The 71,164-nt window shown below is 48.3% G+C and overlaps 2 protein-coding genes across 2 annotated transcripts in view; one reads left to right on the forward strand and one right to left on the reverse strand.

The window, feature by feature from the left end:
- The first annotated feature begins 26,312 nt into the window (after window positions 1–26,312).
- Window positions 26,313–59,656, forward strand: LOC116855563. The gene is given in 34 exon segments (XM_032838399.1): window positions 26,313–26,336; window positions 26,426–26,497; window positions 27,873–27,963; window positions 28,193–28,410; window positions 29,062–29,223; window positions 29,387–29,569; window positions 30,036–30,141; window positions 30,415–30,510; window positions 30,612–30,783; window positions 30,895–31,057; window positions 31,731–31,910; window positions 32,958–33,132; window positions 33,935–34,056; window positions 34,538–34,663; window positions 34,984–35,219; window positions 35,385–35,506; window positions 36,189–36,419; window positions 36,718–37,053; window positions 37,374–37,754; window positions 38,633–38,803; window positions 39,205–39,362; window positions 40,691–40,831; window positions 41,090–41,207; window positions 41,419–41,603; window positions 41,796–41,919; window positions 42,049–42,243; window positions 42,952–43,074; window positions 45,032–45,183; window positions 53,313–53,399; window positions 54,977–55,123; window positions 55,534–55,731; window positions 58,499–58,618; window positions 59,284–59,325; window positions 59,327–59,656. Coding segments are annotated over 34 exon segments (5,181 nt in total). The 3' UTR covers window positions 59,351–59,656.
- An 8,177-nt stretch (window positions 59,657–67,833) lies between these two features.
- Window positions 67,834–71,164, reverse strand: part of BTG4 (BTG anti-proliferation factor 4) — a 3,897-nt gene continuing 566 nt past the window's right edge. The window contains exons 2-4 of the mRNA XM_032838400.1: window positions 70,917–71,054; window positions 69,872–70,070; window positions 67,834–68,092 (exon numbers count right to left, since the gene is read on the reverse strand). Coding sequence (XP_032694291.1) covers window positions 67,910–68,092; window positions 69,872–70,070; window positions 70,917–71,054 — 520 coding nt within the window. The 3' untranslated portion in view covers window positions 67,834–67,909. The remainder of the gene's footprint in view (window positions 68,093–69,871; window positions 70,071–70,916; window positions 71,055–71,164) is intronic.

Below are 71,164 nucleotides of genomic sequence, written 5' to 3' on the forward strand. Positions count from 1 at the left end.
GGCTGGCCCCCACAAGGCCCTGACGGTCGCCTCCTTGCCCAGTCATGCCTCCCTGTCCAGGGCCGAGGGAATCCCTGCCATGCCTCACCCTCCCCTTCTGCCTTCATGAGAAATGGCAGCCCCACCGCATGTGGGCGTGTGGTGTGAAGACACTAGGTGAGGTTCTCATCTGGGCAACTGTTCTGCTGTGTTGTTTTCCTGCCCCTTCCTGAGGAGATAAGATCTGGGCAGGCTTGTGGTTCTCCCAGCGACCCTCAAAAGCAACACACAAGCCAAGTTCCCATTTCTCAGACGCCTCCCCAGAGTCACACCCCATTTCAATATCTGTACTGAGATCCGGGTCATTTGAAAGCAGCGGCAGAGAAAAACACAGAGCAAGATCAATGCTTCTGAGCTCCCCTTTCTTCTCAGAAGGTCTCCAGGCAATAGTGATTTGCATGGGCTGCCAACTCAATACCTCACAGAGGGAGACTCAAGTCTGAGGTTGCTAGAGGAGCTGCCACTTTCCCCAGCCCTAAGGGGTGGGGGGAAATGAGTGTAAAGGAGAGTAGAGTGCGAGTCTTCCAGGGTCCCAAGGAGAAGGCAGCAGACTGCTCTGGAAAGACAGGAGAATGGAAAGTCACACATCCTCAGAGAAAAAGCTAAAAAGCATACAGGGCCATGCTCATGAACCCGTGGCTCAGGGGCTCCAAAATGGGATTCCAGTTGCAAGATACCCTAAGATATGGACTGACTCCTCTCCAGTTCCTCTGGACATGGAGGTGGCAACCACCCGCATGGCCCAGAGCTCAGTGCAGAATGAGCCCCAGCCACTAAAACCCCGTGAGTAGTTCACTGACAACCAGCATGTTCCACTAGCCCAAGAGGAGAGAAGCCTCATTCTGATCACTCCTTCCCTCCAGGCTTCTCCTTTACCTCCGTTCCTCTTCAGACTCCCTTTACTTTGTAAGCTGGTAATACCAGACCCTAGGATGCTAAAGTTTATGAGAGTCAAGGAGCGTGGGCCTAAAAGTGCTGCAGACAGCTTGAAAGGTCAGGGGTAAAAGAATTAGAAATTTCTCCTTTATTTTAATAAGAATCGTGCCCTCCTGACTTTAGGTCCCAGAGATCAGGCCAGGAAGGGTACAAAGAGATGGGGGCATGGAGGGAGGAAGGGAGAGGAAGACAGAGAAGGAAAGAAAGAAGGAGGGAGAGTGGGAGATTGGAAGAGAGAGAGAAGGGGGTGGGGATCAGGATTCTCGTGTGTCTCCTGGTGTTCAAAATAGAAGGTGTTCAAAAAGGAAGCAAGTATGGCTTGAGGTCCCATGTGATTTAGAAATGGCCTGAGTGGCCAGCCCAAGACACATTCACATTAAACAAGGAAGACAATCTGGCCTCCAGCATGAGGTCCACCTGGTGGCAGAGCTGGAAGGGGTGCATGTGGCAATCCTGGGGGCTGAGGGTAGGGGTGGGGGTAGAAGACATAGAGATGAGCCAGAGGCCCAAAGGTTCAAAATGCAGTGGCATATAGCAGCTCCTAGTCGCTAAGTTTCAGGATATTTTTCATTCTGGGCAACCTAGAATGTCCAGCTGTTAAGAAGGCTTGGAGCATGTGGGGAAGGGTTAGCTGCGGCGTTACTGATCGTGTAGCCTGGTCGCGGGAATGGGCTTGTATAGTCTGGGCCAACAGAGTCTTCATCGGTTCCTTTCTTGGAACCTGGAGGGAAAGACCTGTGAACTCTTCTTGGATATATTATTACATTTAATCCCAGATAACATGTGCCCCTCACTTGCAGTTTCCATGCAGACACACCCCAGGCCTCAGAGGACTCTGCCTTCCCAAGAAGAACAGATTTGAGAAACCATCAAGCACGCCAATGGGATGGAATAAGTTGGGACCCTTGAGGTCCTCAGGTAAATCCAGAGCATGCCCTAGTTCTAACTGAATATTCACGCCCCCTTCCAAGACAGCCTGGAACCCCCAGAAGGCATAGAAGGTACCTGCCCAGGGCAGGACAGGATGGCCCTTAAGGGCACAGGCTTTGGGCTCAGAGCTCCTGGATTTGCATTCTGGCTCCACCATGAACTTTGTGACCTTGGGAAAGCCATTGACTTCTCTGGGTCTCATTTTCTTAAATGTGGGAAGGGATTAATAATGATCCTTGATAGGACTAAAAGAAACATCGTCTATGCCTAGCACAACATCTATCTGAGCTGCTTAAAGGCTCAATAAATAATAGTCATTCTTAATTATTTTTATCATCCTTATGATTGTTTTTTTCCCCAGATCAGTAACCTCACTGAGCCTCTCAGAGTAGGCTTTTGGGGAAGCCAGTGCCCCAACCCTTCCCAAGCCCCCGAGAGCCCTTGAGGGCATCAGAGTACACGCGGTTTGCCCTCTGTTAGTTTAACCTTGAGGGGACCCAAGCCCAGTGCAGCTGGAGTGTGGGCCTACATTTTGGACAGAGTTTGGTGACCCCAACTCGTCTGCCTTATATCCTTGAGTGCGAACCAGTTTTTTGGTTTTGGGAGGGGTGTTATTTTGTTTTGTTTTGGCTTTTTTACAGACGGAGAGATTAACGACAAGGACTGGCCCTTGTCAGAGTTTTCCTGACTCTGACTGAGGGTTAAAAATGATGCTCACCAGCCGTTCTGCCTCGGTTTCTGCCAGTCACCGCTTCGCATGGCTGCCTCTGCTTCTCTTCCCCTTCTGCTTCCTGTCCTCTCTTTGCTGATCTGGACTCAGCCTGGTATTCTTGTCACAAGGTCATCTCCCAGGTGAGCTCAGCTCTGCGTGAAACAAAACAGCTCATCGGAAGGCACCACACTGCAGAGGGTGGGAGGTCCTCCATGCTCTCCAGTCCCCTTACCCACGGGGTCTTCCGGTTCCATATTGCAAAGCGAGGTACGAAGGGTTTTAATCTAAGCTCTTGGAACCCTTGGGCCGGGAGCGGGAGCAGCCCCAGATCTGGGTGGCTGGGTGGTCTGCGCTGGCTAGGGGTCAACCACTCAGCCTTAAAAGATGTCTGGGCACAATTTATTTTCAAAAGGCTTGTATGTTTGTTATTTTCTCAGCTTCAGTTTTAGATCCGTTTGGGTGTTCTCCAAAGGAGAGAGCCACATGGACCTGGCGTGGGAGCCGCCTCTTTCCCACGCTCTCCTCCCTGCGCGCCAGCATCAGGGCTCCCAGCGGCACCAGCTGCCGCTCCGTGTGTGCGTCTGGGGCGTTTTCGTGTTCTTGGGCCACGGCACGTATTTTATAAACACACGGTCAGTTTACACTGCCTGGGAACTTAGGGGCTTTCCTCTCTCTGGGAAACAGCTGTGAGGAGCTTGACCAACCTTGGCTTTGTGCAGAGTGAGACGTCACCTCTGATCATGCACGTGGGGCAGGTGTACTGGCTGGGTTCCTGTTGTTACGCCTGAGGATGCGCCTAGAAATGCTAAGGAGGGAAGCTCATTACGCTCTCCTCCCCCACTTGCAGTTTAATTGCTCATAAATGACTTTGCATACTACAAAACCCCGTATCTGCTCATCTGCCTGTTGTATCTTCCCCTCCCTGACAGCCGTGGGCCTCTGAGGTCACAGAATCATGGAGTCAGAAAGCTGGAGGGAACTTGGAGAGTGTCATTCACCCAACTAACTAGATAAGCACTTACTGTGTGCAAAGCATGGGCTGACTCCATGAGTGAAGGAAGGTGAACAAGACCTAGTCTCTGCCTTTCTAGAGCAACAGACTTTCTGCTCTGCCATCACCTCCATGAAGCCTTCTGTGACCTTCTGAGGCAACCTCAGGTTGTCTTCCTTGGTGGTCCCGTGTCCCTCTGCTGACCACTATCGTGGCACCGGCCATGCTGCAGTGAAATGGTCGTCATGACTTTCTTCCCCAGGGAACGCGAGCTTCCACAGGGCAGGACCAGCCACGCTGGGTGACACTCAGATTCTGCAGTTCGTCTCACAAGGAGAAACAACAGAAGAAGAGAAATGCTTTATTTATTAGCCGCCACTGATGATAGTTATTTGGTTAACCCCCCAAACAAGATGAGGCTGGTGGCTGCCTAACAAAGAAAGAACTGGAAAAGGCAGAGGGATACCAGCCCTCCTGAGAGCCCAAGGAAAAATGGTCAAAATGGGATCGTTTAATCAATCTACTGTTCCCTTGGCCCTTCTGGAAACCTCTGTTGTTGCTGGAGGAGGTCCTATTAATAGGAGTTTGTTTGGGCTGCCATAACAAAGTACCACAGACCGGATGGTTTAGACAACAGAAGCTTGTTTTCCCACAATGGTGGATGCTGGAGTCTCAGACCACGATGTTGGTATTGCTGGTTTCTTCTGGAGGCTACTCTCTTGGCCTGTAGATGACCGCCTTACCCTCTTTGTCTTCACACGGCCTTTTCTCCACGGCTGTCTGTGTCCTAATATCCTCTTCTGTTATGGACACCAGTCATAACGGATTAGGACTCACCTAGATGACCTCATTTTACCTTAATTACATTTTTAAAGTTTCAGTTTCCAAATACATATTCTGAGGTGACTGTGACCTCACTGTATGAACTGGTATTGGTAGGGGGGAACAATTCAGCCCATAACAGACAGCAACACTGATTCTCAAAGATGTCCCAGAGAGTTCCTAACAAAGGCCACAGCCAATCGATCTAGGGGCCAAGAAATGGGCCTGTGACTACTTCCCTCCTTGGATGCCCTACAACCCTGGACCTTCAAGGCTTCATCTATCACTGATAAGCAAATGTAAACAATTGGTTACCCCCCCCATATGTGCCCCCTCAGCCCTTCCCCTCCTCATTGGTGCTACCCACATTTCTGTATTTGAGCCAAGAGCAAGAGCAGTGTCAATGTGGAGAAAATAGAGAGACGGACTCCCCTTGGGACTAGGATGGAAAATGACAGCGACAGAGACAATTTGCAAGGAAGCCGACTGGCTTGCTTTCCGAGCTCATAAGCAGAACTGGAAAAAAGGTCCAGACACCCTGGCTAGATGGAGGAGAGCCAAGCCAGCAACAAGCACCAGCGGCGGCTTGCTGACTGCCAGCCAGAGCCATGCGCTGCTGGACAGGAACCAAGACGGAGCAGAGAGAAAGTCCTGGCGGCAGGTCGACCATCCGCTCCTCAACACGGCCCTTGCTGTTGGCTTGTGCAAGGTCCTAAGTCCTCAGCAGCCTCGGTTCCCAGGGCTATTCCTTAATGTTGGTTGCCGTTGGCTAAACATTGTGCTGGAGAGGAGTGAGTATAGGATACGAGCCTACCAATGAACGGACGCCTTGTAACCAGATTTGGCCTAGCAGAGCTGCATAATGCCGAGACAGCGGGGTTGTGGAGGGTGGATGCTGATTCAGCACGGGCAAGTGAGGGTGGGCCGGGGCTGGAGCACGCCCCTACACACAGCGAATGTGGCCTCAAGGCTCTCAGAGCTCCAGAGAGCCACAGTCCAGTTCTCTGGAGGAAGGGAAGTCCACAGGCAGGCTTCCCAGCCACCCCGGGCCAGGTCTCAAGGTGCAGAGTTCTGGAGGACTTGCAGACGTGGAGTTCTTCAGGAGACATTAAACTTCTTCCAAAACCACCCCACTGCTCCAGACGACCTGCTCCTGTCTCATCCCGAAATTGCATCGAGCACAGGGTCGACCGAGCTACGAAGCCCCAGCTCGGACACTGTCAGGAGATAGCGGCCAGCAATCTTCCCAGGGCCGTGTAGCATTCTGGGGATCGGCTGGAGAAAGCCACATTTTTCACGCCAAAGCTAAGAATCGGGAGAAAGAAGGCAGTGGGTGTGGCAGGGAGTGGACCCTAACTTAGCAGAGACTTTAGGGGAGATGCAACAGGAGGGGACGTGACTAGTGACCATCTCACAAGAACCAAGCCTCAAAGTTCACAGGAGCTGCAGGTAGAACTACTTAGCCCCCCTTGAGCTCTCCCCTTCAGCAGACTGGAACAGGAAACAGCAGCCACCCAACCTGAGACCAGAGTCTGTGTGCCAGGAGGTGGGAGACATTGCACTGGCGACCTGTGAGCCCATTTATTCACTCATTCAACCCTTCTTTGTTGCGTATCCGACTTCTGCCAGCCGCTGTGATGGGTCGTAAACCCCCAGGCACTGCCCTCCTGAAGCTCACATCCTACAAGAGGGAAAAGAAGAGACTCAGTCGCACAACTCAAAGTACTGTGGCAAATTGTGACAAATGTGACCAAGAGCTTTGAGGATGATGCCAGAGCCCAGACCGGGCAGTCCGGGAAGGCTTCCTTGGAAGTGACAGCTCGGCTGAGCTCTGAAGGGCGTGTGGGGATTGCCTAGATAAAAGGATGGGGTCCGGGTAGGGCAGAGTAGGCCAGGAGAATAAGGAGCAGCATATGTGAAGGCCTTGAGGTTGGAAAGAGCACTTAGGCCTGCTCTCTCATACTGACTTGAAACTTGTGGTGGGTCCCTCACGATCCGAAAACTCTAATCTGGACCATTCAGGTGTTACTCTGCTTCCAGTGAGCAGAACCAGCCAACTGATTCTGCAAAGCTGAAGTTTAGGTTCACACTTGTGTGTGCAGAAAGCCAGGACGTCCTCCCACGGTGGCCATGCTTTAAATGGCTCCAGAACACTCGGCTTGCAGGACAGAGAAAGTGAGCTGCCTTCTCCACAGTGCTACACACTGAGGCCTGCCGAGGTGGGCAGGTGTGGCAGGTCATAGCTGCTTTTCTATTATGGCACCACGGAGGCCAAGCTCACAGGACTGACAGAGCGTAGAAGCTGCTGGGGGTCAGCCTCTTTCTGTCTCTGTAACTTGGTGGTTCACTGTAAATTTCATCACAAATAGGAAGATGGCCCCTCTTCCACTCACCCAAAGGGAATCTCTAATCCCTCCATCCGGTAGGATTCCCCCTAAACTGTCCCAAGCTAGCCTTGTCTCTGACCCCAAGGAGGAGGGATACAGGGACAATACTTCCAAGCCCAGAGACCGTCAGAGAAAAAGTCCAACAAAACTCTTCCCTACCTCTGAGCCCACTATCGTCCCTGGCACCCCTGTCTCAGTCTTGATCAATGACCAAGGCTCCAAGACCGTCTCAGAGTCACCTGGAAGTGCAGAACGATTGTGGGTGAGTCCACACTGCCTCACTTCTGCGTGGCTTCCTCCCCATTTGCCCAGGAGGAATGGTTCCCGGGGGCAGCCCCTCGCATCTCCCAACCCCCCTCCCCCACTCCAAAGCCTGGATTCACACCACACAGTCTCCGCTCACACACAGGCAGGACGGATGGCAAACCCAACCTCCCACCCTCGGGCTTCCCAGGACCCCCTCTAGCGTGGAACAGAGATGGAGAAATGGCTGCGGCCTCCTACAAGAGGGAAAAGGCAAGTCCCAGCCGAGCTTCAGACCTGCAGGAGGTGGACGTCCACGCTGCCCACCCCCACCACTTGGAGCCCCTCAGGCACACACGGGCACACAAGCATCTGTCCCTCTAAATGCTCGTAACCACCGGGGGCGGGGGGAGGCACTGGGAGGAAGGACGCCTACCTTCTCTACTCTTCTTCCTAGTCTGAGGCTGGGGCCCAGGAAGACAGCCAGCCTGAGTCAAGGGCTTGTTACCACTTGGAAAGATTCTCATTTGGAGCCTTCCTGCCTTTGGGCGCGGCGATCACCCAGGACCAGCTCTGCGAGGGCCGCTCAGGGAGCACCAACACAGACACCCACACAGGGCGTCCGTTGGGTCCCCCCGCAGCCGGTCCCCACGGGCGACCCTTCGTGAGGGAGCGAGGGCAGTGCTAGCAGGTAGGTGCCGGGTAGCATCTGTCTTGGGGAAGCCACAACCCTCCGTCTCCTCCTCACTGACTAAGACACTGTTAAGTTGGGATATTTGTGCATTTTCTTTGTGTGTTTAACCCAAAGCACGTTTCCATCCCCTGGGCACTAGGCACAGTGGATTTCCATTTCTTTCCCAGCTGAGGCTCCTGCAGCCCACAGTTCTTGACCTCGTTCCTCCTCAGCAGGTGTCTACAGAAGAGAGCGCCCCCTCAGACCCCTGGACAGACCCTCACCCCGGGTGCCACAAGTGGAGGCAGCACAGTGACAGAGCTCCCCCTACTGACAGCTGGCCATGCTGACCCACCCAGGAAGGCCTGTGCGATGTCTCTCCCCCAGTCACCATTTTGTGAATTAGGCTCCAGGAATATCTTCCAGCGCCCCCTCAATCCTCCACCCCCAAATTACGGGGGCTTTATCTGACAGATCCACAGGGGCAGGCCCTTGTGTCACCACCCAGGTCCCGCAGACAACACAGAGCTTCAAGCGGAACCTGAAATGACACCCAGAACAGGCTCTTAACCCAGCACAGGGCCAGACTGGTGGGATGTATTCCAGAGACCTCAACGGTGCCAACCTCAAAGAGTCACTTGTGCCAGGCGACACCATTCAGTGCCCACACTGACTGTGACCCGGGGGGCTGGTCAAGCCCATCCCAAAGGAATTCTTAGACTCTGCTCACATCTCCCAGCACCGGCAGCGAAACGGAAGCCCTACCCCTTCTAAGGGACTGTGGATGTCCACGGAGTGAGTGAGACTATAACACACTTGGTTCTCGGAGAGCCTGGACGTTCATTCTATCATTTAACCCTCACAGTGTCTCTGCCACCTTCCCCGCATAGAGCGGATGCCGCCTGACACTGAGGCGTAGAGAGATGAGGTGACCCGCCAGGATAAAAGCTCAGCTCCTCCCCTAGGCTGTCACTTTTGTGAGGGGCTAAGGGCTGAGAACCCTAAGGAGGAGGGACACTAGAACCACAAGCCTCTGAGGCAGGGGCTCCTCTCCCGCCCCTCGCCGGGCACTGAGGTCACTGGAGTGACCCTCCCCAGATCTTCACAATCTAGAACCACCAACGCTAGTGAGACGGAGGCTTACTGGAGAAGCAAAGCAGGCGAAGGGAATGAGCTCAGGCTCAGGGACTAGATGGGTGTCTGCTGCCTGACCGCCACTAGGAAGTGCCTCTTGGAAGGGATCAGGAGCCCAGCCAGCGGAGGGAAGGCGGAGGTCCCCGTGGGTGCAGCTTCGAACATCGCCCTCCCACGGCCCCTGTTTCTGTAGCCCAGTGCCTCACAACTTGGCGTGGGATTCACCTTGATGTACTTGTTGCTCTAAGACAACAAATGCTAATTTGTTGGCATTTATTAGAGTTAATCAACCCCCAGCGGTGGTTGCATAAATGAATGCTAATTGGCCCCAGAGTCATTCATCATCATTAAAGCTGTAAGACTGGGTGGTTATTAATCAAATAGGCTTGCAGATAAGATATACGTATTCACGGGGCACCTGGGTGGCTCAGTGGTTTAAGCCTCTGCCTTCAGCTCAGGTCATGGTCTCAGGGTCCTGGGATCAAGCCCCACATCGGGCTCTCCACTCAGCGGGGAGCCTGCTTCCCCCCTCTCTCTCTGCCTGCCTCTTTGCCTACTGTGACCTCTCTCTCTCTCTCTGTCAAATAAATAAATATTTTAAAAAAAGATATACATATTCACGTATTAATTCAGTTCATTTCACTTCATACGTCCAGAGGAAGACACTGTATAAGGGGCCTGAAAAGATGAATAAGAAAGATCCTTGCCCTCAAGTAGCTCAAACCTTAGTAAAGAAAGACACGAGAAGATCTCAAATAAAGGCATTTCAGAGAGGGGTTGATTGTGTCTCTCTGGGGAATCACAGAGGGCTTCATAAGGAGGTGAGATTTGAGCTGGGTCTTGGAAAGTGTGTAGGAGTAGAACAAACAGACTGTACGGCATTCGTTCCAGGGAGCATACGAGCCATGGCAAAGGTGGGGAAAGTGAAAGGTATTCTTGGAAGCAGTGAGGGTTCCTGGTGGGTAGCAGCCTTTGTGTGCAGGGAAGAAGTTTACAAGCATTGCTGAGGTCTTGCTGCATGCCAGGGCCTACGTGCTACCTGGAGGCTCTGTGCCAAGCACACGGAACCACCAGTAGACAAAACACACCTCGTCCCTGACCTCACCGCTTACAGTCCCTCCAAGAATAAGGCCCAGAAGGAGACTAGAGAACCCCCAGTGTTGCCTTTCTAAATCGCTGGGGGATTTTCAGGTTGCAACTGGGGAGTTAGTGACAGTTTGTAATGCTGCAAGTTTATGATCAGAGCCTTTGGGAAGATGAATCTAGCCCCAGAGTTTAAAGCAAATTTAAGAAGAAAGAGAAAAAAAATTGAAAGTCCAGCCTATATAAGAAATGATCAATACCAGGGCAACAGGTAGGAAGGAGAATAAGGGTATGAGTGGAAGAGATACTACCCAGGTAGACCACACTAAATTTGGGAACTGAGCGGCTATACAAGTCGGGCAAGAAAAGCCCTGAACTCACCTGGGATGGGCAAGCCCGGTGACGTAGAGAATGGTGGGGCCATCATCCAATACCAGGGAGTCAACAGAGGAATGTTGGGATGGGAAAGAAATGACGAGTGGGTGTGAGTTATGCCCCAAATACTGCCCACCGAAGAGGCAAAGAGTGTTCCGTGCAAAAAGAGATGAGAGGAGCCAAGAAACCATGAAGGAAGGGCCCGTGGGAAGGACAAGTAAATGAAAAATAGTGGTGGTGGGGGGGGCGTCTAGCTCATGAGCAGTCATGTCTCCTCAAGTCTTAGCACCTCTTCTTCTCCCTTGAGGTCACCAAAGCTCTTTGGAAAAACACTTTCTCTTCTAAAAGCTATAGTCTCTCTCCCAGGAGACCGTACATTAGAGAATGTACCAGAAATATGGGTGACATATGTGGTGGGACCATCAAAGGGGCTTGAATTCTAATGGTGATGGGTGAACAGTGTCTCCATCTTCAGTGTCCCTTGTGGGCTCTAATATGTTATCGTGGTTTCTCCTCTGACAGGGATTCTCCTCCATGCTCAAGAGACCCCAGTTCCTGGTCTAGAGATCCTGATTCATTAGTTTTCCCACGACCGCAAGAGCCCGGGCTGGCCTGAATTCCAGATGATGACCACCACCGACATCAGAGGGACCAGATCAGAAGTCACCCCACTGGCCAGCACCCAGAGCTTCTTACCTACCTCCCCTGTATCATACTATGGCAGAGGCAGGCAGGCCCAGGCAGGTCTGGCACAGAAGCTCCCAGGTTGGGGTAAGAAAGCTGACCTCTTCTCCGAGTTTGCTCAGAGTGCACGTGCTCTAACGGAGCATGTCCTCTGGGACCTCACAAGGACTCTGAGTGGCACAATCAGGACATTTCTTGGGCTTGCATCAGTCAAAGGCAAACATCTTCAATTTGCAATCCTACCACCAAAGTCTCAAAAGCAGAATGAAAATCAATTTCCTGAAAAGGAGTTGATTTCCTTGGCAACCTAGAATTTCCTCAGTGGTGGAGTTTCTCCATCAATGCCTAAGGAAAGCCACTGCTGCTTTGATTTTTTCCACTGGAACATCCCTTCTCTCTCATAATGCCATTAAATAAACCCCAGCAAGTGGAGGTACAAAATTGGAAAAGAATTATCAAATGGTCAGTTCTCTACTCCTCTCTAGCCCTGGAGTTTAGAAGAAAAGTGAGATCCAAGCACAGAAAGGTGATCCTCTTTCTGGAGAAAGCCAGACACATCGTAGAGCTCTACAAGCTATGAAACTCAGCAGAATCCTCCAAGAGAGGCCAAGAGAGAGATGGTCCACAGCAGACAAAAAGGATCATCACCGCTCACCTTGGCATTGCCAATGCCGCAGATGCCGGACCTCTGCTCCTAACTCACAAAGGCTGCTCTTATCTCACCCAGGCAATATATGGCTAATTCCACAAAAAGGACAGAAGAATAAGCAGGATTTTTTTCTAATAAATATTCTCTTGCAGCTAATCCACCCTTTGTAACTGTCAGGCTCCACGGGGCTGGCAGCCAGCCCATCAGACAAGAAATGCAGCTGTGCCCTGGGAAACATGAGAAGAGGAGCAGATTAATAAAGAGGAAAAACATGTTTGGTAACTGTGTCTGACGGAGTCCTCAGAGGGAGACCCTGGCAGCTTGGAGACCCCAAAACCAATGCCACCCAGAAGCCATGGCTATGCTACAGGGATGGAGCTAGATATGTGAGCCCTGAAAGCAGCCTGCGTGGAGCCTGCTTTCCTGAGCCTCCCTGAGTCAGCTCAATGGAAAATGACAACAGAGTGACAGAGGTGTCACGTCAGGAGGCATGTGCTTTTTGTGTCCCCCACCACCCAGCATGAGGCTGAGGACACGCGAGCTCTGCAGGGAGGCAGCCCCATGTCTGCAGCGGGCTTCCCTCCTGCTCTGTGACAGTTCCCTGGCAGGCAGCCCCGTGTGATGGTGACACTGTAGGGGGAGGGGTTTCACAAGTGTATGGGTAAGATGGGGATATCAGGACAGAAGACATCCTGGTTAGGCTGTCCTGGAAACCGTGGGTTTGGATAAACGACGCGGTACATAAGGAAACCCCAGTGTTCCGGGCTCAGCCATCCAGCGAGGACTGTTACACAGACAGAAGAGGAAGGAGGTGAAGGACACCTCCCCACCTTTCTCCAGTTTCCCTGCATCATCACCTACAATTATATTCTACAGAGAGATCGCCCCAAACCAGCCCCCAGGATTTTTTTCAAACCTTCCCACATGCTTCCTGCTGCTTCTCTCTGCACGTCTGTCCTATGAGCCTCAGCTTTCCAGAGCCCCCAACCAGAGGAGAAGGGGCTGGCGACCGCACGCTCAGGCTCCACTGTCACCACACAGGGGACAGCAGACCAGAGTGGGGGCCTGGGGGTATAGTCAGGCAAGATTAATCTTTGGCTCCAGGGTCCAGAGCCCTGGGACACAAAGTCTAACATTACATCCTTCCTTTTGACCCCCTTCAGCGATCTGGCCACTCTGGCCTATGGGGCTACACCTGGCGCCCCGCCATCAGCTGTCTGGAGAGATTCAGGAGAAGGGGGAGTGCAGGCATACACCCTGCTCCCGAGCCAGTGTGAGGGACACCAGCCTGAGAGACAGCATCAGCTCTGTGACAGACCCCTATGTCACTAAGCAAAATCAGAGTCACTGAATCAGACCACTCGCTGTGTTCCAAGGACCATTCTCAACTCTGCCCATCACAAATAACCCCATCTTCACATCAACCTCCTTTGTATTGAGGTACAAGTCACGTCACGTAAAAGTCACCATTTTAACCACATTAAAGTGTACCATTATGTGACTTCACATTCCTAGTGTTGTGTCATCATCACCCCATTTGATCCAGAAAACTTTTATCACCCAGAAAGAAACCCTATACCCTTGAAGCCATTACAAGAGCAGACTTCTGAGGGAGCCGCCCTCCACTAACGACGTCTGATGTCATGCTTTTGAGGGAGACATGCCTACAGTCTAGCCAGTGTTGGAGAGCAGGTCCCAGGAGATGCACTTGTTGCAAACAGGTACATTCCCGAAAGTTTGTACATGAGGAAACAGAGCACAGAGACAGGGAACCTGCTCCAGCTCAGGCGGTAACTGGTGAAGTCCAACTCTCTGGCTCCAGAATGAAGCAGACGCCTCTGTCTGGAACATAGAGCCTGAGAAGAAAAGACACCTCATGGATTTTTTTTTTTAAAGATTTTATTTATCTATTTGACAGACAGAGATCACAAGTAGGCAGAGAAGCAGGTGGGGGTGGGGGGGAGGCAGGTTCCCCGCTGAGCAGAGAGCCCGATGTGGGGCTCAATCCCAGGACCCCAGGACCATGACCTGAGCCGAAGGCAGAGGCTTTAACACACTGAGCCACCCAGGTGCCCCAACTTCGTGGATTTTTGATGATAAATAGTGCAGATAAGGTTCCCCTGAAATTGCTGACCAAACGTGAAGATATTAGGAAAAAGGTACATTGATGGAGCTTTGACCCAGGAAATTCAACGGAAGCGCTCCAGGAGGCAGTAAGCCCACGAAGTGGGTTTACTGGGAGAGACACAAGCCCACCTGCTTAGAGCAAGGATTTCAGTAGCAAACAATAAGCATTTGCTGAACTAAGTGCCACCAGAGGCACAGTGAAGGATACAAAGAAGCGACTGTCCAACTTCAAGTGTCCTTCAGCTCGTCCCACTTACTGTCTCAGCTCTTCCCTGATTACTCTTGGTTCCAGTCGGGACGGACATCCCATAGTCCTTACACATGAGTCTTTCCTGGCTCTGGGCCATTGTTGTTTTGCGAGTTTTTGTTAATGTGTTGTTTGTCACTGTGCATTGTTGTTTGTTTTCTGTCTACAGAGTACTCTCCCCTCCCCCTAACCGTCTAAGTTTTGACGCTTCAGATTAGCAGAGGCCTCGATGTGCTCTCTTCTTCCCCGGATGCAGAATACATCGTTACAACAGTCCCACTTAGGGAGCCATGCTGTGCGGTGCTGAGCACGGGTCAGTGCATGCCCTCATTCCGTGCTTCCCAGAAAACCCAGAGGAGGAGGAGGTCCAGAAAGGTCACGCAACTCACTCCAGGCCCCACAGAACCGAGATTAGAGTCCTGGTCCTTGTGATTCCAGAACCTAATCCCTTAACCGCCATATTTACTAATGGACCTCTCCAGTGAGTCTGCCCCTCACAAAGTAGCCCTTCATCCTATGAAGCGGGTGTTGTTTCCTACTTATTCCACACGTACTGGCCTTTCCTTCCCACCAGATTACAAGCACCCTGAAGGCAGACACCTTGAGGTAAGAAGCAGCTCTCCCCGGGGCCTCTCACCTACAGACCAGCTTCCTTCTTCTCCTCTGTGCTCCCACAGCATCCGCGTCAGCCATGAAATCGTTCCATCTCCAGAAGCAGAAATTAATGGACTTATCTGGAAGGAGAACTGATCCTGGTGCCTTCACCGGGGGAGCAGAGGACTGTGGTTTCAGTATAGTCTTCAGAGGTAAGCCAGGGATGGAAAAGTACAGGGCAAGAACCGCATACGACTTGGTGGCCAGGCCTGGCGTCCCAAGTTCAGTATTAATGTCAGCCTGCTCATAATAACAAAAACCCCCATTTTTAGAGCCCCTGAAACATGTCAGTCCCTGCACTGAACACTGAATTTATAGTATCTCACGAGTCCACATACTGAGCCAATAAGTTAAGGACTGGTATTATCACGGCTTTATCGAGGGAATCAAGACTCGGAGTGGTAACTTTCCTAAAGGTTCCTAGACGCTAAATGATAGAGTTGGAATCTGAACCCACAGCTTTCTGATTCCAAAACCAGTGGGGAGGGGAGAACCCTCAAAGTCTATTTAGGGAAGAACACCTCTCACCTAAGTGACCTATTCAAACCTTTCATATTCTCCAATATACATGATTTATAAACACATGTTAATTGATTTGCAAAAGATATGGCCCCTGCTATCCAGAGGCTAACAATTTAGACAGGGTGACAGATGAAAGGAAAAAAGTGGGATGAAGGACAGCCACCAGGGCTGGCCAACAGTGGAACGGGCTGTCTCTTGACGGGAGGAGAGAAGAATCATTGGGGAGCTGGGTGAAGGTGACTGCCAAGGTTGGGTTAGGGGACTGCCAAGTTTCCTTCTAACATGATACTCTGTGATTCCACTCATTAGCCCACAGTCAGCTGGAGGGGGAAGCGTCTGGACTTAGCGAAGTTCAGAGCTGAGGACACATCGTTGGTGCCATCAGCACAAGGAGGGGCTGGGATTCCCAGTGGGAGACGCACAGAGGGAACAGAGCGCAAGCCGGAGGACAGAGCAAAACGGAACACAGAGCCAGAAGGAGACTGTGTCAGAGAGGTAAGAAGGAACACGTACCACCACGTCAGTCAGAGGGTTGCCGCAAGACAGAGCGGCTCAGAGTAAACCACTTACGGGTCCCTACTCTTCATCCCTCTGATGTTCTGTTCATTCAACAAATATTCATTGAGTATTACTGGAGCCAAGCACTGGTCCTGCAGGGAGAGGGAGGACAGTGAACACCCAGCTAAATCCTGGCGCCCCACGTGCTGAGGGTCTTGGAGAATGCTTGAGTAAGACATTTCCTTGTGGGGTGATGTGAAAGGACGTAGATCGTGCCTCCTCTGTCCGGATCACTTGGAGCTGGGCTACGGATGCTGAGCAAACACACGGCAGTCCGCACTGCAGTCTACTTAAGTAAGATACAAGGAGAATAACAGACAGGAGAGAAACTGGCAAGTCCAATTCAGTTTTGTTCCACCAGTCATTAGAGATGCGACCATGCTTGGAGGCAGGGAGATGTCTTAGCCAAATTTAATGATATTTAAGGATCACACTATTTTTAAAAACTTAAACTTTCATAATCTTCAGAAATGGAATCTGATTGCCACTGCTTCTCAAGCAAGATATCTGTCCCTCTGAGAAGTAGTTCTAGAAGCCCTTGTTATCAGAGCTGGGCCAGGCCAGGCAGACTCTGCCCAGGACAGGAGACAGGAAGGAGAGGATGCCTCAAATGCGCTCATAAATGAGCCCTTATTGTTGGCAGTGGGCCACAGATATAAAATGGCCCTAAAATGCACATCCCACTGTTCCAGAGAATCCCCTGGAAGGCATTCCATCAGCCATTCCAACTCTGGGGGCAGAAGAAGAGGACCTCACCTGGCAGATCTCTCAAGCTCAGACCTCACTGGTCCTGGGACTCTCCAGCAAGATGCCATTCAGAAAGTCTGGTGCAGGTTCCCCCAGGCCTGCCTGGTTCTGACCAGAACTCTGAAGTAGAGCAGCACAAGCCTTGGAGTTTCCAAAACCCCTCTCAGGTTCTCAAAGCACCGTCGAGGGCACCCGGCCACAAGCGATGGCAAAAGACCTCTTTGGTTGTTCTCTGCTGGAACATTCCAGAGCCGGCACCAGCACCACCCAGTGCTGGGCCAGAAAGCCGGCCACCCAGCCCCAGCCTCCAGTGGATACAAGAAAACTCCAAGCCCTACTCTGCTCCTAAGAGCTCCAGACCTAGAATGAGAAAAACATTCAAGGGTCATGTTGGAGAACACAGGACCTCCTCAGGGGTGGTGGGGAAGGCCCACTACCTCCCGGTACAAATGGGAAGAAGGACTCGTATTTTCCTGGAGGCTGCACCCTGCCCTGGGGAGAGCAGCTCCCCAGAAATGACACTTGAGGACCTGGCTTGGGGCCACAAGAGCAGACAGCTCAGGGTTTAGTTCCCCTTTATAATGGAGGCAGGCGAGGAAAGGAATTCTTTGACTAAGTAACATAATACTTCTGGGTCCAGCCCACCAGGCTGAGCCCTGGGAAGAGCAAACAAGCCTCCCGCCCTGTCCCAACAGGTTTGTGGACACTGGCCGCAGCTGCCACTCACTGTGCTCAGGCGTGGATGCGGGGGGAAGGGAAGGGACGCTGATGCCCAGGACAGCAAGGATGTTGGGAAAGATCTCTAATCCAGTCTCAACACTGCCAAGGCCCGAGTCCAACACTTAGTGCCCCCAAGCCATCAGATTTAACTCTGTACCACAGCCCCCGCCTCATGCCACCTTGGTTCCCACTTCCCCACCTGCCCAAGCCCCTGAACCCAGATGAAAGTCCAGGCTTCGTCCCCATAAGCTGAGGGACATCCTAGATGCCATCTGCCTAGGCTGGAGGTCTCCCCACTTGATGCATACATGCTCCTCATGTCACAAGGGCAAGCACTTGTGATCCGGTGGGTCAACCACACAAGTAACATGTCAGTAACAATCAGCATCTGTGCAGTATTCTGCAGTTCGCAAAGTTTCAACCTCCAAACAACTCTTCTCAGTTAGGCATTACCATCTACCCATTTTACAGATAGGAAAGCAGGAGGCTCAGAGAGGTATTCCGCAGAGGGGCAAAGCCAGGCCCTGAACCCAAACTGTTTAACTCTGCATCTCCTGCTGTAAACCCCAGGGTGGGACCACGGGTACTGGCGATCTGCAGAATGGGTTCTAACACCCCGCTTTGCAACCCCTAGCTCTTCGAACCTGACCGCTGCGTGACGGAGACGCCGTCACCCGACTGCCCAACCCCTGCCCTGCTGGGCAGCCGGCCCAGGACGCAGAGCGCGGCAGCGTCCCCGGGGCCACCCTGCCCCTGGCAGGTGCCCTCTCACCTCGCCTGCCCGCCCGCCCTTCCCACCGCACTCCAGGCCGGGGCCCTCCTCGAGCTGTTTGTTTTGCTGCGGGTTTCCGTTGGCTGGCATGTGGGTGTTTGTTGTGTTCCTCCTGCAGATGGCAGACAGCGTGCCCTCCCCACCGTCACCCCACCCCACGGGCAGTGGGGAGAGCCGTCGCAGCAGAGCAGAACAGAAGACTAGCAGGTGAACAGCCCCGTCTGCCGGTGTCTTTTATCCAACCCAGGTCCAGACAATATCTTCACAAAATTCTTTTCAACTCCCCCATCATCTGGGGCTCTTCCTGCCTGGCTTCCTGCCTGGATCCCACCAGTGCCTCCCCCACCCTCCCAGAAACATCTTCTCCTCTGATGGGGCAAAGGACCCACAGTTCCGAAGAGCAGTTTGGTTTGAGTTTGGGTTTCTTATTTGAGGGTGAGGTGGAGGGATTCTTCCATCCTTTACACCCCCTCAGAACCCAGGGACCCCACGGTCCCAGAAACTTCTGGCAAAAGGAAAGGACCATATGTTGTGGATGGTAGATGGAAACTCCCATCCTCCAAGCTCAGATCTCCCCTCAGCAGGGGGGGCCCAGTGACCCTCAGCTTCTTACTGGCCCTGAGAGGCCTCTCAGGAGGCATCTGCTCTGATGGGGATGGAGTGGAGGTTGCTGGAAAGGAATGGGTATCTGTTTTCAAAGCTAATGTTGCTCATTCCCAAATCTCAGTGCTTCCATCTGGCCCCAACAGCTGTGCTCGACCAAGGACCGGTGCTTTTCCCTCTGGAAATACCACTAGAGGCTGGCTAAAATGCACATCAAGCCTCTGAGTGTCCTCGCTGCCGGTGATGAGGTTGGAGTTCCAATGGTGTGTGCTTGCCGCCATGCCTTGCTCCCCTTACCACCATCCAGCAACTCGGGAAGGTAGGCTGGGCATCCCAGTTCTCATCCTGTGGTCTCCTACTGCTTCTACCATGCTGTCCAGGTTTTCAATTGGTGGCTTGGCCACCCACCCTTCTTGGGTTTTCTTTTCAGCCTTGTTCATGTTCTCAGGACATCTTCATCGGCAACACCCCTGTGAGGAGCCCAGGGCTTATCTCACTCTATCTTCATGCTCGGCTCAGACCTGCAGGACCCCAGCCGGGTCCATAGCCTCAAAGAGGGTGGGAACTAATGACTCTCACCCCTGACCCTAGCTGGGAAGCATTTTATGACCACCTGGAAGACAGCCCCAGAGATGTCCAAGCTCACTGTGCTATTGAGGACCTAGAAGCAGCTGAAGATGACGCTTAGGGAAAAGTCAAAGGAGGAGGATGCTGGGGCACCCACAGAACCGTCAACAGGTAGAACACAGAAGTCTCTGGGACATCTTTTCCAAAGATGCTGACACAGGGTCCTGACTCCCTGCATAGGTTTGTGGGTTTGACTGCTGGCTCCAATTTGTTTAGGCCAAATTCTAGCACAAAAAGAGCTGGAGCCCAGTATGCAGAAGCTGCTTGGGCCAGTTCTAGGAACACAGTGTAACCCCATGCACGCTGGCAGTGTGCACCCCATGCTTTCCAACACGAGTTGGCTTGTGCGGCCCCTCGCCCCTTACCCGCCCTGGCCTCCAGACCTCCAAGGGCTTGGCTCTTGGAAGCCTTCCCTGATTCCTTCCTAACTGAAGTCAAGCACTCTCTCAGGGCCTTTTTTCCAGCACTTACCTTTCCAGCATTTACCAAATTCCTCCAGGTATTTTAGTTATCTGGGTATACATCTTATCTGTAAACTCCTGAACAACAGAGCTATCTTATTCATCTCTGTTCTTACCAACCGCTCACCACCCCCCACCCTCTACACCTCACCGTGTAGCTTGCACAGAGCAAACACTACACATTTTCTGCATCAATAAATCCAGGATACTCCCAAGTCCTTCTGATTGGCCACTAGGGATTCTGGGTAGGGACGGACAGAGAAAAGAAGGAAAGAAAGAAAACCAAAATATGTCCCCATCTTCTCGGCAACCATATATATGACTCTAAGTTTCAAGAGAGAGAATGCTAGAGGATGCCCCCAGGTATGATGGTCAGAGGGCCCCTGACAATAAGAACATCCCCTAACCTCACGGGATGGTGCCCTGAATTTCTGGTGATACCTCCCCAGTCGCACTTCTGTCCCTACACATCTATCCAACCATCAGAAACCTCTGTATGACACATGAAACAAAACCCCAATTTCCTGAACTTGAGGGAAAACAGGCTTCCCTGTGCGGAGTGCTGGGTGCGCCCACCAGAGCACGTGACCACCCCCTCTCTTGCCCACTCCTGCCCTGGGAGGGCAGCTAAGCCTCTGTGGTCGGGACCCCAGGGAGGCCTCCTGGTGATTTGCATGTAATCACACACAATACCAGGCACAACAAAGCCACTCCACACTGCGGCGGAGCCCGCTCAGCTGAGTTTCAGGCTTAATCTCCTTAATACAAAAGTTTCTGCTTTGCTTCGGACAAGTTCTGGGAATCTTGTTAATGATGCTAAACAAATAATCAGCTTTTATCCTCCTCTGGACGCTTGGCCCTGTGCATTGTGGCAGCTAGGGCCCCTGTTGTGGTTTACGGACCGGCGCGCACCTGCAGCGTCGGCGTGAGATCACCAGCGCCCAGCAGCGCTCTTTGCTGGGACCCGAGCACCGCCGCAGGCAGAGCCGGGGGAAGGCGCCGGCCCTGGAACTGCCTAAACGCCCGGGGCCAGACACCAGCTCAGGGCTTCCCAGACTCCCAGAGCCCCTGCTCTCCCCCTCGGCGAGCACTCAGCCCCACAGCCCCCTACCAAAACCCAGTCCCTTCTTTGCCAGTCCTCCGAGTCTGTCCTCCCCCAGCAATGTTCAGCCCTCTCGTGCTTCCCCTCCCAGGCTCACCCAGCCTCTCCGGTTAGGCACCCTTTGCCCCCACCACCAGGTCCTTCTAGGTCCGTCTTCCTATTTACTTCAACGCTTGTCCCCTAGGCCTCACAGGGCTAGCCCAAGCAAAGTGCCTCCGGGATGCCATTTCGCAGAGAGGCTCAGTACCTGTAGCTCTGCCTTTAGCCCCTCTGCCCTGCCATTCTGAGAATGAACGGTGAGCTCTCGTCTCTTATAGTAATGCAGGATTTGGAAGTTGATAAGAAGACAGGTGGCCTTGATGCAGGCACCCTGGCTATCTCGGTCATCTGTGGCTGTGTAACAAACACCGCAAAGCCGAGAAGCACAAAGCAGGCACCATTTTTATTCCATCTCACCGTGCTGTAGTGTAGAAGTGCGTGGAGGCGCAGCCGGGCAATTCTTCTGTTCTGTGCATGTCCGTGGGGGTTACTCTCTGGTATTCAGCTGATGGATAGGTGGGTCTGCGAGAATAATGAGACTTCACTCTCAGGTCTTAGCCGAAGTAGGTGTGGCTGGAAGCCTTGGCTGGGCTGGGACTGTTGACCACAGGGCCTCCACGTGGCCTCTCCGGATGGCAGTCTCAGGGCAGTGGGACTCTTTACAGAGCAGATCGAGGCTCCCAGATAGAATATTCCCAAAAAACTGCACTGAAGCCGCAAGGCTCAGAAATCCCAGAACCTCACTTCCGCCACGTTTCGTAGGTCTTGCAAATTCAAGAGGAGGACATCTGCAGACACCTTTAATGCCTCCGCCAGGAGCCTCCAGCCCCACCAGGAACAGTGTCCTAGGCCCGAAGGCTGCGCTAGGTGCTGGCATCATTCTCGTTCTTTCCCCCAGAGACTCAGACACACTTCCTACTCCAGGCCCATGGCAGTGTCCCCAGCTGACCTCCTGCTTAGTCCGCCTTCCACCTGTCTCGGCTGCTGGCAGGACCTTTGGTTTTTCTTGGCTGCTGCCGGATCTAGAGCTGCTCTTTTCAGGTTTTTGTTCACAGATGGCTTTAGATGGGAGTTAAGGAAGTGTGAGTCCATTTTTGCAGAGGCGAAGATGCTGCCGTCTTGTGCGGGGGGAAGGGGCAATAATTCTCCAGACCTCAAGTCCTCCCTGGCTCTTTTAGACTAGCTCCAGCAACAGGACCCTGCTGCGGGAAAGGGTTGTCTCTATGCCATGGCTCTAAGGCTCTTGGGGAGTCCGAGGTGGGCCTCAGCCATGAGATGGACGAGGGCAATGGGAGGAAGAGGACGTTCTCTATCTGCCGCACCACCTAGATGCTGAGTCACATCAACACCAAGCAACACCTGGTCAGACAGGCTCCCACACTCCCATCTGGCCCAAACCAGATGCTCCTTCCCTGGCTCTGGGCTGGGAGTGGCAGGTGTTTGGCGGGCCAGTCTCTGCTCTAGGAGCCCGGGTGCAAGGTCACATAGACGAAGGCCATGTGCACGTCTTTCCCCTTTCCTTCAGTAATGGGTTTCAAATGTGATTATGAAATGTTTAAGCCACACAAAAAGGAATGAGGAATACAAAAACAACCCCCCCACACACAAGCAAGCAAGTTTGGTTCTCATTCCAAACTATTTGTATTTTTGTTAAGAAAAAAAATGTGACCAATATTGCTGAAGTTCTCTGTGCCACATATATTCTCAGGACTCTGGAGAGTTGGGCAGAGCAGAGGGTCTGCTCGTTCTCTCTGTGGGCTTTGGGAAGCAGCCATGCAGACCCTCCCGCTCCTGACAAAGCCTACTAAGGCATCTGGATGGGTTTTAAACAGAATGAGTGTGTAACAGTTGACAGACATACTCTTCCTTCTTTTTAAACTGGCATTAAATGAGAAAGCAAAAATCACACGCACACACACACACACACACACACACCAAACAAGCAAGGGGAGAAGCATTGATGGAGAAGTTCAGTATCAGAAATTGCTGCTCTGTCCAGAGAAGGACCACTTCCTGGGGCCCCAGTCAGGGTAGATTGGGTCAGAGTCTGCAAATAGGCCATAGAGAATGTCGACCCTTCTTTCTTCTTTCCACTCTGAGCTCAGAGACTTCCCAGATCCCATAGTCTTCACGGGTCACTAGGCCCTTAGAAGTTGGCTTCACATCTCTATGGGCATCTATCTCCCATGCTTGACTGTAAACCCCACGACTGTACATTATTCCTTGTCGATCTCCCACGAAGTTCTCGTGCAGAGACAGGACTCTATTACCGCCTAGAATGTATGATTCATTTTTAGGAAAGCCCCATGATCACTGAGCAGGAAACAGGATACCTGACAGAAAGGGAAAGGGAGAGTGGCTGAAACGTAAGAGACCAGAGCACGTGGAGCTCCCAGACATTGGTTCCTAATTCCACTCTTTCCCAACAGGATCCAGAGCTCCTGGGAGAGATGGCTGATGCTGATACCAGGGCAGGAGATGTACAAGATGAGCCCAGGGCATCCGCTCGTGCCAGAGAGTAAGGAAATGCTTTTTAAAGAATAAAACCCACAATGATGAGTTATGTCAAAGGACTCGGGAGCCAACTGAAACAGCTCCCTATGACTAACATTGGGTCATTTGAAGGAAAAAAAAAAAAACTTTCAATATCCATGAGTTTATTCTGATAAGTAAGTAATTGAATAAATAAATGGGGGAGAAAAGACAAATCTCTTGGGCAGAAGAATCTCATATACTTTCTGTAGATACTCCACCATTAGGGGTTGGAGCGTAGGACTTTCTTTCCCCACAAGAAGCACACTAGGGAAAGGAGAAAAATAGGAACAACTTTTCCATGGAGAAAACCTGACAAACATGACCTCAGCCAGGTGGCTAAGGTCAACAATGAAATATCATGGAGATAGTACACACTCTTGATGTGAGGTGGCATACACAATGCTTTATCTCTGTGGTCTTCCTCCTCCAAACCCATGGTTCCAGTCTAACTATTAGAAAAACATCAGACAAATCCCAGTGGAGGGACACACTATGATAGACCTGACACGTCCTCCTCAAAACTGCCAGGATCATCAAAAAGCAGGGAAAGTTTGAGAAACCATCACAACAGAGAGGAGTTTAAGGAGATATGACAATTAAATGTACTATGGGATGCTGGAACAGAAAAGGGCATCTGGTAAAAACTAAAGACATGCACGCAAAGTATGGACTTTAGTTAATAATGGTAATTAATTGGTATCTTAATTCTGACAAATACATCAACTTAATGTAGGATGTTAATAATAGTGGAAACCGGGTGTGAGGTGTATGAGAATTCTTTGTAGTGTCTTTGCAATTTTTCTGTAAGTCTAAAACCATTCTTAAAAAGTTACCAAGAAAAAGTTCAACCATGTTCGGGGGGGGCGGGGGGACTTATGTAGAATTAGAAAAAGTAGAGGAAAAAAAAAAATAAGAGACTGAAAGGGATTCAGAATCATGGAAGTTAAGAAGTCCCTAACCTGTCAGAAGCAAGGAAGAATCAGGGAAGATCAGAAGTAAAATCTAGGAAGATCGAGACCAGCCCAGGGGACACTGCTCTTGGAGAGGACAGTTTTAAGAGACAGTGAATAGGGAAGTCAGAGTTCAGGGACATAGTATAAGAACCTGGAAGCAACAAATGTAGACAAACTATCAGGGAGTGTGGTCTTTAGGGATACGCAAAAACCCCAAGATGGGTCATGAGCCTCAAGGATTGTGCTCATCAGAGCTCCTCACAAAACTTGGCTACTTAAAGCATGGTAACCACAGACTTACTTTAGCTGGTTAGAAATGCAGAATCCCAGGCCACACACCAGATCACCTATAGTACTGAATGATAATCTCCCTTTCAGGAGCACAAATGTTCAATACCAAGACAATAAATCACCTAATTTAAAAATGGGCAAAGAACCTGAATGATCATTTCCCAAAAAGAAAACAGATTAGTGAAAAGATGCTCCACATCACCCATCATCAGGGAAATGCAAATCAAAACCACAATGAGATATCCCCTCACACCTGTTACAATGGCCATCATCAAAAAGACAAAAGATAAGTGTTATCAAGGATGTGGAGAAAAGAGAACCTTTGTGCATGGTTGGTGGGAATGTAAATTGATCCAGGCATTATGGAAAACAGAATGGCATTTTCTCAAAGAGCTAAGGATAGAACTACCATAGGAGTAGTCCTGGGTCCTGCTCCTGGGTATTTATCCAAAGGAAATGAAATCAGTATGTTGAAGGGACATCTGCAGTCCTGTGTTCGCTGTAGCATTGGTCATAGTAGCCAAGACGTCGAAACAACCCAAGTGTCCCTCAACGGATGAATGGATAAAGAAGACGTGGTAAGTACATATAATGGAAGATTACTCAGTCATGAATAAGAAGGGAAATCCTGATGTTTGTGACAACACAGATGAATCTGGAGGACATTTAGCTAAGTGAAAGGAGCTAGACAGAGAAAGACAAATACCATTATTATCTCATTTATATGTGGGATCTAAAAAACAAAGTTGAACTCAGAAGCAGAGAGCAGAAGTGTGGTGATGGGGCAGGAAGGTGGGGGAGAATGGTAGGTTTGGGCAACAGGGGTACAAAGTTGCAGTTACATAAGATGAAGAAGCATAGGGATCTTACAGTCTAGTGACTACATCAGGAGCACTGTATTCCATATTGGAAATAGAGGCTAACAGAGCTGATTTCAGGTGCTCTCATCACACACAAAGAAACGGTAACGATGTGAGGAAATGATATGCTAACTAGCCTGACAATAGTAATCATGTCACAAGTCACACGGATCAAATCATCACATTGTACACATCAAATACATACAATTTAGATATATATATATGCAAAAAATGAATTGAATTAAAATTTAAAGACCTCCGAGCAATTGGCAAAAATACTAAAATGTTTGGAGAATTATAACATGACCAAGATGTTCATCTTCATCTCCACCAAAATAATTAAGGTACTGATACTGCTTTGCACGCATGCACACACACACACACACACACACACACACACATTCTCCTTTACAACTGCCATTTCCTCTTAACACCAACGGCCACCACCAGCACCATTTCCTGCAAGATCACAGTGCCACCTTCTGGAAAGCCGAGGGCAGGATGACTGAGCCCCTCATGAGAATAAAGCAGGTGACAGAGGTGAGAAGTGGCTTCACCAGGTGACGGCACCCTGTGCCATCCAGTCCAGCGGTCGGCAGCCACGTAGGGCCACTGAGCACCTGACCTGTGGCCAGTCCTCCCTGAGATCTGCTGTAAGTATAAAATGGATTTCAAAGACAGTATAAAAAAAACAATGTAAAATACCATGTTATTAATTTTTATATCGACTAGGTGTCGAGGTACTACATTAGGTTAAATAAAATATGTAATTAAGACTAATTTCTTTCCAGTTTTATAACACCTAGAAAATTTGACGTTCCATCTGTGATCGCATCATGTTTTTATTAGACAGCTCGGATGTAAGCTATGTTTCACAGAATATAGAAGCCCAGGGATCTGAATGTCTTCCCCTCAAGTATGTCTTGGCAAGGCGTCTCTAATTCTGCAGCTGGGCGATTCCCCTCCCGACCTCAGCGCCGCAATCCGCCTCCAGTTCCGCAGGCACCAGCAGCTCCGGCTGGTACGTCGTAAGCACACTGTGAGTCCCTGTGGAACGGGCCACTAACTGAATGAGCAAGTGAGGTCCCGTCAGGTAGAGGGGACACCTTGTCCTGAACAGGGGGATCTCTTTTTAGAAGCAACCCGGTCACCAGTCGTTCGGGGAGAGATGCGGGGAATTAGATACAACAAATCAAGTCAGAGCTACATTCACTGTTCTCAAAAAAAAAGCCTGATTACAACGTCATGAAACAGACTTTCTTAAGGCCCTCCTGACCCAGGACTATTCAAACTGGGAGGCAGAGATCTTATTTACAGGTCGTAAGTGGGGCTTGTAAAGCCGGGTGGCCTTGAAAGTCCCCGAGTCCCACTTCCTCGTCTTGGGCAGCCACGCCTCCCCCGTGAGACCTCGCCTCTGCGGGCACCTGATGGCCCCGCAGGCACTTCCTCACGTGTTAGCTGGATCGATTTTCACATCTGCTCTTGAAGAAAGCCAAGCAGTATTATTTATGATCACCTCTTTATGAGTGATAAATTAACTGGTTATCTAATCTCGCAGGATCGTCACAGCGAGGCCAGGTCTCCGCCCGTGCTCTCCACCACCTGCCGCGAGCTCCTGCGTTGCCGCACGTGGGCATTTCAATTGCTCCCTGGCGGCTGGATGGTTCTTGAAGAGCGTTTTACCCGTTGTGTGACTCTGTTAAAAATCTCCGTCTTATTGGCCTCGGTCTTCTCATCTGTAAATTGGGAGGAGAGAATGAAATCATCTCTAAAGTCCTTCCTGATGCTAAAATCGTGCGCATCTCTGAAACTTGGCTGAACTTGCACCAAGGATGGAAGCCTGTGTCTCATTCCCTCATTCCCCTCGTGTCTCTGCTGCAGGATTTTGGACACAGAGATAGGCTTTGCCTGGCACAAGGCAGAAGCTAGAATGTCCCATGGTCTCACTGAGCCCAGTTCTACACACACGCGCGCACGCGCACACCCCGTCGGCTGCTCTAGGAAGGAAACGGTGTAGGGCCCTATCCGAGTTGTCTGGGCCAAGGTCGCCCGGAGGATACGTCTCTCGGATGTCACCTTCATGAAGTATTCAGCGCATGCTCCCGGGAGCTTCCGTGAGTGACAGTTTCTCTCTGCGTTCAGGTCCCCATGCCCAGATCTCTCTGTACCTCTGCCATCCCCATCTCATCCTCTCCGGGGGCTGCTGTCACTGGGTCTCTGCCTTTTGCTCTTCCCTCTCCATCGACGACCCCAGAGGTCTTGTCCGTCCTCTTCCAACCTGCGTGTGGGCCCCTCTCCCTGCCGCTGTTGCCCCCGCCCAGGAAGCGAGGGCTCTACCCTTCGGAGGCATCCCCGGGACATGGGCCTGTCTAGCCCTCTTCTGCTCTACCTTGCAGAGAGCCATGTGCCTGGGCAGAGACACTCCTCAGGACTGCGGGAGCCAGACGCCTTGTGCGGAAGAGCTGCACCTACCAGGGTGCCCAGAGGGTAGGACCCGGGGCTGAATTTGCACAGAGGAGTTGGGGATAAAACGAAGGGGTGGGCAAGACAAACAGCTCAGGGGACAAACACCTGGGCTGGTGGGGTCAGAAGCCCCTGAGCTGGGGGAGGGAATAGTCTGGGGTGTACTAGGGCCTCGTGGGGGAATCACCTGGGGACCGGCAGCTCCCGGAAGCTAAGTCTCAGTCCTAACTGCTGTGCACCCGTCATTCTACAGGTAGGCTCTGCTCTCGCTCACCACCTCCTCCCTGTCCTCCCGGAACCTTCCTCACCAGAGTGGGTCCCCATGACACCCCCCTCTGCCTCCTCTGCCCTCGAGGATTCTTCAACCACTGGCCTGGCCAGGATGCCTGTTTTCCCTGTGGTTCCGGGGCCACCCAGCCGGAGGAGGGCAAGGACACTTGTGTCTGCCTGGGGCCTGGCCGAGTGTTCTAGGTATGTCCTCCGGCAGTGGGACCCAAGGACAAGCTGCCTTTCCAGGACTGTTTTTGGTCAAGTCCGGCTCAGGTGTAACCTGACCAGGCTTAGCTCGGGTTTCCAAGTGACACAGGGATAAGATTGCCAGATAAAATACAGGGTGCCCAGTTAAACCTGAACTTCAGATCAGTTACAGATCATTGTTTAGCATAAGTATGTCTCAAATACTGAATGAGACAGACTTATGCTGAAAACATTCCTTGTTTATCTGACATTCAAATTTAACATTTTTACTTGCTAAATCAAGCAACCTTACTCGGAAGAAAAGGCAGTCTGCTATTCTCCGCCATGACCACTCCCAAAATACACCCTGCCCCAAACGCTTCCAATTCGAACTTTCCCTGTAAGCCAACAATTAGGCATGTGAACCCTTCCTTTCCTGAAATTCCCCAGTCTTGTTGGCTAAAAGGCTAGCACCGCCTCGACCCTAACCAGCATGTACTGGTCACCTTCCCCTCTCTTCGGACCCCTCTCCAGACCTGTTGAACCTTGACCTCCCCTCCCCCACCTCTCTCTTCTGGCCCATCTCGGGCAGGGTCACAGCCAAAGCTGTGGTTCCTCATCAACCAGCGAATCTTCAACTGAGCTTCTTCCCTCCCCACCCCGCAGCCCAGTGATGGGCAGTGCCCCTGCCTCCCAGGCTACCAAGATGTTGGAGAGCCGTGGGGCTATGTCCAGCGGGAACACAGGAGCTGCAAGGATGGGGCCACCTGGAACCAGGAGGGGCTGTGTTTGACCAAGGATCAGTGGAGTGACCACTGTGCCCGGGAGGTAGGAGGTGTCTCCATAGTGCATCCCTGGCCCTCTGCCCAACACCCACCCCCTCGCCCTTGTTGGAAACAAGGAGACCTGTGCTCTATACTCTGAAGCTGAAGAGAGTCAGGGGCAGCCTCCCTCGGAGAGGTGTCCCTAAGACGTTTGAGTCTCCGTGCAGGTGTGTGCCACCCCAGGAGATGCCCATGGCTATGACCCAGGCCTGGGGCTCTGTCTGTGCTGGAGACAAGGCTCAAGTGGAACGTGTGGTCCCCTGTGCCCCGAGGGACAGAGACACGACCTGCAGCTCAGCTGCTCTGAGGGCATCCCACAGATCTCCGTCCCTGAAGGCAATGGGAGCCAGGTACAGTGTCCGAGCTTCAACCCCTGGCTGGGCTGGGGCCCCCTGCACCTGGGGACTCTGCCTCCTGAGAAGGAGAAGGCATGACATGCCTGTGCGTGGGGTTCGGGCCCCAACTCGCCAACCCACATGATAGGCACAAGCTCTAGGACCAGAGGAAAGGCCTGCCTGTTGATTTAATTTCATCCTGTCAAACTCCTTGAAGAAGTGATTTGCTCATTAAAGAGGCAGAAATTGTCTTGGAAAACTTCCCACATGAGCAAAGCATGGCGCCCGGAGTTATGACTCCTGGTTACCCCTCCCTGTGAAGTTCTTAGACGACAGGTACCACCACTCCCCTGAATCCTTACCAGGACACTCAGACAGGGCTCAAGGAAAGCCCCATGCTCTCTCCACCTCCCTGCGGGGCAGATGTGTTACTCACCATGTCTTAAGGGAAAGAGCTGACCCTGGACCTCTTCTTTCCCAGGAATTCTACCTTCTGGACAGGCCTTCCTCACCACGTGCCATAGGCCATCCCTGCAACTCAGACCAAGGGCATAAGCCTGTCCCTCTGTATGTGGTCCGGATGGATGGTAAGACAGCGGGACAGAAGGAAGCCACAGGTGGACCCACCGCTCAGGACCACACAGGGGAAAGCCTGGACCTTTCCGTGGCATGAGCGTGGCCTCTTCAGGCAGAAGCTAGATGGTGATGGGCGGAGCCCCATGAAGGGACCCGTCGATTTTTAGAAAGTTGAATCCCGCCATGTGCAAATCAGAAACGGACAGCTTCTGCTGCGTCCATGCACTAGGGAAAACTCTCTCCCAGGCCCCTGCCGGTTGAGGGAGATCCCTGTCTTGTTCCAGGCTTTGGGTTCCTGGGCCTGATCAGACCGGGTCACAAGCTGCTGCACGCCCTTGGCCTGCTCTTCAGGGACCCCAGGGCCCCAGGCCACGATGCCAGTGAGCATGGGGGACAGCTGTTGTCTCTCCTCTCCCACCGCCACCAGCAAGAATCTGTCTAAAGGTCTCTGTTCCTCATGTTCTGTATCTCATTTGCCCAGGAAAGTCGAGCGAAGGACATCTGACCTCCCCTTGGTCAGTGAGCCCCAACTCCACGCGCCGTGGGCATCTGTTGCCCCCAGAGCCTGGCATCCGCAACCCCACAGTCTGCCTCCAAGTCAATGATACGCTTGCCTTCCTGGTGACCCATGAGCATTACCCAGAGTATGACCTGTGAGTGGCCAGAGGACATGGCCTGCCACCATCGAGGCACTGGACAAAAGACACCCCGGTGCCCGTGGGCACCCGCAGGAGACAACACACCCCTCCTTTCTCTGTCCCCAGGGGCCACTTCTATAACACACTGCCGGGATTTGACTGGGGACGCTTCCGGGCCCTCCCTGAGGAGTCCCAGCTCCATGATCGAGAGCCCTACCTTTTCCTGCAGCAGTTTCAGCAGCCCGGGGTGTATGTCTTCCGTCTGAGCAGCAACAAGCATCGGAAGATGGTTTGTCCGTGACGGTTGGCCTCATTCAACCCACCCACCCATCATGTCCCCCTTGCCTTAGACAACACTGCCTCACAACCATCCCAGACAGAACCCCAAGGAGGGAGACACTCAGGGCGTCCCTATCAAAGTTTCGGGCTGCCACACTCCTAACAGATAGTTCTGGGGGTTTCCAGGGTTCCCTCCAACATGTGGTGTATAGAGAAGGGAAGATCGTGGGGGTAAAAATAGCAGGTGTGTCTAAGGACCTCATGGTGTCCAGACATCGCTCATGGCCCTCTGCTTCATTACCCGCTTTTGCCCCACTCCCTCTCGCACCTTGAAGGCTCACACCCCAAGGTCATCTGCACAGGCTTGTATCCATTCGACCTGCTTGTGATGCCTCCACTGACCCAGGTGCAGTGTCTGGGTCACACACAGAATTTAGCTCCTCACCCCACCTGCACAGCTTCAAGGATGCTGTGCCGACCTCTACCCAGAACAGGCATACAGCTGCTCTGTTACTCGATGTGAATTTGTTTCCCTGGGGAAAACCCAGATTCTGCTCCCCCAAGGTGTGCACAAAGGTCTGGGCTATTTGGTTCGTGCCGACAGGCCTAGGGTCCCACTCTGTCCCCTTGCCAGTCTGTGGCGGACCATGGGAGAAAGGCTGAACAAATTTCTTTCCCCCCAGTACCTCCGCACCCTGCCGCCCGGGGGCCGGTGCTTCGGAGAAGGGCCCTTTGCCTCCACGACTCCCAGGTATCTCATCCAAACTGGCATCGCCAAGATCCCCAGGCCCCCGAAGAGGTCTGACTGGCCAGAAGTCCTGGGGGAGATGGTCCTGCTGCTGGGGTTCTGCCTGCTTCTGTTGGTGAGTAAAGCCGGACAAGGGACATCTTAACCTCCGTGCAAGACCACCTCTCCAAACCCGTGTGAATGGGCTGTCCCGTGCCCGTTTGCAGCAGGCATTACAATAGTTGCTAAGATGCGAAAGCGACAAAGGTACAGCCTCAGGCCTCCAGTGATCAAAGCTCAGCAGGCAGAATATAGACAAGGAAACAAACAAACATCCGGCAACATTAGGGGACTCTGGCAAAAGCTTGTCCAGGGTGTCCGGCTGCACCAGGAAGGAGCTGACTGCCCCTCCTGGGTGAGTCAGGACAGACTTCTGTGAAGAGGTGATCCCGAAAGAGGTCTGAGATATGAGCCGTGGGGGCATGTGTCCCCTGTACTAACGAAGGGGTTGGCGAGTTGGGGGCTGGGAGGTACTGGGCTTGGGAGGAGGGTGCGGATGAGATGGGGGTACTATGTGTAAGGGTACAGAGGCATGAAACAGCATTCACCTGCTCAAGGAACCAAATATGGGGGTGCAGACACAGAGCTGAGAGACAAAATCACTATGATCCCATGGCCCCCCTTTATCCTCTATGCAGTGAGGGATCCATTAAAACCTTTGAGCAAGGGCACCTGGGTGGCTCAGTCATTAAGCATCTGCCTTCAGCTCAGGTCATGATCCCAGAGTTCTGGGATCGAGCCCCACAAGGGGCTCCCTGCTCAGCAAGGAGCCTGATTCTCCCTCTCCCACTCCCCCTGCTTGTGTTCCCTCTCTCACTGTCTCTCTGCCAAGTAAATAAACAAAATCTTAAAAAACAAATAAATAGAACCTTTGAGCAAAACAAAACAAAAAACTTTCAAGCAAGAGAGAGAAACTCTGGTAAGAATTTTATTTTTACTCTAGCAATAGGGTAGAAGAAATGATGGATAGAGGGTGGGGGCACAAATAGATAGGGAGTGGGAATGGTGCAAACAAGAAGACGAGGTTCTCCTTCTCTTCAGCTGAGCAGGGCTCTTCCTCGGCTGGTCTTCGAAGAAGATGCTTCCCCCTGTCCCTCACATCGCCACATTATGTACTGTGTAGATTCAGTGTCACAGCCTGAGCTGGGCCCGGAAGGCCACTCCCAACCCAACCTTCCGGAAGCATCAGCAAGGATACAACCTGGATGCCTACACCTCCCCAAGACCTGGGATGACGTCAGTGAGGAGAGGTCGATCACACCAAGATTCGGATACCCCCAGGGCTGAGGGAGATCACGGTGAGTGACAGACTCAGGTTAGATTCCCAGAGGGGTCCCCAAATCCAACTGGCCACCCCCCGCTTCCCTTTCTCATGTTCCCAGATTACTCATGGTTCTATTCTCCCACATTCATTTATTCATTTGTTCAGTAAATATTTATTGGACGGCCACTGTATGCCAGACACTGCCTGGTTCTAGAAGTACATGCTGAGGGGGATAGAGACATCTAAATAAAAACTTTTCAAGGGGCACCTGGGTGGTTCAGTCGGTTAAGCTCAGGTTTGGTTCAGGTCGTGATCCCAGTGTCTTAGGATCAAGCCCCAAATCGGGCTCCCTACTCAGTGGGGAAGTCTGCCTCTCCCTCTCCATCTACCTCTCCCCCTGCTCATGCTCTCTTTCAAATAAATAAGTAAAATCTTAAAAAAAAAAAAAAAAAGAACTTTCCAAAAGAAAAGTAATATAACCATATACAAAGTGCCCGAGTCAGGAGATGTCCAGCACTAGCTAGAGGAGCAGCTCCCAGAAGGCACTCCTGTGTCACACCAAGTATTTCACCTTCTACCCTTGCCACTCAAAGTACACTCCTCAGATAAGAGCACCCCAACTTAAATGTGATGGTGAATTATGTGGGGACCTTCTGCAATGGGTCAGAGGTAGAATCTAGAATTCTGTGTTTCTAATGAGGTCCTCATCAGGGCTGTTACAAGCAAGACTGTGTCTTGACCATTGAGGATCCGCAGGAAGAAGGTTTAGGGAAGATCAGCAGGGAGGCTTATCTTTGCATTTCGGGAGTCTAATCCTGCTTCTCTCCCCTTTACAGGTGGGCACTGGGAGGCGGAGGAGCAGGTAGACCTGGAGTGGTTTGACCCAGAATGCTTCTTCGCAGTCCTGCTCAGACAGTCTCTGTCGGTGACAACAAAACTCAGCCAGACCAAGGAAGAGGTAAGTGGAGAAGCTGGAGAAGTGAACGGGGTTGGAAACGGGTTCATCGCAAAACGCAGCTGGTTACAGGATAGAGAACCTAAAGAAATCCTTCATCTATTCATGAGAATCAGGGGAAAAGGAAAGTATATGGGAGGGGGAATAGAAGATTTCAGATTAAATTTAGGGCTAATTTTCAGAACTTTGGACCTCACATCGGTGATAGGAAATCTTGAGTCTTCAGATCCCCAAACCTGGTCCTCAGTAGCCCCACTGAAATGTATAAATTCAGGCCGTAGGTGACAGGCGTTGTGGGAGGGTGGGGAACCACACACACACACACACACACACTCGAAGTCCAAGTACGGAAGCTGGGTCAGGGGCCTGGGGCGCTGGGGCGTCCCTCCACCGACGAGCAGCAGAGGGCGCTGTGATTAAAGCAACGAGTGGGGCCGCGAGGCCGCGGCGCGCGGTCACAGGTGCACGCCGCGCTCTCCCGCAGCTCAAACTCCTCTGCCTCAGACTCGTGAGTGAAGCCCGTTCTCTGCGGCAGCTGTGGGGGGCTGAGCGTCGCACCCCGGCCTCTGCGGGCCAGCGTCTGGGGAGTCCCCCGAGGGAGCTGCAACAGGTCGGGCTGAGTTCACACCTTCCGACCTGGTCCCTGTGCCTAAATGGGGCTCCCGGGGGCCCCCGAGCCCGGCACCCCCACCCCGACCCCCGTGGCCATCGGCACCCCCACGGTCCCATCTCCCAGGCCCCAGGGCTCCTAGGCACTGTCCCCACCCCCGGGGATTTCTCATCCCCTTGCCGCTGCTGCCGGGCCTGCGCAGAATGTTCTGGAGCTCCCTGCCGGGGCTCGCGGGGTGCCCGGCCCCTGGGCTGCTGCTGGCGGTCGGGCGTCTGCAGCCCCGCGGGCGGGCGGGCAGGCAGCGCTGTCTCTGACCCCAGGCTGCTGAGGCCGCTGCCAGCGCCGCGGAGGAGGAGGCCGGGCGCAGGGGGCGTCTGGCGGGCCAGTACGCGGCCAGCCTCAGTCACCAGCTGAGGCTCCTCCGCCAAGACCTCGGGGCCCGGCAGGAGCAGTGGGCGTCTTTCTGCTCCGAGCTGATGGCGGCGCGGCGGCTGCTGAAGGTCCAGGAGGGCTCCGGGCCCGCGAAGTCGTCCCGGACCCGGCCGAACCCAGAAGGGTGTGTAGCCGGTGCCTCTGAGTCAGGCTTGCTGACATGTGGCCTCGGGGAGGAGCGAGTGTGGCTTCCCCAGGTCCAGAACGGGCCACAGCAGAGGGTCCTTTCCCCATGCCTCACCGCATGGCCCCTGATCCGGCCTCCTCCGTGCCCCCCGGCCCCCCGCAGGGAAGTGCCCCCGCTGGATGCTGCGCTGAGCCGCCTGTCCCAGGCTGTGCTGCAGGAGGGCCACCGCCTGAAGGCCTGGGGCGTCCTGGGTTCCGGCACTGGGGCGGAGCTGCTGCGGCCAGGTGGGTTCTGCTCCCCCTCGCCGCCCCCTCCCCCAAACCTGGCCCTGCAGAGTTCAGGTCCACAGGGCCCGCAGAAACTTGGCCTCTCCCCTAGGACACCCTGCAGGGGAGGAGAAGGACAGAGCAAAGTGGAAACCCCCAAAGCTGGGAGGGCCTTCCTGGGCAGTGTGCGGGCCAACAGCTGTGTTGCTGAAGAGGGAGCCTGCGAAATGGAAAGAACAGGGGAGGAACCAAGCCAAACTGCCCCGAAGCATGGCTTTATACCTAAGGGAACATTTTCTGAGAGCAAAAGCCCAACGGATGAGTGCAAAAGGCCATATTTGGAGAATGCTGGACTCGCCTGGAAATGAAGAGTGGGAGAAGGATCCCCTCGGGTTCTCTGTGGGAATTCTGAGTACGCGGAGTCCCCAGCCCCATCAGGTGACTGATAGGCTGTCACCACTTTTTCCCAAAGTCTTTCCAGTCCCTGCCAGCCTGCAGTATCGTGATATCACAATGTCATGTCTTGCAGGGGGATCAAGCCCTGCGCTCAGCAAAAGACAAGATGCTCTGCCCTCAGGGAGCACTTGCTACTGGGGTTGGGCTGGGGTTCTTCCCAGCTCCTTCCAGGCACCAGCCCAGGGAGCCCCTAACCTGGCCCGTCCACCTCACATGCAGAGCTGAGCCGTCATTTGCTTTCCAGCAGCCTCAGCAGACCCTCGGCGGGGCACCCCGGACATCAGCGTGAATCCCGTCACCAAGCTGATGGTCCCCGGCCCCAACTGTGCAATGCTTCCAGCCAGTGGCCATGCAGGATCTGTACCCCCTGGCTACTTCATCCACCCCGACACTGGGAAGGTGCTGCCTGAGGCTGGAAATCTGGGGTACGATCTGCAGGGAGCTACCCTGGTGCCCACCACTGACTTCAGTTCCGGTGAGACCCTGACCACGAAGGAGCTCCCGCCCTGCCCAGATCTGCTGGGATCCTCTGGGAGGATCTCCCCGGGAGCACAAGGCAGGGAGCAGGGCTCTGTCCTTGCGCTGTGGGGTATGATGATGAGCAGAGCAGCGAACACCTTCTCCCCCTCCTCACTTTAACATTCTTGCTGCAGAGGGTGAGGCCGGGGAGAGCCGCTGGGTACAAGAAGGCTCTGTGGGGCCAGGTGGGAGGCTGACGGACCAACAGTGCTAACACTCCCTGTCCCCCTGTCTCCTTGTCTGTCCCCGTCCAGGCGGCATCCGAACGTCAGAAGCTGCCGTCCTCCCCTATGTGCCCTACCCAACCTGCCCCACCACAGGCTCCCCTCCCGCAGCCCACCTGCCCATCCTGCAGCCCAGACGGACGTCACAGCTGGGGGCGCTCATGACAGACCCCACAACCGGCATCGAGGTGCCCGTGCTGGCTGTGACTCTTCATCCTCAAACCAGGCAGTGGCTCACTCTTGGGGGCACATACTGCAATCCTCTCACCAAGACCTTGGCCCCCCTCGAGTTGGGGGGCCCCATGGAGGACCCAGTCACAGGAAGCATCTCGCCAATCCTGGGAGTCGGGTTGGATGAAAACACAGGTATCCACCGTCCCCAGTGCTGGGCTCCCCCACCCTCCTCTCTGCCCAGCCTGGCTTTTCCATCCCCCCTGGTCCCTTACACCCCCCATATTTTGGTCCAGGCTGCAAATCACCCCAAAGCCACCTTTCCACTCTTTATCCCCACTCTGCTTTTACCCCACCTGCGTCCTCGGTCCTGGCTTCCCTGTCCCCTCCCCCTCACTTCCGGTCCCCCACCCCTGTGCTCACCCGGTCTCAGGCCCTCGTCCTCCTTTATGTGTCGTCTCCCTGCGTCTCTGTTCAGCCCCTCCCTACCTCACCCTCTTGGGTTCCGCTGCCAGGTCAGGTGCTTGCCCTGGGGGGGCTGCGAGACGCCTCGGGGAGCCTTATGCTGCCTGGTGACTGCTTCGAGGAGCCTCTGAGCGGGAAGACGGTCCGGCTGCAGGGAGCTTCTCGGCGGGAGGGCCAGACAGTGCCCCACATGGGAGGATCACAGGCCCTGCTGGACGCCAACGTGTTGGTGGCCCAGAGACGAGTGGTTGCCATGCTCCAGAGCTACCGGGAGAGGCCGGGGTCGAGGACACAGGGGCTTCTGGAGGCTGCCGTCAAGGACATGAGACAGGCACTGCGCTTGAGTCTGCACCATGCCCTGCAGCAGGCTCGGAGACTGGAGCGGCAGCTGGGGACAGCAGAGGCCATCATGGCCAGCGGCGGGAGGATAGGTACCTACTGACTGAGATCTGGGCTCTTGGGCCCCTGGCATCCTAAGCCCTGAATGACCTGGTGCCTCTGTACCCTCAGCTCATAAGCTCAGGGACAAGACTGCAGCCCCACTGGTCACACACACACACAACACGGAACAGAGGGAAGAGAGGAGGAGTGTGGTGGCTTCATGCCCGACCCCGTGAATGCTCGGCTTGAACTCTGTTCTCTTGCCAATCCTGCTGGGTCTTACACGTCACGATCGTGAAGTATATGTTCTCCTGTTATTTCAGAGCGTCCCCAACATCGTAACGTGTTATGAAACCCATTTTACACCTCCACTAATACAAGGACGGGCGAGGAGAGGAAGTAGGAGGGGCACCTTCCTGGAGCTTACCTCAGTCATTCTCTCTAGAAGCTTCTGCCCATAACGTGACAAAAAAGAACCAGGGTTTGGGGTCAGAACTGATTCGAGTTTGAAGCCCTGTCCCACTATTTAATGACTCTTAGACATTGGGCAAGTTACTAGACTTCAGTCTGTTTTAACATCTTTAAAATGAGGATAAAAACAGTATATACTTTAGGTTCCATTGTAGGGCCAAAGAAAATGTAATTTGTAAGGAGTTCCCAAGCTCAGACTTTTGGTACATGGTGGGTGCTCAAGAATATTTGATACTTTTCTTTTTACCTTTTTAGTTTGGCCTAGAAATTGTTCTCAGCCTCCCAGAGGTCCCAAGGCCACTCAGTACCTTCCTCCTGAATTCAAAAGGCCAAGCGAGGCCCCAGAGGAAACAAATGCAGTCTTTGCAGGGAAGCCTCTCGGGTCAGGGATCAGCCCTTTGAGCCTGGCACTTAGCCTTCAACCACCCTTCTCTCTGCTAACTCCCCCTTGTATTAGGGATGATGTGCTATCCTGGGACAGAGCTGTGGGTCCCGGTCCTATATGGGATGGAGATCCCAGACCCTGAGGAGTCAGGGCTCATGGTGCCCATCCTAGGCATGGAGACTGATGGGAATTCAGGTGATGCCACACCCCTGGCAGGTTCAATGGAAGATGCTGATGGTAAAGGTAGGAGGGAACTGGGGGCCTGTGAAAGCCCCAGGGGGATCAGGGATGTGACTTAGCCCTGGGTGAGAAAGCCCTGGAAAGTGCTTTCCAGGAGGGGTATCCCCAGTCCATTTACTCATGAGCCATAGGATGGGATCCTTCTGACACCTCCACTAGGGCTGCTGAGATTCCAGAATCCGAGGACCACAGGTCACTTATCCCCCATTGAGAAAAGTGGGTCCTTTCAAAAACCAGCACTTCAGAACCTCACCCTCAGGGTCAGTGGCCTCTGAGAAGCCCTCCAATCCAGCTCAGAACCCCTCGAAGAGCAAAAGGGGATCTCAGGGGTCCTTTGGCTCCCTTCCTACCATGACATCTTTCCATGACCACCCCTTCCTTCTTTCTCTCTTGCTTTCCCACAGGTCTTATCCCAATCTCGATTGGGGCTCAGGCCATAGACCCCTTCACCGGGGAACCTGGTCCTGTCATTGGTGCTCAGACAGACCCTTCTACAGGACTGGTGGTGCCCATCGTCCAAGGGCTGGAGGCCTTGCCTCGGGGAGTGAGAGACCCTGGTCTGGTTTGTAGAAGCCATTCATTCTGTTTCTTTTCCCAATTCATCCAGCAGCTGTGCACTGAGTACCCTCTAGGTTCTGTGCACTGAGTACCCTCTAGGTTCTGGGCACTGTGTTAGGTGTTGAGATGCAGAAGAACTAGACGGGGCTCCTGTCGGCCATGGATTCCAACCGGGATCATGGTTTATAAGGGTGTTAAGGGAGCACAGGGGAGGGACGTCCAAATCACATGCAGGAGAGCTCAAGGAAGGCTTCCCTAAAGAGGTAACACCTGGGCTGAGTCAGAAGACGCCTCGGGGGGCCAGCAAGCCCAAAGGGAGCGTGAGACCACGGCGTTCTGGGAGGGTGAAGGGTGGCCAGCAAGGAAGGCAGGAAACCAGTCACGAACAGCTTCGGGTACCTGGCTGAGGCCTGAAATGTGGCTTACCATGAAAGCCATGGGGAGCCAATGAAGGATTCTAAGTAGACATGTGATATGATCAGATACGAATATTTTAAAGACTCTTAAATTTGGAAAACTTGGCACAATACAAAAAGAAAATAAATTACTTATAATCCTACATGTTTTAACGTATGTAAATGAAGAAGCACAAGGTCCCTCCTTCCCATCGCTCTCACCCATCTGCCGTCAGCAGCCCCCTATCCAGACACCACTCACCTCGCCCCAGTCTCCCACCAAATGCAGCCACTATTAACAGGTTGGCACATCTCCTTCCGGACATTTTTGTGTGTGTGCATGTGAATATGTCGTCAGCATTCTAGAAAGTTCTCTCTGGCAGCCGTGCAGAGGATGGATGGGAGCAGGGCCAGCCTGGAGAAGGAAGGCCTGTCAGAAGGTTATTGCAATAATTCAGCCCTTGGCAGGTCTCCATGGAAATGGAAATGACTTCGGGTCCTCGCATACATTCTCGGCCTGGTTCATTTCAGGAACAAAGATGGATGTGTTGTAAGAGATTCTCGTTAGGAGCCAAGACACTTTAATTCTAGCCCTGACTCACAGTTTCACAGAGGCGTCTGTCTGAAGGGGTGAGATGAGGGGACGAGAACAGCTTCCCGCTGCCGCACGCCCCCCTGCCCTGGCCTCCCAAGAGGAAGGTGGGGGCAGGGGGCCAGGTGGCTCCACAGAGGCCAGGCTTTAGAGGGAGGGAGAAGGGGGCTGCGGCCGGGAGGCTGGGGTACGGTTATTACGATCAAGCCAACAGTCTCACCAGCGTAGTCCCGGATGCCCAAGGGTGAGGGAGGCCCCTGTCTAGAGGAGAGGCCCTAGGGACCTTTGATGAGTCCCCAGGCTGTGAGAGAAGTGTAGGAGCCGCAAACCAGCCGGACGTTGCAGCTGGACACCCTGGAGAAGGAGCTGAGAGCCCGGGGGCAGTACTGGCGGCGCCAGGAGCAGGAAGAGCTGCGTCTAGCCGAACGCCTGGGGCAGCTGAGTGTCGAGCTGCTCTCTGCTCCAGGCAAAGACGCCCAGCGGCAGGTGAGGCCCAGAGGCCGCACCTCACCGCGCCCCCCACTCCCCCCATCCCCCGCCAGGCCGCACAGGCGTCTCTTGTAAGTGCAGACCCTTTGTCTCCCCCGCTGACTGCAGAAGTGGGACCTGTCTCAGGGCAGACACCTGGCTCCAGGCCCTAGACTCTGGTCATCCCAGAGTGTCTCAGGGTGGAGGAGGAAGGATTGCCCTGAGGCGGCCCAGCCCATGGCTCCTGGCTTCCTTTGTGTTTCCCGTCCTGTGCAGCTGGGGGCTGCTGAGGAGGCCCGGGCAGCGCTGGAGGCCAGGCGCCTGCAGGAGACTGAAAGGCGAGCCAGGGCTCTGAGCACCCAGCGCGGGCCGGAGCGGGGCCTGCTCTCTCAAGGTGGGGCCCAGATCCCCAGAGCAGAAATCTCCCGGGAGTGGGGACGCCTCCCACAGCTGCCTGGTGGGGAGTCCGTCCATCCCTCTGAACGCTCCCCAGCCAGGCTCGCCCGCCCCACCGGGCTCCGTCCCCAATTAACCGTGTCTTTTTTTCTTCTCCCTCTCCCCCAAGGTGGCTGCTCTCACATGGCCCTTTTCTCTGCCCCTTGCAGCAGACAGAGAGGAGTGGGAGCAGGAGGCGCAGATGATGCTAGGCGCACAGAACGCCCTGCGGACTTTAGCACGGACAGCAGAGAAGCTCAGGCAGGCGGCCGGCCGGCTGCGGGGCCAGGAGCAGGAGACGCGGCTGCAGCAGCATCGGAGTCCGAGCCCGCACGTCTGGAACCGTCCCTGGAAGGTGAGGCATGGAGGCTGATAAGCAGACACACGCGGGAGGAGCACGTGCTCCCGTGTTGTCAGTGTGGTTCTTCAGGGCAGCGTGACAATCAGGAATACATGGGCCCAAGGGGCAGCGGATAGGCTGGGAGGGGAGCAGGAGGAGAGACAGAAGCTCCCTTTTCATGTGGACCTTTCACTTCCTGTGCTCTAGGTGGCTGAGCATCTCTCTGAGGAGTGTCAGGAGGTGGTAAGGCACAGACAGAACTTTCTGGATAGGGCCCTCGGCCTCCTGCAGTACCAGCGGGAGCTGAGCTGCCTCCACCTCTTTCACACCCAGCTACGGCCTTGGACGTGGCCACAGAGATCTGCATGTCCAGTTTAGTGGGAGCTTCGGAGGGAAGCTCCCAAAGCAGCCATGTGGGAGAGGTGGGAGCCACACGTGGAACCGAGTTCTATTTTGTCCTAGATCGTTGCCTCAGGCTCCCCTGCATGTTTGGAGAATTACCCTGGAGACAGATTCTATGGAATGATCACCCCTTCTCTCAGGGACCCGGCTGCTGCTTGCCCGCTCCTGATCCCCTTCCTGAAGAGCGTCACTGCAGTGCTAGAGGAAGCTCAAGGCCGCGGCCCAGGCCTGGAGGATCAGGGGCCAGCAACAGGTAAGGCTGGTCACCAGCCCGGCATTCTCTGCTGCCGCCAACGCTGATCATGTTTGATAAGTTCTAAGACTATGATCAGGGCTCCCAGCTCTATAGAATGTGGCCATGGAAGCTTCTTCAGGTAGAACATAGAGAAACTCATCACACTCATTTTCTATTGCTATGTGACAAACTACCTGAAAATTCTGAGGCTTAAACCAACAAACTGATTATCTCCGTTTGTGCAGGTCAGGAATGTGGTGCCACTTGGGGGAGCGAGGTGCCTGTGGCTCAGGGTCTCCTACAGGCTCCACCGAGGTGTTGGGCTAAGGCTGCTGTCACTTCAAGGTTTGCCTGGGGAATCAAAGTCCTGTCCTGTGGTTGTCGGCCAGAGACCTCAGTTCTTGCTGACTGTGGACTTCACGGAGGAGCTCACAACATGGCAGCCGGCTTCCTTCAGAGCAAGCGAGAAGGGACGAAGAAAAATGGAAGCAACAGTCTTGTTGTATCCTGATCTCATTACCTGTACCATATGCTGTTCATTAGAAATTAGTTACTAGATGCAACCCACTCTCAAGGAGAGGGGATGATACAGGGCGTGGATACACATCAGAGGACCCTGGGGCTGTCTTACCAGCCACCTGTGACATCTGACACTACCTCTGGCTCTTCTTACTTTAGCCACAGCCCTGGGCCCTTACTCCAACAACTATCTTCTTCTCTGCTCAGATGCAGATAAAGCTGACATCATGTGGACCTCACCACTCCTTTCTACCCTGAAGAAAGTAGACATCTGGTCCCAAGCCCGCAAGGAGGAAGCTGAGCTACAGGGACAGATGCATCACCAGCTAGGTAACCTCCTTTCCCTGCAGCCCCTTTTGGAGCTATCATGGCGCACTGAAGGCATTTGATGGTGTGACCTCTGGGCACTGGGAATGTCAGAAGCCAGATCTACCAGTCATTCCTTTCTGCCCACCCCCAACCTAAGATTCCCAAGGGCCCTTTCCATTAAGGAATAAGAAATAGGAATCAAAGTCTCACTGCAAAAATAACTTGGCCAATTTCAAAGGGGAAGTCCTAAAGACCTCTGTCTTCCCACTGAACTTGTGGTGAGTTCCCAGGAGGAACCCAGATCGCTGTGTTTCAGAGAAGCAAGGGAAGGCCCTGAGGGGGAGTGAGACCACGCTTCTACTGTGAAGGTGGGACAGCTGAATTTGAACCCCAATTTTGCCTCTCAGCTGGCAAAGCCTCAAATATTTACTTTCTGACCCTTTACAGACAAAGTTTTGCTGACCCCAGAACTTAACCAATCATAGTATTAATTGGGTGTCCCTTTGGGGGAAACTAGGAAGAGTATGGGCAGAAAGTGGGTTCTCACCACCACTTCAACCTCCATTGTCTTACAACAGTATTGACTTTATAATGTTGAAAATAATTTTGGGGCACCTGGGTGGGTTAGTCGGTTAAGCATCTGCCTTTGGCTCATGTCATGATCCGGTGGTCCTGGGATCAAGCCCCACATCAGGTTCCCTGCTCCACAGGGAGTCTGTTTCTCCCTCTCCCTCTGTCCCTCCCCCTGCTTGTGCACACGTGCTCTCTCTCAAATAAATAAATAAAAATCTTTAAAACAGAAAAAGAAAGCAATTTTATATACACTGCCATGTTTATGCCTGGTCACCCAAACTCTAACTCTGTAAGATTGCAAAAGATTATTCACTTTTTTTTTTTTTTAAGATTTTATTTGTTTATTTGACGGAGAGAGAGAGATCACAAGTAGGCAGAGAGGCAGGCAGAGAGAGAGAGGGAAGTAGGCTCCCCGCAGAACAGAGAGCCCAATGCGGGGCTCGATCCCAAGACCCCAAGATCACGGCCCGAGCTGAAGGCAGAGGCCCAATCCACCGAGCCACCCAGGCGCCCCTCACTTACTTTTTTATAGGTGAGAGAGCTGATGCTCAAAGAAGTTTAGTATCTTTCCTGGGGTGTCCCAGGACCTGGACCAGAACCCAGGTCTCTGGCTGCAAGTTCAGCATTGTTTCCCACACCATGCTACCCAAGCTTTTCTCATTGTCTTCTCAAGAATAAAAAGACAACACAGTATGTTTAAAGACCTAAGGCCCATTAGAGAGAATTCTCTGAGGAAGGAAGATTGTGATGTTAATCCAGCTAATGTTTACTGAGTGCTTACCCTGGGGCAGACACAGTTCTGAGGACATTACATTTAGTGCTCCGAACAATCCTATGAAATAGTAAAAGAAAATTGTTGCCATCTTTTCCAGATCCTTGGGTTTTTTTGTTGTTGTTGTTTTGTTTTGTTTTGTTTTGTTTTTGGTTCAGGCACTTTTGTTCCTATTTACTGAGTTGCTTTTTCATGAAAATGGATGGGAGGATCTGAGGCACAGTGCATATAGATAGCATGGATGCATGGGTGGATGGCTGGGTGGATGGGTGGGTGGGTGGATGGCTGGGTGGATGGGTGGGTGGGTGGATGGATGGGTGGATGGAGATGGGTGGATGGTTGGGTGGACGGATGGATGGGTGGGTAGATGGGTGGGTGGTTGGGTGGGTGGACAGATGGATGGGTGAGTGGGTGGATGGATGAATGGGTGAGTGGGTGGATGGAGATGGGTGGATGGGTGGGTGGATGGATGTGTGGATGGTTATTTGGATGGGTGGGTGGATGAATGGATGATCGAAGCAATTACACCTTTTCTAAGTTGAATAGTGGTGTTGTTCTTGTTGCTTTTATTAAGAATCGTTACTGGACAGAAAAGTCAGTGAAATCGTTGCTGTTTTCTCTTGATTTCTATAGCCCCCCAAAGCTCTTTGCAGGATGTCCCAAAACGTCAGATAATGCAGAAGGAAGAGCTTATCACTGTGCAACCCACAGACCTTTCTGCCAGGGAGTTTGTGGTTTACCAGTATGGCCTCTCTGTCCTGCACTTCCTCATCCCCCAGCTGCATGTAAGTCTGGGTTCTGGCCTCTCTGTGGAGCAGTCGTCTTGCAGTCAAGAAGGTTAAGGTGACCAGGAAGGAGGCTTTCAGGTGGTGATATGTGTTGGGATTAAGCAGCTGGAATTGGGAATTTACTAGTCTCTCTTATAAAGGGACTGACAGAAGTCACTTTACCAGGGGCACTTGGGTGGCTCAGTGGGTTAAGCCGCTGCCTTCGGCTCAGGTCATGATCTCAGAGTCCTGGGATCGAGCCCCGCATCGGGCTCTCTGCTCAGCAGGGAGCCTGCTTCCCCCGCTTTCTCTGCCTGCCTCTCTGCCTACTTGTGATCTCTCTCTCTCTGTCAGATAAATAAATAAAATCTTTTAAAAAAGTCACTTTACCAATCTACAGTCTAATCTCTCAACTGACAGTAAGTAGAATCAATTTAGTACTTTATCCATGCCATAAAATGTTCTAAACAACTTGCATGAATTAATTCATTTAATCTTCACAAAAACCCTATGCCATAGATACTATTATTTTTCTCATTTTTTATTCAAGTATAATTAACACAGCATTCTATTAGTTTCAGGTGTATAATCTGATTCAACAATTCTATACATTACTCAGTGCTCATCATGACAAGTGTACTGTCAGTCCCCTTCACCTGTTTCTCCCTCTCTCCTTCCCTCTGACAATTGTGAGTTTGTTCTTTGTTTTGTTTGTCTCTCCTTTGTTCATTTGTTTTGTTTCTTAAATTCCACATATGAGTGAAATCATGGTATTTGTCCTTCTTTCCCTGAGTTATTTCACTTAGCCTAATACCCTCTAGGTCCTTTCATGTTATCACAGATGGCAAGATTTCATTCTTCTTTTTATGACTGATTAATATTCCATTGTGTATATCTATGTATATATGTATGCCATGTCTCTTTCATCCAGTCGTCTGTCTCTCCCTCTGACTTCTCCCCTCTCACGCTCTCTCTCTTTCTCATTCTCTCTCTCTCTCAAGTAAATAAATAATCTTTAAAAAAAAATACTATTGGTATTCTCAAAGGTATTACACTAAATTTGTATATTGCTTTGGGAAATACGAACATTTTAACAATATTGGTTCTTCCAGTCCATGAGCATGGAATATCCTTCCGTTTGTCATCTTCAATTTCATTCATCAGTGTAATGAAGAGTTTACTTATTTATTTTTCAGGGTGAGAGAGAGAGAGAGCACAAGCAGTGGGAGTGGCAGGCTGAGGGAGAAGCAGGCTCCTGGATGAGCAGGGAGTCCAATGTGGGACTCAATCCCAGGATCCTGGAATCATGACCCGAGCCAAAGCTAGATGCTTAACCAACTGAGCCACCCAGGCATCCTTTCCTTCATCAGTGTTTTATAGTTTTCAGAGTACAGGTCTTTCACCTCCACGGTTAAATTTATTCCTGGGCTTTTTACTATTTTTGGTGCAATTGTAAATGGGACTGTTTTCTTAATTTCTCTTTCTGCTACTTCATTATTCGTTATAGAAATGCAACACTGTATATTAACTTTGCATCCTGTGACTTTACTGAATTCATATATCAGTTCTAATAGTTTTTTGGTGGAGTCTTTAGGGTTTTCCATATATAGCATCATGTCACCTATAAATAGTGAAAGTTTTACAAAATTCTTCTTTACCAATTGGGATTATACATCTTTTTCTTTTCTGATTGCTGTGGCTAGTGTTTCCAGTGCTATGTTGAATAAAAGCGGTGAGAGTGGACATCCGTGTCTAATTCCCTATCTTAAAGGAAAAGCTCCCAGTTTTAACACCATATAATGGTGTTAGCTGTGGGTTTTTCATGTATGGTCTCTACCTACTTTGTTGAAGATTTTTATCATGAATGGATGTTGTATTTTGCCAAATGCTTTTTCTGCATCTATTGAGATGATGATATGGTTTTATTCTTTCTCTTGTTAATATGAGGTATCATGTTGGTTGATTTGTGAATATTGAATGACACTTGCACCCCTGGAATAAATCCCACTTGATCATGGTGAGTGATTTTTTAAAATATATTGTTGGATTCAGTTTGCTAATATTTTGTTGAGGATTTTTGCATCTATGTTCATCAGAGATATTGGCATAGAGTTAAATGGGGGGGTGGTTGTAGTGTCTTTATCTGGTATAGGAATCAGGATAATGCTGACCTCATAGAATGAATGTGGAAGCTTTCCTTCCTCTTCTGTCTTTTGGGGTAGCTTGAGAATAGGTATTAACGGTTCTTTAAATGTTTGTTAGAATTCACCTGGGAAGCCATCTGGTCCTGGATTTTTGTTTTTGGGGAGATTTGTTTTTTGTTTTTTTTTTTCAATTACTGATTCAATTTTATTGCTAGTAATTTGTCTGTCAAAATTTTCTAATCTTCCTATTTGCAGTTTTAGAAGGTTATATGTTCCTAGGAATTTACCCATTTCTTTTAGGTCATCCAATTTGTGGGCATATAATTTTTCATAATATTCTCTTATAATGTTTTGTATTTCTATGGTGTTAGTTGTTAGTTCTTCTCATTTATTTCTGATTTTATTTATTTGAGTCCTCTCCCTCTCTCTCTCTGTCTTTATGAGTGTGGCTGAAGGTTTATCAATTTTGAAAATTTTCTAATTTGTTCTAATTTTAAGTCCTTATTTTATTTACTTCTACTCTAATATTTATTATTTCTTTGCTTTTACTGGCTTTGGGCTTTGTATATTCTTCTTTTTCAGGCTCCTTTTGTTGTAAGGTTAGGTGGTTTATTTGAGATTCTTCTTGCTTCTTGGATTAGGCCTATATTGCTGTGATTCTCCATCTTACAACCGCTATTGCAGCATCCCAAAGATTTGGGACTATTGGGTTTTCATTTTCATTTGTCTCCATATGTATTTTTTTATTTCTTCTTTGATGTGTTGGTTGACCCATTTATTGCTTAATAACATGTTATTTAACCTTCATGTATTTGTGTTCTTTCTGGATTTTTTCTTGAGATTGATTTCTAGTTTCATACCCTTGTAGTTAGAAAATATTCATGACATGATTTCTGTCTTTTTTAATTTGTTGAGACTTGTTTTGTGTCTTAACATGTGATCTGTTCTGGAGAATGTTTCATTTGCATATGAAAAGAATGGGTACTCTGTTTTTGGATAAAATGTTCTGAATGTATCTGTTCGATCTATCTGGTCCAATGTGTCATTCAAAGCCACCGTTTCCTTGTTGATATTTTGGCTAGATGATCTACTCATTGATGTAAGTGGGGTGGTAAAGTCCCTACTATTATTGATTTCTTCCTTTATGTCTGTAAATTGTTGCTTTATATATGTGAGTCCTCCCATGTTGGGTGCATAAATATTTACAATTTTTACATCTCCTTGTTGAATTGTTCCTTCTATCATTAGGTAGTATTCTTCGTCTCTTGTTAGTTTTTGTTTTAAAGTCTATTTTGCCCATTATTGATACTTCAGTTTTCTTTTCACTTCCATTTGCATGAAAAATGTTTTTCCATACCTTCACTTTCAATCTGTGTCTTTAGGTCAAAGTGAATCTCTCATAGGCAGCATATAGCTGGGTCTTGCTTTTTGATCCATTCAGTCAGCCCATGTCTTGACTGGTGCAGTTAGTCCATTTATATTCAAAGTAATTATTGTGGGCGTACAAGTAGATGCATTCCCTTGCTAGGACCTCTAAACAAAGTGAATATTGATAAGTACATACTTTTGCCATTTTGTTATGTGTTTTCATGATTGTTTTGTAGTTCTCCATTCCTTTCTTCTTTTACTCTCTTCCCTTTGGTTTGATGGTTTTCCTTAGTGATATGCTTGGATTTCTTTCTCTTTGTTTTTGGCCTGTTATAGGTTTTTGATCTGTGGTTACCATTAGGTTGATATATAATGTCCTATCTATATAGCAATCTATGTTAAGTTGATGGTCACTTAAGAGTGAACCCATTCAAAAAGCACTAAAATTGGGGTGCTGGGGTGGCTCCATCAGTTAAGCATCTGCCTTCGGCTCAGGTCATGATCCCAGGGTCCTCGGATCCAGCTGCATCAGGCTCCCTGCTCAGTGGGACCCTGCTTCTCTCTTTCCCTTTGCCTGCTGATCTACTTACTTGTGATCTCTCTCTTTCTTTCTCTGTGTCAAATATATAAATAAAATCCTTAAAATTTTAAAATAAAAGCACTAAAATTTTAATCCCCTCCCCAACATTTTATTTATATTATGCCATATTTTACATCCTTTTATTTTGTGAATTCCTTGACTGGTTTTTATAGATATAATTGATTTTAGTCCCTTTGTGATTTAACTTTTGTACCTGGTTTATAAATGATTAATCTACTTTTATTATGTTTCTATTTACCTATGAATTTTTTTCCTTTCCTAATTCTATTACACCTAAATACAGCCTTTTCTTTACACTTAAAGAATTACCTTTAATGTTTCCCATAAGGCTGGTTTAGTGGTGATGAACTCCTTTTACTTTTTTCTGGGAAACTCTTTATCTCTCCTTCTATTCTGAATTATAGCCTTGCTGGATAAAGTATTCTTGGTTGCAGTTTTTTCTTTCCTTTCAGCACTTTGAATATATCATGCCACCGTGTTCTGGCCTGCAAAGTTGTGCTGAAAAATAAGTTGATAGCTTTATGAGGTTTCCCTTGTGTGTAACTATTTTCTTTTCTCTTGCTGCTTTTAAAATTCTCTTTATCACTACTTCCTACCACTTCAATTATTATATGTTTTGGTGTGAACCTCCCTGGATTGATTTTGTTGGGGCTTTCTGTACCTCCTGGATCTGGACATCTGTTTCCTTCCCCAGATTAGGGAAGTTTTCAGCTGTTATTTCTTCTAATAAGTTTTCTGCTCCCTGCTTTCTCTTTTCCTTCTGGGATCCAGGTAATAGGAATGTTACTACACTTGATAGTGTTGCTGAGTTCCTTTAACCTACTCTCATTTATTATTATTCTTTTTTGTCCTGTTCAACTTGGTTATTTTCCATTATTCTCTCTCTTCAAGCTCACTGCTCTGTTCTCCCGTATCCTCTAATCTGCTGTTAATTCCCTCCAGTGTGTTTTTAATTTTAGCTATTGAGCTCTTCATCTCTGATTAGTTCTTTTTTTATATTTTCTATCTCTTTGTTGAAGATCTTGCTGAGATCATCCCCTTCTTTCTCAAGACCAGTAAGTATCTTTATGATCATTACTTTGAATTCTTTATCAGGGATATTGCTTATCTTCATTTCACTGAGCTCTTTGCTGTGATTTTGTCCTGTTCTTTCATTTAGGACATATTCCTCTGTCTCCTCATTTTGTCCAACCCTTTGTTTCTATGTATTAAGAAAGTCAGCTAAGTCTCTATCATAATACCACCAGCATTTTTCACAGAGCTAGAACAAGCAATCCTAAAATTTGTATGGAACCAAAAAAGCCAAAGCAACCTTAAAAAAGAAAAGCAAAGCTGGAGATATCACAATTCCAGAATTCAAGTTGTATTACAAAGCTTAGTGATCAAGACGGGATGGTACCGGCATAAAAAAAGATGCATAGATCAATAGAACAGAAAAGAAAACTGAGAAATTAACCCACAACTATATGGCCAATTAACCTTTGACAAACCAGGAAAGAATATCCAGTGAAAAAAGGACAGTCTCTTCAACAAATGGTGTTGGAAAAACTGGGCAGCATCATGCAAAAGAATGAAGCTGGACCACTTTCTTACACCATTCACAGACACAAATTCAAAATGAATGAAAGACCTAAATGTGAGACAGGAAACCATCAAAATCCTAGAAGAGAACACAGGCAGTAACCTCTCTGACATCAGCCATAGCAGCATCTTACTAGATATGTCTTCAGCAGCAAGGGGAACAAAAGCAAAAATAAACTATGGGACTTCATCAAAATAAAAAGCTTCTGCACAGTGAAGGCACCATCAACAAAGCTAAAAGGCAACCTATGGAATAGGAGAAATTATTTGCAAATGACATATCTGGTAAAGGTTTAGTATCTAAAATATATATAGAACTTATTTAAAACTCAATACCGAAAAAACAAACAACCCAGTTAAAAATGGGCAGAAGACATGAACAGTCATTTCTCCAAAGATAACATCCAGATGGTCAACAGATACATGAAAAGATGCTCAACATCACTCATCAAATGAAATGCAAATCAAAATCACAATGAGATATGGTCTCATGCCTGAAAGAATGGTTAATATTAACAACACAGGAAACAACAGGTGTTGGGAGGATGTGGAGAAAGGGGAACACTTGCGTAGTGTTGGAGGGAACACAAACTAGAGCAGCCATTCCAGAAAACAGTATGGAGGGTCCTTAAAAAGTTAAAAATAGAACTAACCTAGGATCCAGCAATTGCACCACTAGGTATTTACCCAAAGTATGCAAATATACTAATTTGAAGAGATACAAACACACCAGTGTTTATAGCAGCACTATCAACAATAGCCAAAATATGGAAAGAGCCCATCTGTCCATCAACTGATGAATCAATACATATATAGATATGTGTGTATACATATACGCACACACACCATATACATACACACACACATACACACACACACACACACACACACACACAATGGAATATTACTAAGCCATGAAAAAGGATGAAATCTTGCCATTTGCTATGACATGATAGAGCTAGAGAGTACTATGCTGAGCAAAATAAGTCAGAGAAAGACAAATACAATAAGATTTCACTCACATATAGAACTTAAGAAACAAAACAAATGAACATGGCGGGGAAAGAGAGGCAAACCACGAAAAAGAGTCTTAACTATGGAGAACAAACTGATGATTACTGGAGGGGAGATGGGCAGGGGATGGGTGAAATAGGTGATGGGCATTAAGGAGGGCACTTATGATGGGCACCGGGTGTTGTATGTAAATGATGAATCACTAAATTTTACACCTGAAACTAATATTACACTGTACACTAACTAACTGGAATTTAAATAAACACTTGGGGAGAAAAAAGAAATTATATCTTAAAATATTACTGGGAAAAAAAGAAAAAGTAGCAGCCATATGAAGAAGAGGCCCAGTAGGGCCCTGCAGTACATTGTCCCTGTTCACCAGACCAGATGTGCCAGCGGTGTCTCCTATGTATGTTATGTGTACCCTACTCTTGTGTGGAGACATGTTGCCTTCAGTCCGGTCAGCTGTAATGGCCCACGTTGCCTGTTGTGGGCAGGGTTTAGTCCCTACACTGTTAAGGGGCCAGTCTAGGGCCCCCTCGGGCTCGTAGTTGTATCGGACCGGATGCGTGCCCTCAGCTCATTCGCTAGGGCTGCAGTCACATTGAACTGCAGTTGCTTTCCCAGTATTGTCCCCTGAGAGTCTTTCGTTTGTTGGTAGGGCCTCTAGACAGACAAGATGTCTGCCCCCAGTCCCTCTGTTGGGGTTACAGTGACCCTGAACGACAGAGCTTTGTCTTTATATTGCCCCTTGTGAGTTTTTTGTTGGTAGGCGGGATCCGCAGTCAGATCAGACGTTTGCTCCCTGCCCATTGCTGGGGCTGCCATCAAACTGGTACATGTGGTTATTTCCTCCTCTTGCTAGGGGTTTGTTCCCAACCATGTCTCCAGCTCTCCTACCCTTTTCTGTGTGGCCTCCTCTCTGCGATTAACTGGGAGGAGTCTGTTCTATCAGTCTTCAGGTCATTTTGTGGGTTAGTTACACTGATGTGGCTGTTACCTAAGTGTATCAATGGGGCGAGATGAGCTTAATCTCTGAAAGATCCTCTGCCATCTTTCCAGGATCCTCTATCTATTTTTTTTTTTCTCATTTTAAAAGTGAGGTGAGAAAACACAAAATGATTGAGTTAACTTACCTGGATTCTACAACCGAAAGGGTAGCGCGGGATGAGGACCCGGCCATCATGTGCGAGAGCCCCCTGCGTGACTGCCACGCTCTATTTAGAAATATAATAAATTAATTCTTATAATTAGCATAAATATTAAACACATAAGTATTCTGTGCTTTCCTCTTCTTACCCTATTAAATTTTAAGTTGATATTCTAATGCATTTGCTTCCCATTAATTTGGTTGGTGTTCTATAGCTGAGCCACACAAAAACTGTTGAGCAAGACGATGGGTTTCAGTTTGGCTTTTATTTGTTTCTTATTCTTTTCAGGCTCCTGAAATCACCCTGCAGATTGCCTCTCATCTTCCAGCGATGGATGCCTCAGAGAATGCCTTCCAAGGCTCCTTCTTCTATCAGGTGCTGCAAATTCGGTCCCAGAGGAGGGTTTGTAAAATTCTAGGGTCTAAAAATAAGCAAAAACACCAAATTTTATAAAACATTTTTCTCTCTCAAGTCCTGACATTCTTTATCCCCCTCGGTAATAAGTCATTTAGTAAGACATAATAAATGTCACCATGTAAAAGCTTTCTCCAATTAGTGAAATGAAATGTCCTGGCCCAGAGAATCATGATGGCTTTGTGCCCGTTAATGAATCTCTGTCATCAGAGTCGATGGTTCCAGACTGGTGTTTCCCATAAAAGAGTCTTGGTCCCAGCGTCAGCAAATCCTGCACCGTCAGCATGTTTCTGCAGAAAGGGATTGGAATTGTTCCTGTTCTTGCAATTCCTCGAATAGGTAGGATTGGCAGGGCCTTGATGGCAGCCCAAGGCCGGTAGACACAGACCTTAAACTGTGTGAACAGTTCATTGGTAAATCGTGATTTGAGAGGAGCACGGCTAACCAATGCTGGAGGGCTAGGATACAGTTCACACTTGACGAGTTGGTTATTAGGGGATTTCATCACACCAAAAATTACTCATATTTTGTACCCTCCAGGCATCCTTTCACTTGATCCTCAAAGCAATCTATGAAGTAGGCAAGAATTTACTCCCATTTTACTGACAGGAATACCAACTCAGGATTCATTGAGTACTGTGTGTCAGGCACTTGGCCGTGTACCACGCCTTATGTCATTCACAGCTTACAGCACCCCAACCCTAGGGATGGGTGCTCTAGGAGATGGAGGCCCATTGAGGTCAAGTGACTTTCTCAAGATCACAGCGTCAGCAAGAGTTTAAACTCAAGTTAAGATGTATTTGAACACCAACCTCATTTTTTAACCACTGTCCTGTGTCGCCACCCAGAGTTCATTCCAGGGACAGATCTCAGACGATCTGACTCCAAATTAACTAATATTTTCCATTCCAACCTATTGCCTGAACAAGGGAGTTATTTCAAATCCATTAGACAAGACAGAATATTGGAGAACATGATTCCAATAAAGACATGAAAGACAAGGAAAGTCAGAGAGCCCTATAAGGCACTAATTCTCAAACTGTGGTCCTCGGACCTCATGGGTCAACCACCTGGGAAGATTGGTAAAAATGGAAATACCAAGGACTCTCCTAAACCAGCCCATAGAACTGGACATTCTGGGATGGCCCCCAGGAACAGAATCACTCCCTTGTGATGTTTATCCACAGATACAGTTTGAGAACCACTGCTTAAGGAAAGAGTGATCGGAGGACATCGATTAAAAAAGTTGCATGAGTAACTTCACTCTGAATTTCTAGTAGTTTATTTTCTGTACCACGGGGGTAGCAAAAGCTAGAGAGACAGTGGGGAACATGATTTATTCAGGGAGTTGAACTAAAGCAATAGTTTTTCCCTCTACATCTGAATCTTTCCTTCAGTAAATTTCCATTAGCCCCGGGGAGTCTCTGACTTTATGATTCCAAAATTATTTTAGACCACATAAAACTAGGAAGAGCAAGAGGTAGTGGAAACTTTCCCTGAGGTTGCCATCTCTGTGTTTGGGTACCTCCTCTATCTAGAGCACTGGAAACACACTGTTTGTTGGGAGAGAGTCTCTGGCGTCTGTGGGAAGTTTCATTCTGCTGCTGATCCATTGCTTGGCCCACGTCGCCACCGAGGACTTCCGCCAGGACACAAACCCTGCCTTTCTGAGGTCATTTTACAAGGTATTTATAAAATGCACAGGGCTCTTAGCTTCTTTCCCAGAATAACCAATTCTTTAAGCTGTGCAACATTTCAAACCTCCTTAGGTCCCATTGTTGGCCTCTGGTTCCTACGCCTGGCCAGGAAGAAGGTTTTCCTGATCGAATTTCCTGTGGCAGCATATAACAAAATGCACGCAGCACCCTGTAGGAATTCAGAGAGAAGAGGTCTTCCTAGGAGAATGGCATCCCAGTACTTCCTTGTCGTTGCATAAGGCTCACCAGAATTGAGAATGACTGTCCTAACCCCTGCTAAGGGCAAGGAAAGAGGATCCATACCGAGCCCCATTTTTCTTTCAACTGTAATTCTGAAGCTTTAATAGCAGTTACCTAGAACGGAACTGATGTGGCCCCCTTGCCGTTTCCTTGACCAGGGCCTGCGGGCTTATTTCGGGGAAGCATTCTCTACCACACTGCGAATGTCCGCTGTCTCCTGGGACAGTAAGCTTGACCAAAGCATGAGCGCTGCTCTGTTAGACGAGCAGCCCATCTCTGAAAGAGGAAGAGATCTGCTCTCTACGCTCCTTGAAAGGAAGTGTGAGTCTCACTTGGAGCCAGAGTCATCAGAAGAGGTAACTAATCTTAACTGGTGTAGCATGTGTTGGTTAAAAATTGACGTCCTCACAGATATTCCTGGCCTCCCCAGGAGGTACGCTGCGCTGACACTCAGCCTGCTTCTCAAACTGCATATGACAATATGTTCTTCAATCCTGTATTCTATAAGGCAGACAGTGGGGTCCCAGCTCTCTGAGTTATGGGGATTACAAATGGGGCTCCCTAGTTTTTTAACTCATGCCCCACTAACATATTATCAATATGCAGAATGCCATCTATAAAATTCACGGTGACTCAGTAATTAAATTTAGAAATGCCCTGGTAGCAGCCTGTTTACTGAACTGCAGTGTGTTGTTTCCTGTGCAAGCCTGACAAGAATATTCTTACTATTGTGTTATTTAAAGCGCCTTTATGAGAATACTATCATCCAACTTTTTAACTTTTAAAAGTGTCTGTGATCTTAAAATTGTCATCGTCCATTAAAGATCAATTCATTCCTGAGTTAAAACAAGAACACCTTCTCTCCCATGAGTTATATAAGACTTTATACATTTCAAAGCACTCTTATGTTTATATGGTCTCATTCGTTCCAACCAGGGATCCTGGAGAATAGGGAGGATGCATCTTTTTTTTTGGTAGCGTACATATTTTTTGTCACATTTTGTATTTAAGGAGAAAATAAGCTATCTGCCCCAAATCATGAAGCTATTTGTCGTGGCAGATCTGAGATCAGATTCTAGATCTCCCAAGGAAATGTCCGTAAACACCTGTCTGTGACCACATCTCCGCTAGTTACCGAGTGGGATGTTTATTTCACGGTCGCTGACAGTGATGGCCATGGTGGTCATCCAGACTCCAGAATCAGTCGTACCCCAGCTCCCGTGGGCCCCAGAGGACGCACAGTCCCTTCTCCTCCTCTGACAGCAGCATTGGACACATCCGCTCACTTCTTCCTGCTCGGTTCACTCTTTACTTGGCTCCCAGGATACCAGCGTCCTCTGGTTCCCTCCTACCTGTGTGGCTGTTCCTTCTTAGTTTCCTGTGCTGATCTGCCTTTTCTCCCGGGCCTCTTCGTGTAGGAGGGCCAGGGTTCAGTCTTATACTCGTCTCTTCTCTGGCTATATCTGCTCTCCTTGGGCATCTCGTCCCATCTTCTAGCTTAAACCCTATCCATATGTCAGGGACCCTCAAATTTTTATCTCCAGCCCCACCCAGCCCTCTAACTGAACCCATGTCCTCACGTGCTTACCAGCCACCTCCACTCGTAGGTGTAAGAAGCATCACAAACTCAACACACCCCAAACCCATCTGTCCAAACCTCCTCTGCTCGAAACCTTTCCCATCTCAATGGATGGCAACTGTACTCTTCTGGTCTTTTAAGCCAAAGTCATCTTTGAAGCCTGTTGCAAACACCCCATAACCAGCCCATCAGGAAACCCTGTTGCTCTCCTTTCAGAGAAGTTCCATAATACAACCACGTCTCATGGCTGAGGGTGCCAGCAGCCTGGTGCAGGCACACATCGCCTCACCTGGATTCCTGTAACACTTACTAACTGGCCCCCGATTCCGACCTTGCCTCTCCTCAGTCCGTTCTCTGCACGCTGGTCACAGTGATCCTCTTCCAGTGAAAAATTCAAAATCATGCTGTGGCTCCTCATGTCCCTTAGAGTCAAAGCCGAGGAAGCCAAAGCCCCTTGTCTCCCACCCCCTCACCGGCCACTCTTCCCCTAGGTCACTTGCCCCCAACCACCTTTTCCTCCTTGCTGGTCTTCAGACACACTCGGAGCTCTCCCCTCTGCCTGCAATGGCAATGGTTCTCAACCAGGAGCAATTTTCACTCCCACAGGACACGAGGCAATGTCTGCAGACATTTTTGACCGTCCCGCTCCAAGGAGGGGGCTGCTGCTGTTAACCAGTGGTTAGAAGCCAGATGGCACCGCACAGCCTACGATGCCTGGGCGGCCCCCACAATAAAATACTCTCCACCCCAGAATGTCAGTGGTGCTGAGGTTGAGAAACCCTAGTCTAACGAGTTAGAGTATGTCCAGCTCCCTTACCTCCTCCATGTCTTTGTCCAAGTGTCACCTCCTCCCTGAGGCCTGCCCGGACTAGGCCATCTCATTCGCAACCCTCTTTTCTCCTGTTCATCAGCTTTTCCTTACTCTGCGTTACTTTTCTGTCTCCCGTAGGACTTCCTAACCTACTGTGTAACTTACTCACTCACGCTTGTGTGTTACTTTCCCTCCCCTAATAGAACATCAGCTCCACGAGGACAGAGATGTTTGTCTGTTCTGTTTCCTGTGGTGGCCCCCAGGCCAGGCTCATCAGTAGGCTCTCAGTGCATTTACCACATTAATGAACAGGTGTGTGTGGACCCTGACGTTATTATATACTGAAATATTCCAGTCTCCCAGAGGGAACTACAAGGCAGGTCAGAGCAAACATTTATCACATGCTTGCCATGTGCCAGCCGTCCTGCTGAGACTTTTACATGCACCATCTCATTTAATCTTCTCTAGGCACTTATAAGCTAGATGCTACTTTTATTCCTAACTTACAGATGAAAAAACTGACGCTTGGAAGTGTTAAAAGCTTGTGTAAGACAGAGGCAGCTGTGGAGCTGGAATGCTGGTCCTCTGTCAGCCACCATCTGTGGAGAGGTCTTGCTTTGATTTTAAAGACAGAATTCTATGTACTATGCTCAGGTCCAGTCTAGGAAGATCCAGGAGTACTTAAAAGAAATGGGAGCAAAGGTATTAACTGTGTCCTCCATGCTCTCCACAGTATATTAAGAGAAACACGGATCTTCTCTTCACCAATATGGAACATTTTCTAAAATCCCTCCTCACTGCAGAACAACCGATCCCAAGAAAACCAAAAGATCAGCGTGGAGACAAAGAGAAGGTGAGATGCTTTTATGGTCTAGGGCATGAAGACTGTACTGTGCCATACACCTTGAAACATTCACGAGTTTGGAGCCCCGTTGGCAATTGAACATGCCAGCAGGACAAAGACTGGAAATCAATGGTGGCAATGAAAGCTACGTCATCTGTCACTTTAAGAGTTCTTCCTGGAGGGGAGATGGCAGATCTTGAATCTCAGAGTTAGAGAGGAAGAGATCACAGAGTTCACCTCTCTGCCTTCAGGCAGGTAAAGCATTAACCCAAAGAGTAGGAACTGAGACTCCAACAAGCCCCCAGTCACCCAGCTGGGAGAGGGCAAGTAGTAACTAGACCTGGGTCCCTTGCCTTCTCCTTCAGGGTTTCTTTCATTATGATACCTCCTGCTGTTGTATAAAACGTTGTTTGTTTTTTATCATAGCATATAAAATGTTATATCTTTAGGCACGCCTGGCTGACTGTCGGTAGAGCATGTAACTCTTGATCTCAGGGTCGGGAGTTCAAGCCCCACATTGGGCATGTAGCCTACTAAAAAAAAACAATAAAAAAAATATATCTTTAAAAGCCAACAAATAGTTTGGCTCCAAATGACCAACACTAATATTTTGTAAAGTATATGGATAATTAGCAAAGAGAAAAAACCCAAATACCTTCATTTTTCTCATGCAGAGTGGTGACTTTGCATGCCAAGATCAAGATTAACAACTAGCACCCAGGAGAAACAACTGAACACTGACTTCAGCCTGGACCCCAGTCCACTTTATGTAATGTTACCACCCATGTCTGGGCTGGAAACTACCTTTAAAACTTTATTAGAATACAACACAGCTTTTAAAAGCACACATATCATAAATGCACTCCCCATGAATCGTCCAAAATGAACGTTTCCATGTAAGCAACATCAAGAAAGTCAACGTTACCAGCTTCCCAGACGCCCCCCATGTCCCATCCCTCCAGTCGTCAGCCTCCCGAGAATAACCACTGACCTGACTTCAGACATCATGACCTGTTTCTGTGTATTCACAAACTCCACATGAATAGAATCACAAATTTTTAATTACTTTTTTTTTTTTGCTTTTGCTCAGCATCGTTTGTGAGGTGTGCCCATATTGTCGCATGTAGTTGTGATTTGCTGATGGTCTTTGCTATAAAACATTCCATCATGTGGAAATACCCACATGCATTCTTTCACTACTGATGTGCCGGTGGGTATTTTCCAGTTTGGGGTTCTTCCGAGTAACCTTGTGCACCTTTTGGTCACTGTATGTGACTGCACCTGACAGGCATTACCTAGAACTGGAAATTCTGGGTCTTAAGGGCTGGACATTTCCCTCCTTAGCAGATAGTACCAACGGGACTTCCAAAGTGGTTTATGCATATGGACAGCCGCCGGAAGTGGGTTAGCGTTCTCTGGTCACTCTCTGCTTTTATCAGCACTTAGTATGTTCCATCTTTTTTATTTTGTGCACTCTTCTGGGTACATGGTTTAACTTGCACTTTCCTGATGGCCCTGAAACTGGGCACCATCCATACATTTGTACACCGTTTCAGTGTCTTCTCTTGAGAAGTGCCAGTCAAGTGTTTTGCCCATTTTCCACTGGATTCCCTATTTAATTGCTTTGTAGGAATTCTTTATTCTGTAACTATTTTTCCTCATTTGTGGATTGTTTTTTCATGAAAATAACTACATGTAATATTTCTTTTTCTGCTTTATTTTTTGATCTAGAAAGAAAATGGTGATCGTATTTCAGTCTGTATGTTTAAAAGATGTTAAATGTGGAAATATGATACCTAATAAGGTTAATAAGAGAATTTTTAAAATTCTGTAACATTGATGTGCCCATCACATAAATGTATACTCTCACCTCGGGTGTGTATATAACATAACAGGTGTTAATATTTGGCACAGAGGATAACATGCATTCAATGGGACTAAAAAATGATTAGACCACTCATTTTATTAAAACATTCATTATTTAGAGATATTGACTGAACCTCTTTCTAGAAATGTAAATCTGTATACAATGTCCTTCATCAGGCTGATTAACTTATCTGAAATTGTCTGCCACCGAGTCACACAAAGTAGTTGGATGTTTTTGCACAGTATTTGGTGATCTGGAATGAGACTTTAGAGATGTGGCAATAAGACACGGGCCATGGGACTACACAGAATTCACTGTGGAAGCTCTGGTTGGAACACCTCCGACAGATACACAGCCGTCTGAAACAAGTTTGAGTGCTGGTCAGGAGAGACACAACTGCCCCATGAATTCAGTGGAAGCCAAAACATTTTTCTTCAAATACAAACTTCAAATCAGAAGCCGGCTCAAGTGACAAACCCAATGCCAGCAAGTCAGGCTGCTTCTTATATGGATAATTTTCTGTATTATACTCCAAAATGAGTAACAGAAGGGATTTTTCTTTGTTACATAACAATTTTTATTGAGTCTTTCAAGCAAAGCAACAAAGACAGGTGAGGCAAGGAAACTTGACAAACACTACGTGTATGGGTGATGAATGACAAGTAGTTAGCGAATTCTGTATCCCCCTCATATGCAAAAGTTTCAGCTCCAGGCGTATTTGGTCATAATGATGAAGTGTCCATACTCAACTGAGGATTCCACTTGAAATCTAACCAAAATATTGATGCTCAATTACATTAGGAAAGTTAAATTATAACCAAAAACACTGGATGACTGTGAAGATTAAAAGATTTACAATTCAGATTTAACAACAAGCTTTAAACCCAGCCATGAGGAGATCTTCTCAGATTCGGTTCACTACACCTGGCATCTTACACAGGCACTCGGTCCTCATTTCTTTGCTGTTAGAGGTTGATCTTCCCGTTGTCTTAATCACTCAGTTTATTTTTTTAAAGATTTTATTTATTTATTTGACAGAGAGAGAGCACAAGTAGGCAGAGAGACAGGCAGCAAAGCGGGGGGGAAGCAGGCTCCCCACCTAGCAGAGAGCCAGGTGTGGGGCTCAATCACAGGACCCTGAGATCATGACCTGAGCCAAAGGCAGAGGCTTAACCCACTGAGTCATCCAAGCGTCCCTTAATCACTCTGTTTAAGATATTAGCCATCAGGCAAAATAAATACCAAATTTGTCAGCTTTAAAACTGTTTCATTAGTTACTAGTTCAATTAAATTAAATTAAAACTTTCTGCTCCCTTCCTAGCACATGTAGTTGCCCTAAGAATGGACTGTGAGATACCCGTTCTCTTGTCTCTTCCGTGAACTGGGAACTCATAAACGAAAAACACCCCCCAAATCAAAGCAGAGTAACTTCATAAGATCAAAGACTTCTCCAGTGCTTTGAGAAGAAGGTAAATCTTAGTTAGGTACAATGTATGCCGAGTGTGTATCCTCAAGAACTTAAGCTATTCACATAGATTATGAGACGAGTTTCCCAAAGAGCAGAGTGAAATTAATTAAGCCAGACACACAAGACTATTTAGAGTCATTAGATCAAGAATCCACCTCTGAGACAAGTGGCAAAGAAAAAGTCATGCAGAAATGAAACATCTTTCTTCTGTGTCCATCATTCTGAGTGGGGCACCTGCCAAAACATGATCCTATTAGCTTCCTGGCTGACTTCTTGAGCCTTCCTCCTGACCCCATTATTAATATACTAACAGCTGCAGGCTTTGGTAATGGCAATGCCACAGAATACAAGGCAGAGATCATGATCTCTTTTCTGTTGCATTTTGTGCTGTTACAGCTGTTTCTGTTTAAAAGTATTCAGATTCTAGTTTTCCCCCAGGATTTAACTTGTGTGCACACGCTATACATGCACAGCCCATGGGCCAGAAAAAGAATAAGAAAACTTCAGTAGACATAGAAACCATATTTCACCAACAATTCACAAAAGAGCCCTTTCCAAAAAATGCAATACTTGTTTTAAAATTATTCTTTTATTTCAAAAGTGGTACACAGATTTCTGTTTCCAGGAAAACAGAGTAGGCATACACTTCCCTACTTCTTCCACCAAGTAGAACTAAAATTCTTGGACATTATGTGCAAAGACAAGGAGATTCTGAAAGGAATAGAGAAGAGAAAAGACCAGACAAGGACCTCAAAACCCGGGCAGGACAAGGTGGTAACTCCAGAGATCACCTCTCATGCCCTCTTCATGTATTCCAGACCTGGAAGCGAAAAACCAACAATCCATAAACACCGATGGGCACAGAACCAAAAAGCTCCCCCAAAGCAGTCTCTCTAACTAAAGGACTGAGAGAAGGGCAGCTTAGGGGTACCTGGGGGCTCAGTTGGTTCAGCAACCACCTCTTGATTTCAGCCCAGGTCATGACCTCAGGGTCGTGAGATTGAGCCCAGCGTAGGGCTCTGTGCTCAGCAGGGAGATATGTCCATGCAGAGAGCTGGGAATCTTCCTCTTTTCATCCCTGCAAGGCAGTTACCAATCCCCCTCCTTTCCACAGTGTTAGGGAAGACCACACGGGGAATCCGGACATCTACCAATAGACAGTGGTCCCCTCACTACCACCTCCCTGCTCGAGTGGTATCAGCGAAGGCCAAGTGGAGAGTCAGGACTTCTACAGCCCATCGGTAAGGAGGCCACCCTCAGCAAAGTGTTCCAGCAAGCCAGTGAGGGCTTGAACTCCCACACCCGCCCAGCAGGTGCGAGCAACCCCTTCCTTAGGTAGCGGTGGGGAGCACATGGGGAATGTGGACTTTTAGGTCCCACCAGGCAGAAACAAAGCAGTGCCCCTCCCCACTTTCTCCCCCACCACCACTGGGATGGTGTCAAAGGAAATCAGCTAAAACAAAATTTAAATAAGATCCCAAGTCTTAGAGTGTCACAAAATGTACAGGTTTCAGGCAAAAATCATTTTTCATTTTAAGAACCAGAATAAAAAAAAAAACTGAGTGAAAAAAGACAATAAACAGATGCCAATACCAAGATGACAAAGATATTAGAATTATAGGAAAAATTTAAAGAAGCCATCACAAAAATGCTTCAAAAATTATGAACATTCTTGAAATAAATGAAAAAAATGGGAAATCTCAGCAAAAAAAACTTATAAAGTCACACAAGAATAAACAGAAGACAAAAAAATCTAATGAAAATTTTAGAACTGAAAAAATATAAAAGCCAAAATAAAAAGCTCACTTGATGAGCTCAGCAGTAAAATAGAAGGGCCAGAGATGGAGAGAGTCAGAGGATTTTTAGACAGAACGACAGGATTTACCAAACCTGAATAGCAGAGTGGGAAAAGGTGGGAGAAATGAATGTGTTGAGCCGTAGGAGCCTAAGACACTCTAACAAATGACCCAGCATTCAAGTCATCAAACTCTCAGGAGAAGACAAAGAAGGAAGGCTATAAAAGTAGTCCAAGAAGGAATGGCTGAAAAGTCTCCAAATTTGTAAAGAAGCAAACTGACAGATGCAAGGAGCTGAATGAATCCCAAGCAAGATAAATAAATTTAAAAGAAAAAAAAATCTACAGCAAGACACATCATAATTAAACCACCAAAAACTAAAAGCAAAGAGAAAAATACTTGTAAGCAGCCAACAACAACAACAACAAAAAAAGACAGCTATAGAGTTAAAAAATGAATCACAATAGATTTCTCATTAGAAACCATAAAAACTAGGAGAAGGGGCAATACATTTTTCTCGTCTGAGAGAAAAAACAAACGATAAATCCAGAACCCCCAAATCTGGCACACACATGGGGAAAGAGATCACCTGTGCATTGCTTGTGATAATATAAAACGGTACAGCCACTCTGTAAAACAGTTTGGCAGATTCTTAAAAAACGAAACATGCAACTACCATACGACCCAGCAATTACTCTCTTAGGCATTTATCCCAGAGAAATACAAATTTATGCTCACACATTACGTATGTGAATGTTTGTAGCAGTTTTATTCATAATCCAACTAGAAACAACCCCGCTGTCCTCCTTCAGCACATAAAGGGTTAAATAAACTGTGGTATGTCCTGTCACGGATTACTACTAAGCAGTAATAAGGAACAAACTACTGCTTCATGCAACAGTCAGGGCCAATCTCCGGAGAACTAGGCTTTAGGGAAGAAAGCCAATCCCTAAAGGTGGCCCTCAGTAGGATTCCATTTATAACGTTCTGGAGATGGCAAAATTACAGAAATGGGGGCAAATAGTTCAGTGGTTGCCAGGGGATTGAGGAAGGGCTGGAAGTGGTGGGAAGTGGGTGTGGCCATGAAAGGGAACAACGGAAATGTTCTGTATCCCAACTGTGTCGTGTCAATATCTGCTTGTAATATTATAGTGTCATTTTGCAAAATGTTACCATTGGTAAAAACAAGGTAAAGGGCACACAGGGCCTCTCTACCTCTTAAAAGCATGTGAATCGATAGCTCTCTCAAAAAGTTTGATTTTTTGAGAAAGGAAAAAAAGTGGTACATACTCATGGGAAATTTCAAAATGCAGATTAGGAAGACCTAAGTTGGTTATTATACTTATATTCTAGTAGACACGGTATTTATTTATTTAGGGGTTTTTCAACTGTATTGATCACTTTTAATCACAGCAAAAAAATATATAGTTCATTAAATTTTCCTCTATACTCTTGTCTGAGTGCGTGGGAAGCCTTAAAGAATGACACAGACCTCTAGAGCTCATGGATGGCTCCCTCTGGGCCAGTCCTTGATCATGGTGGAATTGATTTCTTTTTGAGTACAAACTTGGAATAACTCATTTTAATGGCTATCGCTGGTACTGTGTACAGAATTTTGAGGTCATCCGTGCAACCAAATAAGAATATGGTGATTCATTAGTGATGTCCATCATGGCGTGGGTCTCAGGATTATTATTATACCGGCCACAGATTTATCCTCTCTGTTGGCCAGAAGTTTTTTTGTTTGGTTGATTGTTTTTTTTTAAAAACAACTTTACACACTTCATGAGACAATTGTTAATAAAATCCTCTGTGCAAAGGTTCTTAGAAAACCATTCTTCTGTGACATCTAAGTATTTTGTTTTCACATATAGTAATGATTTTATACAGTTTTCATTTTCTAGTCACTCTGTACATGGGAATAACTCCTACAGAAATCCGCTGATCCAATATAACACCATTATGGCACTAAAAAACAGGTAAGAAACAAAGAGTAAACAGGACTGAGAAACTGGCAGAAGACTTAAGACCATGATGGTTTAAAAAAATGAAAGATATGAAAGCAATCAGATGAACAGTAATGACAGAAAAAAAGAAATGATCCAGCATCAGGGGAGTTGGTATCCCTAAAATGGATGGACAGATAAAAGTATTAAAGTAGTGTAGAAGATTGTTCTAGAAAAATCAAATCTGCCCATCAGAAAGGAACACAGTCTTTTGGGGAAAACTGTGGTGGAATGACTGACATATGGACATAGACTTCCAGTATGAAGGAAAAGGTTTTCAGACTGGCCAGCAAAGGAAGTCACCTAAGAAAGTAAAAACTTGGGGCACCTGGGTGGCTCAGTGGGTTAAGTCTCTGCCTTCAGCTCGGGTCATGATTTCAGGGTCCTGGGATCGAGCCCCACATCGGGCTCTCTGCTCAGCAGGGAGCCTGCTTCCCCATCTCTCTCTCTGCCTGCCTCCCTGCCTACTTGTGATTTCTGTCTGTCAAATAAATAAAATCTTAAAAATATATATTTAAATAAAATCTTAAAAATATATATTTAAAAAAAAGAAAGTAAAAGCTCATGTTGGTATGAGTGGCAGGGGTTTGGGGAAATCAAACTGGTTTCCAGTTTCTCCACAGCATTGTGCCAAAAACATTAAGTTTCATGTGAGGTCTGTGAAATTGTAAGAGAAAGAAACCACAACCTAAGATTTTAATACTCACTTAACCTGTCCTTGGGGGAAAAAACTTAAGAACGCTTATTTCTGCAGCTTGCATAGCAATGAATACTACTGTACAAAATTCAAAAACAAAGTTTTAAAGGTAAAAGTTGCCAGCTTCCTGGTATCTAACTCCAGGAAAGTCAGGGAATCAAATACTTTGTGGTAGATAAGTTTATGAATATTTCACCTTTAGGTATCTTTGTTTTGCTAAGATACTTTAATTTTTAATTTTAGTTGCTTCCTAAATAGCTCCTATCATATGTTTTTTCTTATTAAGTTGTGTATCAGTTCTTACATCTGTATACAGATATAGCATGACTCTAAAGATGGTCACCATTTATTGTTCATAATGGTGGTTTTTTTTTTCTTTCAACAAATATTTATTGAATGCCTACCATGTGCACAGCAGTAATCAAAACCTTTAACAGCCCTTGATCTCAGATATTCCATTCTAGTGGATTGGATTTAAATACAAGGATCAAAATATCTCAATCTCAGCCAATTATATGTAATGAATGAATGAAGGTATTTTTAAATTTTTTTTTTCAGTGTTCCAAGATTCACTGTTTATGCACCACACCTAGGGCTCCATGCAATACATACCCTCCGTAATACCCACCACCAGGCTCACCCAGCCCCCCACCCCACTCCCCTGTACCCCAACGTTCACAGCAGCAATGGCCACAATCGCCAAACTGTGGAAAGAGCCAAGATGCCCTTTAATAGTGGTAGTTTCTGGCTGAATGGTAGGGATTTTTTTTTTTTCTTGGTGGTATACTTTTTTGCCTAGCTTAATTTTTTTATTAAGTTTTTTATTTTAACTCCATTAGCTTGAGTCCTTATAATGAACAGGTGTCACAGTTATAAAACAAGTCATAATTAAGTCTATTAAGAGGTAGAGAAATAGATCAAAAATTTTAAAAGACATACCAACAAGGGAATTTTGTATCTGAAAGAGTAATTTTAAAACAAGCTCCCAGTGGCCTTGTAAAATAGAGCAGCAATGATGGGTAACAAGTGTGGCCAGGAGACCATATCATATGGATCACACTCTCCTAAGTGAAGATCTGCCTGCTTTAATGGCTATGAAGAAACACAAGCTTTCAAAGCTTTCTTGCAAAAACACTGAACTAGAAAGATATTAAAAACATAGTACGTTTATTTCAACTGTTCCTTTTCATAATTCATTGAATCTTATCACAAGTCAATATCTTCATTCTATTACCTTACTGAATACATTCATTAGTGTTACATAAAACTTCACATAGAATTAAGAATTAAAAGTACAGCTAAGAACATAACCATGATCTGTGTGAGATCATTCATAGGTACAGCACCCTGTCCCTGATGGGATTACTTTTTCTGTTTCTTGGGCCTCAAACTCAGATGCCCTTTTGTTTTAGAGAAAATAAAGCAGCTCCTCTGAGCTCTGTCCCACCGAGTGCCCAGCCACCACATTATCGGTTCATGTTGACCCAGTGGTACCTGTCCACCCGGGGGAGAGCAGCGGGCCTCTGTCTCTTGGGATTTTTATGCAATGCGGGATAAGTGTTCCCCAGGAGGCCCAGGTGGCCATCCGCCACATTCTTTTTGCGGGAGACATGGAACCAAGATTGAAAGGGTTGTTTCAAGTTTTCAACCTGGAAAAAAAAAAAAAAAAGGTGAAAAAGAAGGTATGAAGGTCATCTCTGAAGTAATAGGCTAGACCGAAGTACTAAACACAAACCTGTAACTCAGAAGCTGAGCCTTTAGAAAGTACAGTGAGTACAAATGAATAGAAATCAAGGCTGCTGATGATCGTTGGAAAATGGTCTAGCATGAGGGGTGGTAATAAAGTCATGTCATACCTTTTAACAAAATTAAGTCTTTAATCCCACTAAAATACTTAAAAACAGATCTTCAAGTTTCTGTATATTCTTGGGATCTCTTCTACCCCCACCCGTCCCCTCACCGACTTAACCCAAAACTGCCCAATCGTAACCTCTAGGGCTGAGGTCTAGAAATATCCATTTTCAATATCCCAAATGACCAATACAGATGTTTTGCAGAGCACACTCTGAAAAGACGTTCTCCAAGTGTATAGCTGGCTGTAGATCTGATCCCTAGATGGAAGGAAATCTTTCCAAGCATAAGAACAAAATTAAGGGTATATATGTCATTACATGATTTTAACTTTTATATGTGCAGAAATATATAATGAACCGTAGAGTTTGGAAGCAAACTACATAAAAAATACTTGCCAATAATATGAAAAGGAGTTAAAATATTTCTAACCTTTGAAGAACCTATAATAATATATTAAGGCCTTAAATGGTAAATGGGTGAAGAACAAATTCATAAGACAGTAAGTACCCAAAACATTTGGGCACGTGGATTGTTTTTTTTTTTAAGTTAATACTTAATAGTCTACAACTGATAGGGTCTTTAGCAAATTATGTCTTTTTAAATGAGAAAAACCAATTTTAGGGAAAATGATAAAACAAACCCTTTCACAAGGAGCTGCTCAGAGCACAAGTAAACAAAACCTCCTCGAGGGTATTTTGGCCATATTCAGAACAGTGGAAGGTCCATATCCTATCACCCCGTAATTCCATGTCTGAGAATCAAGTCTCCAGAAATAAATTAAAATTCTGTCATCTCTACAAGTTATCACAACAACAAAGAAATAATCTAGACGTCTGCCAATAGTAGATTAAGTACATTACAAGAGAAAAAATAAGTATTAAAATGTTAAGTATTTAAATTGTCTTAACATGCATAAGGGGTTAATTTCAGAAAACATACAAACAAGTATATACATACAATGTCAATAGAGGGTCTGTCTAGATCACCACGGTTTTTCAAATTGAGGGTTGCCACGATTTCTGGGTCACGAAATTCATTTAGGTGGTTGAAATCGATTTAATTGAATAGCAAATATGGAGGGCATTATGCCAAGTAAGGATAAGTATTGTTTCATGAAACATATTTCCCACACACAAATATGCAGATCTTTCTAGGAGTTGTGGTTAACACATATTTTATTTTATATTTTTTTAGAAAAACTGTTCTTGTGGTGGGATTACAGACCTTTGACCATTTCTTAATATTTCAAGTTTTCTACAAATGGTATGTAATTTTCTGCTGCTGAGAAAGCCCACTAATTTTCAGATTTAATCGTGAAGGAATTTGGATTAAAGGAAACTTGTGTCCATATACTACATGGAAAAACAGTATTACACGAGATCGTGTAGCTCCTGAGCACTCAATCAAGTAGTGGAACTACATATAGAAGAAAAAATTTTTCCAGAATGTTACTGTTGTGACTTTTAATCTTTACGGGTTTTTTTCTGTTTTCCACTTCTACAGAGAACAAATTCTTTTCAGAATTAGAACAGAAAAAAAGACAAAGCGTAGAGAAGAACTGAAACTCACTTTACCTGGTAAATGCTCTTTGGATTGCTCACTTTAGGAATGATCTGCGGTTTTTTGTTACAACTCTCTTCATCCGAGGAAAGGCCGGAGTTGTAGTCCAAAGTGGCCCTGTTAACAGCGCAGCTGATCTGTTGGGAAAGCTCCCATTCCTCCCACCTGCCTTTAAAAGAAGCAATTGTAAATGGATGATTTTTCTCACCATACCTAAGCAGGAAAAGAAAATGAAGTATTCATTAGGGATTCACAATTTCACAAGGTTTTTTTGTTTTTTTTTTTTAATCTCTACTCTCTTGTATAGACCACTCACTAATCTGCAAAAAGTTATTTAAAAAAAAAAACAAAAAAAAAATGGAAATGGTTTGACAGCAAAGCAAAGTAAGAGACCTTGTGACCTTCAGCTACTACAGGGTTATAAATTTTTTTTTTAAGATTTATTTTATTTATTTATTTATTTATTTATTTATTTATTTATTTATTTATTTGAAAGAGCGAGAGACAGAAGCAGGAAGAGCAGCAGAGGGAGGGGGAGAAGCAGGCTCCCCACTGAGCAGGGAGCCCTATTCGGGGCTCGATCCCAGGACCTGGGATCATGACCTGAGCCAAAGGCAGTCACTTAGCCAACTGGGCCACCCAGGCGCCCCACACAGGGTTATAATTAATGGGGGTCATTCTGCAAGGGTTCTCTTGGTGAATTTTTCAGAAAAAGACAAGAACTAGTTTCTTTCATTTCAGCTAAAGGACGGCATTGCAACTTCTCACCCCCTTGATACTGCCTATAATACTTCGTCTTTATAATCTACGGTTGGCAATGAAGTGCAGGGGTTCCAGTCTGATTTCAAATGCTGGGTCAAGTCTTTGTGCTTCTAGGCCATCCACTCCTAGTAGAAGTTCGTGTGAATCAAGTTTGCATCGGAAACCTTAACCAGCCAGTGCCCTCGGCAGCTGCCGCAGGGCTGTGAGGGGTCATCTCTCACGAAGGTATACAGAGCTGGCTATGCAACCCACGGTTTCTGGGGTCACAGGCACAACCCCTCCCAGGAGATTACTCACCTACAGCACACTTCAAAGGGATCCACCCATAGGGTCATCTCCTTTGGAAGTCCCAGGTGAGAAAAATCCACTTTACTTTCAGCACAAGCTCTTTCTAGAATGGGATCTTTATTCTGAGTATTATTTATCCTGATACACCTTTTAAAAGCAGAAAAAGCAAAACAAAGATGTGGCAACAGGCGCCTTAATAGAAGAATCATGTGATGGGCAAACAGCTTCAGTACTCACAGCTCCCCCGCAACCTGAGA

Source organism: Lontra canadensis, unplaced genomic scaffold (genome assembly GCF_010015895.1).
Source record: "Lontra canadensis isolate GAN:19392208 unplaced genomic scaffold, GSC_riverotter_1.0 scaffold104, whole genome shotgun sequence".
Classification (NCBI taxonomy): domain Eukaryota; kingdom Metazoa; phylum Chordata; class Mammalia; order Carnivora; family Mustelidae; genus Lontra; species Lontra canadensis.